This window comes from Microcebus murinus, chromosome 17, assembly GCF_040939455.1.
Source record: "Microcebus murinus isolate Inina chromosome 17, M.murinus_Inina_mat1.0, whole genome shotgun sequence".
Taxonomy (NCBI): domain Eukaryota; kingdom Metazoa; phylum Chordata; class Mammalia; order Primates; family Cheirogaleidae; genus Microcebus; species Microcebus murinus.
In genome coordinates this window covers 42,290,122-42,351,264 of record NC_134120.1, presented here as the reverse complement: position 1 = coordinate 42,351,264, position 61,143 = coordinate 42,290,122, and the positions used below count along the sequence as shown (strand labels likewise).

General features: G+C 38.8%; 1 protein-coding gene across 1 annotated transcript; it reads left to right on the top strand.

The window, feature by feature from the left end:
• The first annotated feature begins 7,875 nt into the window (after positions 1-7,875).
• On the top strand, positions 7,876-49,776 carry PSMA8 (proteasome 20S subunit alpha 8). Its single transcript, XM_012740449.2, has 7 exons — positions 7,876-8,079; positions 14,591-14,717; positions 25,729-25,853; positions 31,108-31,230; positions 40,433-40,552; positions 40,666-40,728; positions 49,556-49,776. The coding sequence occupies exons 1-7, from the start codon at positions 7,978-7,980 to the stop codon at positions 49,646-49,648; spliced, it is 753 nt and encodes a 250-aa protein (XP_012595903.1). The 5' UTR covers positions 7,876-7,977; the 3' UTR covers positions 49,649-49,776.
• The last annotated feature ends 11,367 nt before the right edge of the window (positions 49,777-61,143 follow it).

Genomic DNA, 61,143 nt, shown 5'->3' with positions numbered 1-61,143 from the left:
AAAGCGAAACTCTGTCTCAAAAAAAGAAAAAAAAAAATTTGTTAATATCACCATCAATCTCATCAGTAAAGTCTCTAATTATAAAGTAGCTGTCAAGTTCATGGTGATGAATAAAGGTCTTCAAAAATTCTAACTTTTGCTTGAAAGTCTGAATTTTCTCCTTGGAAATAAATAAAATCTGTTATCTGTTTTGGGGTATATTTTTGTTTGAAGTGACAGGCTCACTTTGTTCTTTTTCAAATGCTTGCATAAATATCTAACTCTAAATAATCACAGTTTATCAGTCATTCTTTCAAATACAAATAGTATTCCATGAGAAAGTGGTATGGCTCAGCTTTCAGATTTACAGAAATGCTTTGTTTCAAACTAATCATCCTACTTTAAATGCAATAAAAGTGCTTTATATTTACTTCCATTTTGTCATTCTGAATAACAAAAAAATAGGTACTCAAATGTCAAAACTTAATATAATTAATAATTTACTGCTTATCCAATGACATGCTAAAATTAAATTGGCTCTTTTTCATGAGTGCTTAGTGATAAAGAATACAATATATACTACAGACTGAACTCCCTAATACAAAAATCCAAAATCTGAAATGCTTGAAAATCTAAAACTTTTTGAGCATTGACACAAGTAGAAAATTTCACACTTGACCTCATGTCACAGTCAAAACACAGGTGCACCATATATAGTCCATTCAGCATCCCCAAGCAAAAATAGGTCCTCTCACCCACCTTCAGTTGTTATATATCTTTTCTGCGCATGCCCAGACTCTCACACAAGCAGGCCCATAAAGAATAAAGTTGCACATGTGCAGGCCACATGCGCCAACAGCAGGTTCCCCACAATGTCACACATGGGGACGAGACCTATGTGCATGACTATATATATTTTTTTTATTTATTTATTTATTTTTGCTTATTCTCTGCTCTGTAAAGATAGTATTGAAAATGTCAAAAAGAGGAGGCATTTATGTTTACCTACAATCCAAAAAGTTTTGAAGAAACTGGACAGCAGTGTATCTGTGAAATGTTTTCAAAAGAGTATGGGCAGGCTGGGTGCAGTGGCTCATACCTGTAATCCTAGCACTTTGGGAGGCTGAGGTGGGAGGATAGCTCAAGGTCAGGAGTTCAAAACCAGCCTGAGCAAGAGCAAGACCCCATTTCTACTAAAAATGGAAAGAAATTAATAGGCCAACTAAAAATATATAGAAAAAATTAGCCAGGCATGGTGGCACTTGCCTGTAGTCCCAGCTACTCAGAAGGGTGAGGCAGGAGGATTGCTTGAGCCCAGGAGTTTGAGGTTGCTGTGAGCTAGGCTGATTCCAGGGCACTCTAGCCCAGGCAACAGAGTCAGACTCTGTCTCAAAAAAAAAAAAAAAAAAAAAAAGAGTATGGCACTACAGTAACCACCATACGTAATCTGAAGAGACAGAAGAATACACTGCTGAAGTTCTATGCTGCTAAAAGTGATGGACAGAAGTTAATAAAAATAGAAAAACACTGCATAAAGCTAAAAATGAAGATCTCAATTGTATATTGAAATGGTGTACCGAACACAAGCCTCTTGGTATGGTGATTATGAAACAAGCAAAGATCTATCAGGATTAAGTGAACATTGAAAGGAACTGTGAATATTCAACAAGCCTGTTGAAGAAATTCAAGAAGAGACATGGCGTTAAATGTTTAATGATTTGTGGTGATAAAATATCTGCTGATCACAAAGCAGCAGAGAAATTCATTGATGAATTTGCCAAGGTCATTATTGATCTAAATCTGACACAAGAACAAGTCTATAATGCTGATGAAGCAACACTGTTTTGGTGTTACTGCCCCAGAAAGACACTGACTACAGCTGATGAGATAGCCCCTACAGGAATTAAGGATGCCAAGGACAGAATAACTGTGCTGGGATGTGCTAATGTAGCACACATAAGTGAAAATTTGCTGTGATAGGCAAAAGTTTGCATCCTTGATGTTTTCAAAGAGTGAATTCTCACCAGTCCATTGTTATGCTAACAAAAAGGCATAGATCACCAGGGACATATTTTCTGATTAGTTTTATAAATATTTTGTACTATCGCTTGTGTTCACTGCAGGGAAGCTGGACTGGATGATGACTGCAAGATTTGGTCATTCCTTGACAACTGTTCTGCTCATCCTCCAGCTGAAATTCTCACCAAAAATAATGTTTATGCCATGTACTTCCCCCCAAATATGATTTCATTAATCCATTAATATCTGACCAGGGTATCTTTACGTCCATGAAGATTAAATATGAAAGGACCTTCTTGAACAGCATGCCAACAATAATGAACAGAGACATGGGTGTGGAAGGTTTTCAAAACAACTTTAGCATGAAAGATGCCATATATGCTGTTCCTGATAGTAGGAACATAGTGACTAAAGGCACAGTTATGCATGCCTAGCACCACCTCTGGCCTGAGACTATGTTCAGTGATAATGATGAAGAAGGTGGTGACTTTGAAGGATTCCATAGATCAAGTGAGAAAAGAAAAGATGTCAGACCTCCTTATATATTAAAAATATATATCTCAGAGTCTGACAGTAAGCTGGAAGAAGTGGATATTGAAGAAATTTTTAGCATCAATAATAGGGCTCCAGTTGTTCATTCATTGACTGATGGTGAAATAGCCAAAATGTTTTTTTATTTCATCATATTATGGGGGTACAAATATTGTTAAAGTTACATATATTGCCCTTGCCACCCCTCCCAACCCTCACCAAAATGGTTTTAAATCAAAGTAATCATGATAATAGCAACAATGAAGATAATGTAGTTAACACTGCAGAAAAAGTACCCATAGATAACATAGTGAAAATGTGTGAGGGGCTTACTGAAGGACTAGAATAGCATATCAGTTTATAAAACCAAAGAGAGACTTCTAAGACAAAATGGTTGTTAATGAGGCAGATGACTCTGGAGGAAACATTTTAAAAGGCTTCTTCATCCCTAGAGGACCCCTTTTCTATTCCCTCAACTGCTTCTTATGTTTATTATCACCTAAAAAAAATAAAATATAGTGGATAGTAATTTTTTAATGAAAACACAGCATCATACATGGAGACTGAAAGTGTACTGTTGCTTGTTTTTGATACAGGCATTCTGGTGATGCTACTGTGCTGTGTAGTTACCCTGAACATGGTATTTTTTCACTGTATTAATGATACGTCATATTTTTGACTGTTAAGTACTTACTGTGAAGGTGATAGTGATTTAAATGATCTGTCTGTGTGCAAGTTTCTCAGTGCCTAGTACGCTATGGCATAATGGTGAAAGAACACTTAAAGTAATGATTTTCTCAACGCTGGTGCTAGCTACTCCTCGAAAAACCCAGTGAGTGGGACTAAGCACGGATTTGTCTGCCAGCACCATTTTCCCTTCCGGGCTGAGTCATCAAAGCAGTCTGAAGAGGAGGGTGAAAAGTGTGGATCCTGTTTCAGTCTACTTTCATATATCATCATGAAAAAGGAAGAAAACATGATATCCCCAAAGGAACAAAATAATTCTTTGGTAACAAACCCCAATCATAAAGAAATATATGAAATGCCAGAAAAAAAATTCAAAATAAAAATGTTAAGAAAATTCAATGAAATACAAGAAAATACAGAAAGACAATTCAACAAAATCAGTTACAAAATTCATGATTTGAATGAAAAATTCAACAGTGATAGATATAATAAAAAAGCACCAAATAGAAATCTGAGAGCTGACGAATTCAATGAATGAAATAAACAATACAATTAAGAGCTTAAAAAAAAGACTAAGCTAAACAGAAGAAATAATTTCTGAAATTGAAAGACAATCCTTCTGAAATACCACAAGTAGACAAAAATATGAGAAAAAAGAATAAAAAAAGGAACAGGCACGGTGGCTCATGCCTGTAATCCTAGCACTTTGGGAGGACTGCTCAAGGTCAGGAGTTCGAGACCAGCCTGAGCAAGAGTGAGACCCCGTCTCTACTAAAAATAGAAAGAAATTAATCTGCCAACTAAAAATATATAGAAAAAATTATCCGGGCATGGTGGCAAATGCCTATAGTCCCAGCAACTCAGGAGGCTGAGGCAGGAGGATTGCTTGAGCCCAGGAGTTTGAGGTTGCTGTGAGGTAGGCTGATGCCAAGGCACTCTAGCCCAGGCAACAGAGTGAGACTTTGTCTCAAAAACAAAAACAAAAAAAAACAAACAGATGAAGAAAGCCTACAGGATTTATAGAACACCATTAACTGAACAAATATCCACACTATGGATGTTCCAGAAGCACAAGAGAAGAAAAAACATGTAACAAACTTATTTAATGAAATAATAGTAGAAAACTTCCCAAATCTTGGTAGAGAGGTGGACATCCAGATCCAGGAAGCTCAAAGAATGCCAAACATATTAAACTAAAACAGGTCTCTCAAAGGCATATTATAGTGAAATTCTCAAAAGTCAAAGGCAAAAAAATAGTTCTAAAAATAGCAAGAGAAAAGCATCAAGTCACATATAAAGAAATCCCCATTAGATCCACTGGATTTCTCAGCAGAAACCTTACAGACCAGGAGGGAATGGCATATATATTCAAAGTACTAGGTGTATGGGGGGGGGGAGGAGTGCTGTCTACCAAGAATATTATACCCAGCAAAGCTATCCCTCAGAAATGAAAAAGAAATAAAATCTTTCACAGACAAGCAAAAACTAAGAGAATTCATCACCAATAGACCAGCCTTACAAAAAATTCTCAAGGGAGTCTTGCATGTGGAAATGAAAAGACAATAACCACCATCATGAAAATATATGAAAGTATAAACAAATGAAAAGAAATCCCATATTTATGGATATAAAGAAATAATATCATTAAAGTAAGCAGACCATTCAAAGCATCTATAGATTCTATCTAATCCCTATCAAAATAGCAATGACATTCTTCATAAAAATAGGAAAGAAATCTTAAAATTTGTATGGAACCACAAAATATCCCAAATAGCAAAAGCAATCCTGAGCAAAAAAAACACAACAAAGCAGGAGGTAGTACACTGCCTAACTTCAAAATATATTACAAAGCTATAATAACCAAAACAGCATGGTACTGGCATAAAAACAGACATACAGACCAAAGGAACAGAATATAGAACCCAGAAATTAATCCACATATCTACAGCCAACTTATTTTGGATAAAGATACTAAGAACACTCATTGGGGAAATGACAGTTTATAAATAGTGCTGGGAAAACTAGATTTCCATATGCAAAAAAAATAAAACTCTACTCATACCTCTCACCTTATATAAAAATCAACTCAAAATGGATCAAAAAACCTAACTATAAGACCCAAAACTATAACACTACAAGAAAACAGGAGAAATGCTTCAGGACAATGGTCTGGAAAAAGACTATATACATAAGACCTCAAAAGCAGAGGCAACAAAAGTGAAAATTAACAAATGGGATTATATCAAACTAAAATGCTTCTGCACAGCAAAGGAAGTAATCAACAGAGTGAAAAGAAAACCACAGAATGGGAGAAAATATTTGCAAAGTATTCATCTGACAGGGGATTTATATCCAGAATATACAAGAAACTCAAACATTCCAACAGTAAAAAGACAAACAATCCAATTGAAGAATGGGCTATCTGAATAGACACATTTCTAAAAAGACATACAAATGGCCAACAAATATATGTTTTAAAAATCTCAACATTACTACTCAGGGAAATGCAAATCAAAAGCACAATGAGGTATCCTCTCACCTCAGTTAGGATGGCTATTATTAAGAAGAAAAAAAGGCCGGGTGCGGTGGCTCACGCCTGTAATCCTAGCACTCTGGGAGGCCAAGGCGGGCAGATTGCTCAAGGTCAGGAGTTCAAAACCAGCCTGAGCAAGAGCGAGACCCCATCTCTACTATAAATAGAAAGAAATTAATATATAGAGAAAAAATTAGCTGGGCATGGTGGCACATGCCTGTAGTCCCAGCTACTCAGGAGGCTGAGGCAGGAGGATTGCTTGAGCCTAAGAATTTGAGGTTGCTGTGAGCTAGGCTGATGCCACGGCACTCACTCCAGCCTGGGCAACAAAGCAAGACGAAAGAAAGGAAAGGAAGGAAAGGAAGGAAAGGAAGGAAAGGAAGGAAAGGAAGGAAAGGAAGGAAAGGAAGGAAAGGAAGGAAAGGAAGGAAAGGAAGGAAAGGAAGGAAAGGAAGGAAGGAAGGAAGGAAGGAAGGAAGGAAGGAAAGAAAGAAAGAAAGAAAGAAAGAAAGAAAGAAAGAAAGAAAGAAAGAAAGAAAGAAAGAAAGAAAGAAAGAAAGAAAGAAAGAAAGAAAGAGAAATAATAGGCCAGGTGTGGTGGCTCACACCTGTAATCCTAGCACTCTGGGAGGATGAGGCGGGAGAATCGTTTGAGCTCAGGAGTTCGAGAGCAGCCTAAGCAAGAGTGAGAACCATCTCTACTAAAAAAAGTAGAAATAAATTAGTAGGACAACTAAAAACACATATAAAAAATTAGCTGGGCATGGTGGCGCATGTCTGTAGTCCCAGCTACTCAGGAGGCTGAGGCAGGAGGATCGCTTGAGCCCAGGAGTTTGAGCCTTGTGAGCAAGGCTGATGCCACAGCCCTTGTCATTCACAGCAACATGGATGGAACTGGAAGACATTATGTTAAGTACAATAAGCCAAGAATAGAAAGTTAAACACAACATTTTCACACTCATGTAGAAGCTTAAAAAAGTTGATGTCATTAGGAGTAAAAAGTAGAACAGATCATACTAGAGATAGATTAGAAACAGTAGGGGGGCTGGGGAGTGAACAGGGAGAGATGTGTTAAAGGATACAAAATTACAGCTAGATAGGAGGAATAAGTTCCAGTGTTCTATACCACTGTAGGAGGACTACAGTTAACAGTAATGTATTATATGGTTTCAAATAGCTAGAAGGAAGATATTGAATATTCCCAACCCAAAAATTGATAAATGTTTGAGATGATGGATATGTTAATTACCCTGATCTGATCACCATACATTGTATGTATCAAAACAGTATTACCAGTATGTTACCCATAAATACAATTATTATTTATAAATTTTTTAAACAGCTAAAAAAATGTTCCCGAGTGGAAAACAGCATATATTAAACAGCACATGGAAAGTAATAACAGTTAAATTTACCTGGCTATTATTACCCACCAGCAACCATTTTAAGTTATTATGCCTATAAACACATTTTAACCTCAGAATATGTTGCTGCAGATTTTTAAATATTCCCATTTTATTGATGAGGACAAAGAGACAGTCATTTCACAGGTTGTAATGTACCAGGTTATACAAAGTTTCTGCTATACCTAAATTGTCACACATCTTTTAAGTTTTGTTCTAGGGGCTTTTACAAAACATCTTCAATTAAAATACTATTATCTTAATTCACATCATTAGCATTAGTTTGATGGACCATTTACTCATCTGCTCTATTTTGCTTACAAGGTAGAAAATGGAAAAAGCAACACTATTTTGATAACTGTAATTTTCCTTCATTAGCTTCAAATAACAAAAGATAACCTGAAAGAGGGAAAAAGAGCAGGCAAATTTAGAATGCGAAACCAAAGGGAAGGAATGGAAATTTAACTTACCACAGTTTCTCTAACAGGTATGCCATAACAAAAATACCTCAATAAAACATGGTCTTTAAAGCCCTATTTTTTGATACCATTTTTTAACCCGAGGTACCTGACATCACCCCTGGGGCAACACTGCCGCGGGAAAACCAGGATGTATTTACCAGGTACCAAGGGCTGGGGAGGAACACCACCAACCCACAGCCACCGCTGGGGTCACGCGGGCGGGAGGCGAGCACTTCCGGGAGGCCGCTGGCAGCGCGTGGCTAGCACTTCCGGGCGGCAGCACGTGGTGGCGCAAGCGGCCCTCTCAGCCGCCTCAGCTGCGGTAGAGTTAGGAGCTCGGTGGGAATCCTCGTAGTCCTGTGGCATGGCGTCTCGGTACGACAGAGCAATCACTGTCTTCTCCCCAGATGGACACCTTTTTCAGGTGGAATATGCCCAGGAAGCGGTGAAAAAAGGATCCACTGCGGTGAGCGAGCAACTGCCAGACTGTCGCCCCTGTTCCTTGTCAGGCTTTAGTGACCCCCGCTTCAGCCTAGGCAGCCAGGAGAGTCCCCCACTTGGGAAAATTGCTTCGTCCCTTTTATTGAGGGAGATGCTGCTTTTGAGATTTGGGCTGGAAGTGGTGGAGTAAAAATTGGTAGATTCATCGGTTTCTATTGTACAACCGCCCTTGTTTAACAACAGATACAGACACAAAACCGGGCGTCGTGGGAAGAAGGTGTTGTAGCCTTGACTCTAGAAGAGATATTAATGGTGTGTCTGACAGTAAGGGAAGGAAAAACTTCTAACCTGTAACAGCCTATTTGAATGCTCCTTGGCCCAGTTCTTCAGGAGTTCAGAGCCTCATGAAAAAGTTAACAGTTTCTTCATGTTGGGAACTATTGTTTAATAACAATTATGATAAAATTGATCATGCCTGCCCCTGAAGTATGGACTAAATAAATGTAAAATAAAATCCTTGTTGACAAATGATTAAAAATGCTAATTCAAGCACACCCATTAAAGATAATTGTCCCAATATTTGACGCCTTTTAGAGACTCAAAAGCCCAAGAATTTCCACTTTTTTGCCACTTTTTTTTTATCTTTAATACTCAGAATTTCTTGAGAGATTATACCCTACTTTAAACTTATGTATCCACATTACAGAAAAACTTTTAAATACTCAGGGTAGCAGTAATACTGCTGCCAAATTTTAACTACATTCAATAATCCTAGTGATTTATAAAAATTTAAAAGGACAAAAGTGCCCTAGTGACCCAAGATCTATTACCCCAGATCTTCCAAGTCTTAGCCTGTGAATTCAAAAGGATCCAAGTTTTTTTTTTTAGCTCTCAAATTTCATGAGCATGTTTGTTGTGTATTTTGGAAATTGAGACAGTAGCTATGAGAATACACCATACATTTTTAAGTCTAGCAGTGTCTATTTTCTTTCACTTTCCATACCAACTTTGTTATGGTAGGAAATAATTCACTTTCATTATAAATCTATCAAATGTAAAGTGGTTAAAAAAAACTAGAAAGATCATTTTTAAAGTATTTTTCTATTTAATTGGGCCCATTTGTTTCATTTCTGTTTTATAGGTAATTTTTTTAGAATTGTAAATTTAAGGAAAGCCTGATGTAGCTTAAACCAAAAGGGTACCATTTTGATAAAAACAAAAAGTTATATAATCCCCAGCATGGCATGTAGCATATGGTTAGAAAATAATGCCCAAGTTTTAGAGCCTAAAATAAAGGGAGTAATGGGAGAAGACTGGGGTGTAATAAGAAACCACATTGGCTCATTTAACATGTTTTAAGAGTGCTATAGAACTGATTGATAGTTCCTTTGTAATGAGTGGTAAAAGGGTAAGGATATAAAAATACCTACAGTGGGCATTTTTAAAGATACATTGGAAGGATGAGACACTTTTGTCTCAGGATTCTGAAATTATAATTTACATGTTTGTATGGAGTTACTCATTGTGTTTCCTTGAGGGTGTTATGATCTTTTATATACAGTAAAGTTTTTAATGGCACTTATTAAAATATGTCACCAAATATTCTGTATATAAATAACAGTTGATATGATGAATTATAAATAAGCCAAAGTTGACCAGTTTTGACCAGTATGTAGCTGTGATATTATTTAGTAATATAAAAAGTTGTATGGGCCATGATAAGAGGCCTTGAGTTCTGTTTCCTTCTTGATTATCTTATAGCAAGAAGTGAGACGAGAGGTCTGTTATCTTTTTGCTTTAGTTCCCTTTTCTATAAATGCAAAATATGTTTGAATAACATTTTGGAGATGTAATACCTTTCTTCTTAGGGAAAAAAGATAAATCCTTTACAGTATTCCCATGGAAAAGATAAGATTTGTTATCATTCCTTATTCTGTCCTTTCCCTGACCCCAAACTGTTATTAGTTCCATATTTCCTACTTTATCAAATCTCAGCTCCACAGTCTAGCCATCAGTCTTCCATGTAGATGGCTTCCTAGTTTCACTAATATAAGCTTCTGCCTATTGACATGGGAGAGGGGAAAACATCTTTCTTTCTGCTGCTTTGCATCTTATTTAGGCTTTAAGAATCTCTGCACATTTTTTCTTCATCACGAAGCCTTCTCTGATCTATACCAGTCATCTTGGATCTTTTTCTTCTGAATTCATAATCTGTTTTTTGGTTTTTTTTGTTTGTTTGTTTTTGTTTTTTTGAGACAGGATCTCACTCTGTTGCCCAGGCTAGAGTGCCATGGCATCAGCCTAGCAACAGGCAACCTCAAACTCCTGTGCTCAAGTAATCCTCCTGCCTCAGCTTCCCAAGTAGCTGGGACTATAGGCATGCACCACCATGCCTGGCTAATTATATATATATATATATATACATATATATATACTTTTAGTTCTCCAGCTAATTTCTTTCTATTTTTTTAGTAGAAACAGTCTCACTCTTGCTCAGGCTGATCTCGAACTCCTGAGCTCAAGCAGTCCTCCCTCCTCGGCCTCCCAGAGCGCTAGGATTACAGGTGTGAGCCACCACACCTGGCCTGAATTCATAATCTGTACCACAGAGTATTGTATAGTATTTACTATTTGGCCTCATATTCTCTTTAATTTCAAGTATATTTTATAATCTCACACCAACATGGAAAATAAAGTAGAATACAGAAAAGAGAATAAAGATAGAATAAAATAGAATACAGAAAAGAGAATAAAGTAAAAATTACTTGTAGTCCTGCCAAAAATAAATAAATGATCTTGTACTGACAGGATAGTAACATCTTTAAGGATCTAGATGGCATAATTCTTTTTTGTATTTCTAACACACAATATACAATGGAGGGGACTAGGGAAGAAGGTACATTTAAGTAATACTTTTACCAGGCATTTTATGTATATTATGTAACATTAAAGACAGTATTTAATCCCCTTTTTATATATATGAAGCTATGATTCCAAAGCTTTCATACCTGCTAAAAATACCTAGCTAGAAAGTGATGGAACCCATATTCATGCTCAAATTTTTCTAGTTCCAAAGCCTCTGCTGTTTGCATTATACCAGGAAATTTGTTCAGTAAATATTTGTGTATTAATTAGCTGTCATTATCTGAATGTAGAATTAGCTGAATGTAGAAACCAGATATGTATCATTTAAGACAACTTCTCTAAGCTTTGGTTTCTTTAGTGGTAAAATAAGCATCAAAATAGCACCTGGTTCCTAAGGTTGATGTGAAAGTGAAATGAGGCAATGGTGTATGTTAGGCATCTTACACAGAATCTGGTTCGCAGAAAGTAGCTGTTATTGCTTACTATTCTGTTGTTTTCTCATTTTCCTTCAATTTCATCTATGGTTCTTCCTGCACATTCATTTGTTATTTCCAGGCATTTTTTTTTTAACACTTACATATACCAAACATGGTGATGGGTCATATGGTTTCATTATGAACAAGGTAGACTCAGTCCCTGTCCACAGAGAGCTTACCTATCTAGCAAGAAAGTTAGATGATTAAGTAAATAGTCCTAACAAGACCTAAATGAGTATTATAATGGGGAAGATATGAAGCATTGTGGGAACTCTAGGTGTCAGGGAAGTCTTCCTGAAAAAGTAATATTTAAGTGGACAGCTGAAAGATGAAAGGTAACAAAGTGAAGAAGAAGAAAGAGTAAAGAGTATTTTAGACAGGAAATAGCTTGTGGGAAGACAAGTAGCAAAAGACAACTATATGGCCAGGCACAGTGGCTCACGGCTGTAATCCTAGCACTCTAGGAGGCTGAGGCGGCAGGATTCTTTGAGCTCAGGAATTCGAGACCAGCCTGAGCAAGAGAGAGACCCCGTCTATACTAAAAATAGAAAGAAATTAGCTGGACAACTAAAAATAATATAGAAAAAATTAGCCGGGCATGGTGACGCATGCCTGTAGTCCCAGCTACTCGGGAGGCTGAGGCAGAAGGATCGCTTGAGCCCAGGAGTTTGAGGTTGCTGTGAGCTATGCTGACGCCATAGCAGTCTAGACCAGGAAACAGACTGAGACTGTGTCTCGAAAAAAAAAAAAAGGCAACTATATTCTGTGAACTGAAAAGCATTCAGCATTGCCGAAGCAATGGAAAAACAGGAAGAGGTTAAGGTAAAATCTGGTGCCAGATCATGTGACATGCCTTTAAACCATGTAAATAAGAATATACTTTGTCCTGAGGGAGTAAGAGGCCTTGAAGAGTTTTGATGTGGCTGTTGTCATTCCTTTGTCCAACCACAGAGGTACTCACGTGACCCAGCTGGGGTCATTCATATTTTCTGTTCTCCTGGCCACAGCAACGAGCATGTGACTCAAATGATATAAGTCTACCCTTAAGACTTTTCTAATGAGACAGTGGTAGCTTTCCTACTCTAAGAGAACTGTTGAGATGTGAGTCCCGAGTTCCTGGTGGCCATGCTTTTTCTGTACAGAAAAAGCCTGTGTGCATTAGCCTCTCTGCAGAAGGACATAGAGTGAATATTACAGCCCCTCCATCCGTTGTGTCATGTATAGCTCTCTGCTGTGTTGGTTTGCTTGGTGAGAAATGGTCCCTACCTGTTCAAGTTTTAAGTAGGAATATGCCACATTCAGATTATCTTTTTTTATTTTCCAAAGATTTCTCAGGCTACATTGTGGTCAGTGAATTGGATGAAGTCAAGAAGAGAAGCAGGGAGAACAGTTAGGAGTCTGTGAAAGTATGATACTATTAATAGATTTTACTAGGAGTTGGGGCATAAATGGAAATAAAGCAGATTCCAGAGAAACGTTAGCAATATGGTTTACATAATTTGATGATTATTTGGATGGTGTTGGCAGAGTAAGAGGTACTGGAGAGGAAGGAGTCAAAGATGCCTCTGCTTCTGGATTTGGCCACTGATACCTTATAAACAATAGAAGTTTCTCATAGTTCTAACGGCTGAAAAATCCAAGTAGTACCCACACTATGAGGAAACCACATGGATTCCTAGCATATTCTTCCATTTTGGTTCATATACTGTGTAGCAGATCCTCAAATAAGGTCATTTTATTTAACGTCATTTTGTTATAATGTTGATGATGGGAAAAAAATCAATTCCCATTCAAGACTCCTGTCTATGTGGAGTTTGCCTGTTCTCCCCATGTCTGTAAGAGTTTTTTTTCAAGCACTGCAGCTTCCTCCCACATACTACAAATATATATGTTAGGATAATTGACATGGCTAAATCGTCCCAGTCTGAGTGAGTGTGCATGTGAACCCACCCTGCAATGGAACGGTGTCCTATCCAGGGTTGGTTTCCACCTTATGCCCTGAGCTTTTGGGATAGGCTTCAGCCACCCACAACCCTGGACTGGGATAAGCAGGTTGGAAAATGAATGAATGAATACAAACAATTGAATAATAAAATAAAGTATAATACAAATGAGGACAATAAACAATGCAGTACGAAAGCACTCAGGGAGCTCATCATATTTGGTGTTTGAACTGCATGAGGTAGGATGTGCTCCTTACAATTTTGCTTTGAAAACCTTCCTTGATTTAACCCACCAGCACTGTGACAGCCATCATTCACTGATTCACCAAAAATTGGATAAATAATTGTCTTACTTGGTTGGGGTTTTTTTGTTTTTTGTTTTTTGAGATAGAGTTTCGCTTTGTTGCCCAGGCTAGAGTGAGTGCTGTGGCATCAGCCTTGCTCACAGCAACCTCAAACTCCTAGGCTCAAGCGATCCTTCTGCTTCAGCCTCCCAAGTAGCTGGGACTACAGGCATGCACCACCATGCCCAGCTAATTTTTTCTATATATATTAGTTGTCCAGCTAATTTCTTTCTATTTATAGTAGAGACAGGGTCTTGCTCTTGCTCAGGCTGGTTTCGAACTTTTGACCTCGAGCAATCCGCCCACCTCGGCCTCCCAGAGTGCTAGGATTACAGGCGTGAGCCACCTCGCCCGGCCATCTTACTTATTTTTTTAATCTTTCTCAGGTGTATGTATAGTTCACATTTATTTCAATGTTTAATATTAGAAGTGTTTGGGGTCTTTATTTAGAAGTTTGGTGATGTTTTTGTGACCAGAAATATTTCCTAGAAACTTAACTTTTATTTATATCGATTAGCCTGTGGTAAAATTGATTTTGTTATATGTTGTTTTACGTATAGCCACAGTTTCCACGAACCTATCAATGACATTAAGTGAGGATTTACTGTTTCTAGATAGCACTCTTTTAGGTATGTTGTATGAGTTCAGGTCACTCATGTAGTTTCAGCATTGGTATTTTCTTTGCAATTTCTATTTGTCTTTTTTGCTTTGAGTTTGGAAAATGAACTTCCAGTATGCCTGTACCTACGTAGCTGTTTTCCTAGATGTCTACTTTTCCCATTTTTATTGAATGTTTAAAAATGAGCCTTTTCCCCCAAGTCATGAATAACTGATTTTAGAATTTTAGAATAACTTGATTTTATACTTAAAACTGACAACTGATTATATTTTCTTAAATGACTTGACAGGTTGGAATTCGAGGTACCAATATAGTTGTGCTTGGGGTAGAAAAAAAATCTGTTGCCAAGCTTCAAGATGAAAGAACTGTAAGGAAGATTTGTGCCCTTGATGACCACGTCTGCATGGCTTTTGCAGGTACTTACGGACCTACAATAGTGATACATAGTACCTTAGTGTAGTAGGGCAACACAATTGGTCTCACTGCTGCAGTTGTGCTATATTTATATAACATACAGTCACACTTCATTTCTTACTAAAAGCAATTTTTTTAAAGGAAAATCTCAAATTTGTAAACCAGGATTTCTGATAATGAGCTTTGATAAAGCATAAATGTTAAAAGATATATATTACATTACCTTACTTAAAACTTTAGGTAGCTGTTTTCTTTTAATAACTTTTGATTTGAAATAATTATGGTTCAGAAGTTACCAAAAACATGAAGTCTGCTTTTACCAAGTTTCCCTTAATGGTAACATCTTCAAAACCAGTAAATTGACATTCATTTAGTCCAAAGAGTTTATTCAAATGTCACCAGTTTTACATGCATTCATGCATGCATATGTGTATGTGTTTCGTTTTATTTCATTTATCTAATGTGCAGATTCATGGAGCCATCACTACAGTCAGGATATACAACTCTCCCATCATGACAAGGCTACCTCATACTATTCCATCTCTCCATCTTTAATCTCTAGAAACCATTGTCTATTCTCTGTGTCTGTAACATTTTGAGAATGTTATATGGATAAAGTCATATGATATATAACCTTTTCAGAATGGTCTTCTTTATTAAGCATAATTCTCTTACAATTTATCCAAATTGTTTCAGGTAACAACAGTCTATTTTTTTAATTGCTGACTAGTAGTCCATCTTATGAATGCGCCACAGTTTGTTAACTCTCACATTGAAGGACATTTGAGTTATTTCCAGTTTTTTTTTTTTTTTTTTTTTGAGACAGAGTCTCACTTTGTTGCCCATGTTAGAGTGAGTGCTGTGGTGTCAGCCTAGCTCACAGCAACCTCAAACTCCTGGGCTCAACCAATCCTCCTGCCTCAGCCTCCCAAGTAGCTGGGACTACAGGCATGTGCCACCATGCCTGGCTAATTTTTTTCTATATATATTAGTTAACCAATTAATTTCTTTCTATTTATAGTAGAGATGGGGTCACTCTTGCTCAGGCTGATTTCGAACTCTTGATCTCGAGCAATCCGCCCACCTGGGCCTCCCAGAGTGCTAGGATTACAGGCATGAGCCACTGCACCCGGCCTCCAGTTTTTGAATATTCTAAATAAAGCTTCTGTGAACTTTTGTGTATAAATTTTTGTGTGAACATAGGATTTCCTTTCTCTGGGGTAAATTTCTAAGAGTGCAATTGCTGTAATCCATATTTAGTTTTATAAAACACTGCCAAATTGTATTCCAGAGTGGCTATGCTATTTTAAATTCCATCTAGAAATGTACAAAGAATTCATTGTCTCTGCATCCTCAGCAGCATTTGGTGTTTTTACTCTTTTTTATTTTAGACATTTTTACAGGTATGTAGTGATATCTAATTGTAGGTATAAATTATATTTTCCTCCTGGCTAGTGATGTTGAACACATTTTCAGGTGCTTATTTGCATCTGTACAGTGAATAAAACATGCCTCATGTCATTTTTGCTTATTTTCTAATTATACTTTTTTTAAACTAGAATTTTATATTGTAGCTTAAAAACCTTAATCAAGCCAATGCAATGATACATGACTATAATCCCAGCTACTTGGGAAGTTGAGGCAAGAGGATCACTTGAGCCCAGGAGTTTGAATCCAATCTGGGCAACATAGTAAGATCCCACTTCTTAAAAAACAAAATTAACAAAGAACCAAAAAACCTCATTCAGGACAAAATAGCCTTTGTCCTACTATCTTAAAAAAGGAATGATCTTGCCATAAAACAGGCCTTAATACATTTTAAAAGATTGAAATCATACAAAGTATATTTTCTCATCAAAATGGACTAGAACTAGAAATCAATAGCAAAAAGAAAAGTTAAAAAACAACAACATGTAGAAGTTAAACAATATACTCCTAAATTACCCATGGATCAGTGAAAAAAAAATCACAAGGGACATTAGCAAATCTCTTGAGAGGAAAAAAAAATAACATATCAAAACTTATGGGGTGTATTGAAAGTAGTTCTAAGAGGAAAATTTATAGCTGTAAACACATTGAAAAAGAAAAATCTCAGTTCAACAACCTAACGTTATACCTTAAAACTATAAAAAGAAGCATAAACTAAATGTAAAGCTAGCAGAAGCAATAAAGTAAAAAAGTGAAGTAAAAAAATTAAAAAGTAAAGCAATAAAATAAGCATAGATAAATAACAGAAAATAGAAAAATGATAGAGAAAATTAACAAAACCAAATTCTTTGAAAAGATCAAAAAAATTGACAAACCTTTAGCTATTTTGACTAAGAAAACAAAGAAAAGACTCAATTAAAATGAGAATGAAAAGGGGGCATTAATACCAATAAAAAGGATTTAAGAGAGTACTATGAATAATTGTACACTAACAAAATGCCTTGAAACACACAAATTACCTTAATTAGATACATAAAATCTGAATAGACATAAGAAAACGTTGAATCAGTTATCAAAAACATCCCAACAAAGAAAAGTCCAGGAGCTAATGGCTTTACTGGTGAATTCTGCAAAATGTTTTAAAGAAGAATTAATATTAGTCCTTCTCAAACTCTTCCAGAGAATTGAGGAGGAGTGAACACTTGCAAACTGATTCTATAAAACCAGCATTACCATGATCCCCAAACCAGGCAAAGATACCACAGGAAAATAAAAACTATATACCAATATCCCTTATGAGAAGTGATGCAGAAATCCTCACCAATACTAGAAAAATGAATTCAGAATATTAAAAGTATCACACATCACAATCAACTGGAATTTATTCCTAGAATGCAAGGATGGTTCAACATATGAAGATCAATCAATGTAATATACAACATTAACAGAATGAAATAAAAAACTGCATGGTTAGGCCGGGCGCTGTGGCTCACGCCTGTAATCCTAGCTCTTGGGAGGCCGAGGCGGGCGGATTGCTCAAGGTCAGGAGTTCAAAACCAGCCTGAGCAAGAGCGAGACCCCGTCTCTACTATAAATAGAAAGAAATCAATTGGCCAACTGAGATATATATATAAAAAATTAGCCGGGCATGGTGGCGCATGCCTGTAGTCCCAGCTACTTGGGAGGCTGAGGCAGAAGGATCACTCGAGCCCAGGAGTTTGAGGTTGCTGTGAGCTAGGCTGACGCCACGGCACTCACTCTAGCCTGGACAACAAAGCGAGACTCTGTCTCAAAAAAAAAAAAAAAAAAAAAAAACTGCATGGTTATATCAATTGATACAGAACAATGCATTTGACAAAATTTAACACTCTTTTCTTGATAATGATACTCAACAACCTAAAAATAGAAGAAAATTACCTCAACATAATCAAAGCGATATATGAAAAACTCACAGCTAACTTTATACTCAGTGGTGAAAGACTGAAAGCTTTTCCTCTAGAATCAGGAACAAGATAAATATATCCACTTTTACCAGTACTATTCAACATAGTAATGAAAATCTTAGAGCAGTTAGGCTACAAAAAGAAATAAATGGCATCTAAATTGGGAAGGAAGAAAAATTGTCTCTGTTAACATATAACATGATCTTAAATATAGAAAACTAAAGATTGCACAAAAAATTATTAGAAATAATAAACAAGTTGGGCAAAGTTGTAGGACACAAAATCAATACCCAGAAACTAGTTGTATTTTTATACACTAACAATGAACAATCAGAAAAGGGAATTAAGAAAAACAATTCCATTTACAATAATATCAATGGCCAGTAAGCACAAATGATGGTGAAAATATGATCAACATCACTGATTGTGGAGGCTAAAACAACTCCATCTTCGATGTTAATTGGCCATGTTGACTTTTGATTAACCCCAGTTTGGGGAATGCCTCCAAGATTTCTACTTCTACCTACTTGCTTTAAATCCTGCCCTTAGGTCCAGACAGCCTTGATGTTGTTATAAACAAGTACTTACCATGAATCCTGCCCTTAGACAAAGTCTTGCCTTCCCAAGTGGTCAATCAGTTGTCCTATACATTGCTCCCCTTTGGTATGTAAGTCCTGGGTCTGGGGTATAGCAGGGTGGATATCCACCATCTCTCTACCAACTAGGACATAGCTACTGTTTGTAAGTCCTTATCAAATGTTTCTTTCTGAGAAAATGGACTTGTCAGTCTCTTTCTTTGGCCTATCAGCTTCCTTGGCCTTTGGGGGTTAGTTTGCATAGACCTCACCATGGAACACTAATAATTAGGGAAATGCAAATCAAAACTACGGTGATGGCTGGGCATGGTGGCTTACACCTGTAATCCTAGCACTCTGGGCAGCTGAGGCAGAGGATTGCTTGAGCTTAGGAGTTCAAGATCAGCCTGAGCAAGAGCAAGACCCCATCTCTACCAAAAGTAGAAAAAATTAGCTGGAGGTGGTTGCACCCTTCTGTAGTCCGAGCTACTCGGAAGGCTGAGACAGGAGGATCACTTGGGCCCAGGAGTTGAAGATTGCAGTGAGCTATAATGACACCAATGTACTCTAGCCCAGGCAGCAAAGTGAAACTGTCTCAAACAAACAAACAAACAAACAAAACACTGCAGTGATACACCGCTTTATATTTATCAGTATGGCTATTATCAAACAAACAAAATCCCCAAAATACCAAATGTTGGCAAAGGTGTGGACAAGTTGGAATCCTCTTGCACTATTGATGAGATTGTAAAATGGTACAGTCACTATGAAAAAAAGTATGACTACTCCACAAAAAAATTAAAGAGAATTAGCATATAATCTAGCAGTCCACTTCACATATATGAAAAGCATTGAAAATAGACTTGAACAGATATTGGTATACCTATGTTCATAGCATTATTCATAATAGCCAAAAGGTAGAAGCAACCCAAATGTGCATTGATGGATGAGTGAAAAAACAAAATGTGGTGTGTACATACAGTAGACCATAATTCATCTTTAATAAGGAAGGAAATTTGGACATATGCTACAACACATATGAACCTTTATCCCAGTCACCATAGGACAAATACTGTATGATGATTCCACTTTATGAACTAGAATAGTCAAATTTATAGAGACAAGGAGTAGAATGGTGCTTGCCAGGGAATGGGGGTCAGGGTAGAATGAGGAGTTATTTAATGAGTACAGAGTTTCAGGTTTGTAAGATGAAAAGTTCAGGAGATGAATGGTGGTGATGGTCACACATGTGAATGTACTTAATGTCACTGAAATGTACACTTAAAAATGGTTACAATGGTAAATTTTATGTATGTTTTACCACAATAAAAGACAATAGGGAAAAAAGGAATAATTTTAATGTAAATGATATGGACTTCTTTAACCTCTGATGCATATACCTTTCTAACTATTTTTAATATAAAAATAACCTTAATATGTATGTATCTTTTTGGCACAGTAAAGCATTCACAAATATTATTTTTCTCATGTTAATTGGTTTTTGTAATTGGCAAATACCTAAATGTCTATTATTAGAGAATCATTATGATAAATCATGGTATAGCCATACAATGGCTTAAAAACATAGGCTCTGGAGTCATATTAAGTGGATTCGAAGACATACTTCATTATCTGCTAAACCTGTAACTGGGAGCAAAGTACTTACCTGCTCCTTACCTCAGTTTACTTATCTGAGTACCTTATTTATTGTTGTAAGAATTAATAGAGTTAATACATGTGAAGAATTGGAATTGTATATCTGACATATGTGAATGTTTCATGAATACTGCTATTCATTACTAATCATACTGCCATTGCTATTGCAACTGCCATATCATTATTATTATTTAGTGGCAATGTAAAAAGGAGGTGGTAGAACCTGTTCTATGATTTATATACATCCCACAAAAGTTCATGTGTTGGAAACTTAATCCCTCTGTCCTCATTAACATGATACTGATGGCTCCTCCCTCACACACGAATTAATGTCATTAACACAGGAGTGAGTTTAGTTATAACTGGAGTCAGATCCTGATAAAAAGGATGAGTTCAGCCCACTTCCCTCACTGGCTCATTTGCTAACTTCCATCTTATACCATAGGATGACTCTCATCAGTTGCCAGTGTCATGCTGTTGTGCTTCCCAGTTTCAGAACTGTGAGCTCAATAAACTTCTGTATATGTTACCCAGTTTGTAGATTCTGTTATAGCAACAGAAAAAGGAATAAGACAGAAAATTGTGGGCAAGAAGTGGAGCTGTTTCTGTAACAAATAACTGAAAATGTGGAAGTGGCTTAGAACTGGGTAATAGGTAGAGGCTGGAACAGTTTTGAAGTGAGTGCTGGAAAAAGCCATAAATGGAGCACTGAGGGCAATTCTGGTAAAGACTCAGAAGAGGAGTGCTGTGGGGAAATTCTAAATCTTCTTAGAGATTACTTAAGTGGTTGTGACCAGAATGTTGATATGGACAATAAAGGCCATTCTGATGAGGTATCTAATGGAACTGAAAAATAAAATTTTGGACACTAGAGCAAAGGCTATCCTTGATATAAAGCAGCAAAAAACTTGGCTGAACTATGTTCATGCTCCAGGGATTTATGAAAGGCAGAATTTAAGAATGACAAATTAGGTTATATGGTAGAAGAAATATCTAAGCAGCAAGGCATTCAGGCTGCTACATGGCTACTTTTAACTACTTAAAGTAAAATAAGAGAGGAAAGAGATAATTTAAAGACAGAATTTATAATTAAAAGGGAAACAGAGTGGAAAGATTTGAAAAATTTGCAGCCTGGCCATGTGATAGAGAATGAAACAACATTTTCAGCAGAAGATTCCAAGGGTGAGACCAAGGAGCCTTTGATGAGATTAGTATGGAGATAAAATCAGAGGCTATTTGTTAAAATAATGGGAGAAAATTCCCAAAAGCATTTTAGAGATTTTCAAGGCAGCCCCTCCCATCATATGCCCAGAACTCTAGAAAGGCAGAATGACTTCAGGGATGGGCCACTGTCTAGGGCCACCTCTGGTCTCTGCTCCTTGCAGTCCCATGCAGGGTTCCATGGCCACCCTAGCTTAAGTGGCCCTAGGGTGGCTCCACTTGCTGCTCTAGAAGATACAAGTCATAAACCTTGGTTGCATACCTGTGGTGCTAATTCTGCAGGTGGGCAGAATGCAAAAACTATGGAGGGGAGGGGCATAACTTCCTTCATCTAGATTTCAAAGGACGTCAAGAACAGCCTGGAAGTATACATAGAGTTTGTCAGGAGGTGGTGCTACCACAGAGAGACCCTAGCAGGGCAATGCTGAGCAGAAATGTGAGGTGGGAGTCAGAACTTCCATGGAGAGCTCCTACTAGGGCAAAACCTAGTGGGCCACCCCCAAGACTCCCAAACTGTATAGCTACCAGTATACAATGTCAGTCTAGGAGAACTGCTGCATAGGCTGAGCCCAGCAAAGCCATAGAGGTGGACTTCCTGAGGCTTTGCAGGACCAAACTCCCCAGTGTGTCCAAGAGGCAGCACATGGAATAAAAGATGATTCTGAAGCTTTTATGTTTAATGTTGTTTACCCTGTTGGATTTTGAACTTACTTGGGACCAATTACTCTTTTTCCTTACCTCTTCCCCCATTTTAGAATGGAAATGTCTATCCTATACCTGTCCCACCATTATATTTTAGAGGTGGGCAACCTGTTTTGATGTCACAGGCTCCCAGGTGGAGAGAATTTGCCATGGGATAAGTCATGCCTAGAGTTTCACCTACGTCTGATTTAGATGAGACTCTTGACTTTGGACTTTTGAGTTTATGCTGAATTGAGTTAAGGAGTTAAGATTTTGGGACTATTTGGATGGAATGAATGTATTTTGTATTTCGAGAAGTATATAAGTTTTGGGGGGTCAGGAGCAGAGTGCTGTGGTTTTAATGTCCCTACAAAACTCATGTTGAAATTTAACTGCCATTATAACAGTGTTGAGAGGCAGAACTTTTTAATGGGCTGATTAGTTGACACAGTTTCAATGTTTGTCCCCTCCAAATCTCATGTTGAAATTTGATCTCCAGTGTTCAAGGTGGGGCCTAGTAGGAGATGTTTGGGTCATGGGGACAGATCCCTCATGAATAGATTGATGCCCTCCCCATGGTAATGAGTTAGTTCTTGCTCTGTTAGTTCAAACAAGAACTGGCTGTTTAAAGAGTATGGCTCCCATATTCTCTCTCTTGCTCCTTCTGTCACCATATGACATGCCTGCTCCCCTTCACTTTCCACCTTGATTGGAAGTTGCCTGAAACCCTAAGCAGATGCTGGTGCCATGCGTCTTGTACAGTCTGTAGAACTGTGACCCAAATAAACCTTTTTTATTTCTAAATTACCCAGTCTCAGGTATTCCTCTGTAGCAACACAAAACGGAATAAGATACCAGATCATGAGGGCTCTGCCCTGGTAAGCAGATTCCTGCCATTATCATGAGAGTGTATTGGTTACCTTGCGTGGTTAGCCTGCTTTTTCTCTCTGTCTCTGCATCTTGCCATATCATGTTTTTCTGCCATATTATGATATACCAAGAAGGCCCTCACTATATGCCAGTACCATGCTCTTGGACTTCCCAGCCTCCCAAACAGTGAGAAACAGATTTCTTTTCTTTCTGAAGTACCCAATCTGTGGTTTTCTGTTACAGGAACAGAAGATTGGCTAGGACAATCTGTATGTATAGACATAGGAGATTAGCTATAATATAGATTAAAAATAGTAGGTCATAGAGGAATATGGATAATATGGTTTTAAATTTTGAAATGTGATAGCTTCTGTTCTCTGTTGGCGTATTTTACAGTGAGCACATATCAGAAAAACATGGAGTTCTATTTGAAAAAATTACACTTTTGTTGATGTTGTTATTCTTACAGTTGTGCCTGTACTGTTTGGAAAACAAACCTTAAGAAATATCAGAATATCAACATCAAATTGGTACTGACTGATTAACACTATGGTGCTCAAAGGGTGGTGGTGTTCACGAGGGATTTGGAGGTTTGGGAGATAGTCCCACATCTGAGGGATGTTGTGAACATTGTGGAGGGGAAGGGCATACCTCTAAGCCTTGCTAGTGAGAGGCAAAGATAAAAAATGTAACCAAAATGTTAAAAAAAAACAAAAACCATTTATCGGATGTTGGGCAGGTGGGAGGGGGAAGGAGGGATTGGGTATTTACATACAAAGTGAATGTGATGCACACTGTCTGGGGGATGGACACGCTTGAAGCTCTGACTCCAGGGGGGAGGGGAGGCAAGAGTAACGTATGTAACCTTAACGTTTATACCCCCATAGTATGTTGAAATAAAATAAATATCAGAATATTTGAAGAAAAATTATTTCATGTAGCATGTAGAATTACTATTAAGTAGATCCCACTTAATAGTAAAAATTTTACATTGTATTAATATATCTTAAAGGTAAATTTGTGGTAGAGATTGAACATCCCAAATTTAAAAATCCAAAATCTGAATTGTTGTAAAATCTAGAACTTTTTGAGTACCAACATGACACTCCAAAGAAATGCTCATTGGAGCATTTTGGATTTTCAGATTTGGGATAATCAGCTGATAAGCAAAATGCAAATATTATAAGACCTGAAAAAAATCCAAAACACTTCTTGTCTCAAGCATTTTGGATGGAGGATAACCGACTTGATTTTTCAAACCCTTAATTTTAGCCAAAAAACTGAGAAGTGACATTTCACAATTGTGTGGAATGCAGTTTAAATTCAGTGGATACGTTTAATAATGAAGTAATGGTTCTGTTTTCATAAAAAGTCCAGCTTACTGTGAGTGTTTAAACCATTATTCTTTAAAAACTAAGTAAGAATGCATCAAATTAAGCTTTTTTTTTTTTTTGAGACAGGGTTTCACTTTGTTGCCCAGGCGAGAGTGACCGCCATGGCATCAGCCTAGCTCACAGCAACCTCAAACTCCTGGGCTCAAGCAATCCTCCTCCCTCAGCCTCCCGAGTAGCTGGGACTACAGGCATGCACTACCATGCCTGGCTGATTTTTTCTATGTATTTTTAGTTGTCCAATTAATTTCTTTCTATTTATAGTAAACACGGGGTCTCACTCTTGCTCAGGCTGGTTTTGAACTCCTGACCTCGAGCAATCCACCCGCCTCAGCCTCCCAGAGTGCTAGGATTATAGGCGTGAGCCACCATGCCTGGCCTTTTTTTTTTTTTTTTTTTTGAGTCAGAGTCTCACTCTTGCCTGGGCTATAGCGCCATGGTGTCAGTCTACCTCACGGCAACCTCAAACTCCTGGGCTCAAGGGATCCTACTGCCTCAGCCTCCCGGGTAGTGGGACTATAGGCATGCACTACAATTTCTGGCTAATTTTTTCTATATATTTTTAGTTAGCCAGTTAATTTCTTTCTATTTTAGTAGAGACAGGGTCTCAATCTTGCTCAGTCTAGTTTCAAACTTCTGACCTTGAGAGATCCTCCCAGAGTGCTAGGATTACAGGCGTGAGCCAAATTTGCGCCCCTGGCCCAAATTAAGTCTTAAATGAAATAAATCAGAAGGTAGGGCAAGTAACACTTAATTTTATAAATCCTGTATGATGAGCATGTATTGAGAGGAAAAAAAGGTTTTATGAGAGAAAAAGGTTTCATTTGAGGCCAGGCGGAGGTGGCTCACGCCTGTAATCCTAGCACTCTGGAAGACAGGCCGGCAGATCATTTGAGCTTAGGCGTTCGAGACCAGCCTGAGCAAGAGTGAGATCCCATTTCTACCAAAAATAGAAAGAAATTAGGCAAACAACTGAAAATATATAGAAAAAACTAGCTGGGCATGGTGGCGCATGCCTGTGGTCCCAGCTACTTGGAAGGCTGAGGCAGATGGATTGCTTGAGCCCAGGAGTTCGAGGTTGCCGTGAGCTAGGCTGGATGCCATGGCACTCTAGCCCAGGCAACAGAGTGAGAGTTTGTCTCAAAAAAAAAGAGGAAAGAAAAAGATTTCATGGAGGCTAAAACTCATGTGACAAAGAAAAACATACTGAAAAAATGTATTTTTGTAAAATTTTGATTATTTTTATAGGACTGACTGCTGATGCTAGAGTAGTAATAAACAGAGCCCGTGTGGAGTGTCAGAGCCATAAGCTTACAGTGGAGGACCCAGTTACTGTGGAATATATAACTCGCTTCATAGCAACTTTAAAGCAGGTAAGCTCATGGTCTAATACACTTCTTTGAGTTTTCTCACTTTTCATCATTATAAGTCCTATCATAGAAATACTACAATTACTCCAACCATTTGGTCTATTAAATCTATTAAATTCCTTTTTATTTCTCACACTTCTTTTATACTCACACTCTTATTCCAGTAGAATACATTGATTTAACTACTAGAAATCTCAATCAGTATTAATTCTGGGAATTATATTCAAATTTAAAAGAACAGTACGTCTAATTTTTTTTTTAATCTTTTGAGACAGGGTTTTGCTCTGTTGCTTGGGCTGGAGTACAGTGGTGTGGTTACAGCTCACCATGATCTCCAACTCCTAGGCTCAAATGATCTCCCAGGGTCAGCCTCCCAATTAGCTAGGACTACAGACACATACCATCATGTTCAGCTAATTTTTTTTTTTTTAATTTGTTTCTTATAGAGATGAGGCTGGTCTTGAATTCCTCATGCCTAGGCCTCCCAAAGTGCTGGGATTGCAGACATGAGCTATCACTCCAGGCTGATAAATCTAATCTTTTAAAGGGGTTTTCTGGAGATATAATAATAAGAACCATTCTTTAAATGTTTTCCAAAGACACCAATTATTCTTTTACCCAAATATCTATTATGATTTGAATATGTCCCCCAAAAAGCATGTGCTGGAAACTTAATCCCTAATGCCACAGTGGTGGGAGGTGGTGCCTAATTAGAGGTACTTAGGTTATGAGGGATCCACCCTCTTGAATGGATTAATTCTGATTATAAAAGGACTTGAGGCTGCAAGTTCAATCTCTGCTCTCTCTCACAATCTCTTGTCTTTACACCTGCTCTCTTGCCTGTTGGTACTAGGATGAAACAGCACCAAAACCATGGCTTGGTGTGGGCTTCTTGATCTTGGACTTCCTAACCTCCCTAACTATAAGAAATAAACCTCTGTTCTTTATAAATTATCCAGTCTCAGGTATTCTGGTATAACAACACAAAATAGACTAAGGCAAAATTTAAACATAACTGATCAGATTTAGATATGATTTCTTCTTAATCCCTGCATAGATACATGGCTTAACATTAAGTGTAATCAAGTATATATTTATTATTTTTTCACTTATGTACTTTATATATGGCAATGTTGTCTTTATAGTTATTATTCTTACTAATTCTATAATACTGTTTCTAGTTGCTATCTGATAATTTAGTTACATTGTTTCCATTTTCTTTTATTCTCCTTTTCTCTTTCTCTCTCTTCTTTTGCTCTTTCTGTCTCTCTGGAAATCTAATAATATTATTCTATCTTTGTTATGGCTTTTGTTTTTATTCTTTGAATTATTTTGTTAAATTAATTTTTAGTATGGGCTTACTACATTAAAGATTACAATTGGTTTTAAGACTCTTTATATGAAGCTAAATTGCTTCTTAGAAAGATTGAGCCAATTTTTATTGTACAACTAGCAATGCATAAATGTATCCCTGAAGAATCATCAACGTAGGGTTTTTCATTTTTCTTTTATTTTACAAATAAGTATCATGTAGTACTGTAATAGTTGTTTTAATTTGTGTTTTATAATTAGCAGTGAGGTTGAATTTTTTTCCACGTTTGTCTGTTATTTTCAGTTCTCATGTTATAAACTATGTTTTCTTTTGACAGGCACTCAAATGGTTAAGAGTGTGCCTGCAGGAGCCACATTTTGGGGATTTGAATCCTGACTTTGCTCCTTCTTAGTGCCTTGGGCAAACTATTTCACCTACTTTAGCTTCAGTTTTCTTATTTGTAAAATCAGCATTAAAATAATACCTACTTTGTTGATTTGCATTATGGAGTAAATAATATATTGTAAGCAGTTAGAACACTTATTGGCACAGATTTTACCATTTGTTTAAACTCATATATTCTATATGTTAAAGTTTTAACTGATTGGGTTATAACAAAATTATCCTTTTTAAAAAAATTTGTTAGTTCATGTTGCAAGAAAGTCCAATATTTTTATATTATTCTATTTTTCTGTTTTATTTGCTTCGATTTTCCCATTTGTTAAAAAGTCATCCACCAAAAAATAAACTGCAGAACATTGTATATATAAGGTTCCCACTTGTGGTTTTTAGATTTCCTTCTAGAAATATCAAAGCTATTCATGAAACATTGTCATAAGTCTATGACATTGGGATTGCCACTGCAGTAGCGGACCTGGGGCTATGGGGTCCACAGTAGATATCTCATGTGCACCTTTTATGCTTTTAAATTATTTTAACCCTGTCCATGTATTTTTTTTTGTTTTTTTTTTTATTTTTTTTTGTTTTTTTTTTTTATTTTGGCATATTATGGGGGTACAGATTTTAAGGTTTCAATAAATGCCCATTTCCCCCCCTCCCTGTCCATGTATTTTTATTTAAAAAAAGAACATGGTTAATTAAGCAAGTTAAATAAAATGATCTCTCCTCTAAGGTATATTTACAAAGCATTTACTTCATACCTATGTGTGAATGAGGAACCTTAGAAAGAACAAAGACATTAAAACATAAACCATATTCTTTAAGAGTTTATATTCATAGCCTATTTGCATTCAGATTTTGAAGTGACTTATAAAAAAACATATAATATAATAGAGTTATATCAGCAAGATGACCAGGAGTTGCCTGGTACTGGTTCTACCCACAAAAAGGAACTGAAAAAATGATGAACAGCTATATTTTGACAAGAGTCATGGAGGAAATATACTGGAGAGCACCAGGAGAGTGGTGAAATTTCTATGGAGTATGGAAGCCCAGAATAACACACTAGAAAGGAGAGTGAGGCATTCTGCCTCTGCCACACTGACTCTCCTCTAGGATCATCAGCTTGGAGATTCTCAGAAGCCCCCAGTGCCGCCACAAATGCCACCAGTCCTCACTGCAAGGAGCATTTCCCAGTCCTCACAAGCCACAAGTCCAGTTTGGAGACTAGGTGGCTAATTTTTTCTATTTTGGGTAGAAATGGAGTCTTGTTCTTGCTCAGGCTGGTCTCGAACTCCTGACCTCAGGAAATCCTCCTGCCTCAGCCTCCCAGATTGCTAGGATTACAGACATTAGCCCCTTGCCTGGTTAAAAGAATTGTCTTACTTGAGTTTTTAAATAGAGATAACAGTACATAATTAACATAATATACTTGGTAATAATAGTATCAAGTAAGAATACTTATTAATAGTAGTAACAATTATAGTGTCCCTCAAGGTAAGCCAAGGACATGTTTCCAAAGCATAGCCCATTGAAATCAGCTTTACTGAGAACAAAAATGGTATGGCATAAATACACAGTTGTCTGCTGTATTAGGAAGACTATGATCTAATTATGTTACCAAAATATATACAAAGCAACAAGAAAATAATTTTGAGACCATGTATAAACAAACTTGTGATACTATTTTATAGACTGTACAGCTTAAGTTTTAAAAAAAATTCATCATGAATTGAGATTAGTCCAGAAAGGGTCAGGAAAAAGATCTTTAATATATAGAATAAGAATCAGAAAAGTAGATCATTTTGGCAGCAATGCTTCATTTATTATTAGAATTTTTTATTTGATAAGTATTAGGTTGGTTCAAAAGTAATTGCAGTTTTGGACTGTGAATTTTAAATCCTTATAGCCGGGCTTAAACACATTTTTATTAATCAAAAAAGGAACCATTACCATCAACACATTTTTTTCAGCGAGAAATAAGTTTATTCCTGTAGCATAAAAATCCATGCTTTGGGATTCGACAAACTCTTGGAAAGCCTTTTCTGCATCCTGATGGTTGTGGAAGCATTTTCCCTGCAAAAAGTTGTCAAGATGCTTGCAGAAGTGTTGGTCAGTTGGCAAAAAGATCAGGTGAATATGGCGGATGAGGCAAAACTTCGTAGCCCAATTCGTTCCACTTTTGAAGTGTTGGTTGTGTGACCTGTGGACAGACGTTGTCATGGAGAATTGGGCCCTTTCTGTTGACCAATTCTAGCTACAGGCTTTGCAGTTTTCGGTGCATCTCATTGATTTGCTAAGCATACTTCTCAGGTGGAATGATGTCTCCGAGATTCAGAAAGCTGTAGTGAATCAGACTGGCAGCAGACCACCAAACAGTGACCAGGACCTTTTTTGGTGAAAGTTTGGCTTTGGGAAGTGCTTTGGAGCTTCTCCTCAGTCCAGCCACTGAGCTAGTCATCACCGGTTGTCATATAAAACACACTTTTTGTCACACATCACAATTTGATCAAGAAATGGTTTGTTGTTGTTGCGTACAATAAGAGGAGATGATGCTTCAAAACCATGATTTTTATTTTTTTTTATTTTCAGACAGCTCATGAGGCACCCACTTTATTGAGCTTTTTCACCTTTCCAATTTGCTTCAAATGCCAAATTACTGTAGGATGGTCAATGTTGAGTTCTTCGGCAACTTCTCATGTAGTTATAAGAGCATCAGCTTAGATGATTGCTCTCAATTGGTTGTTGTTAAGTTCCAATGCCTGGCCACTGCACTCCTCATCTTCAAGGCTCTCTTCTCCTTTTCAAAACTTCTTTAACCAGCACTGCACTGTACATTCATTAGCAGTTTCTGGGCCAAATGCGTTGTTGGTGTTACAAGTTGTCTCTGCTACTTTACGACCCATTTTGAACTTGAATAAGAAAATCACTCAGATTTTCTTTTTGTCTAACATCATTTGCATAGTCTAAAATAAATGTAAAATAAACAGCAAGTAATAAGTCATTAGCAAGAATATGTAGGCCGGGCGCGGTGGCTCACGCCTGTAATCCTAGCTCTCTGGGAGGCCGAGGCAGGCGGATTGCTCAAGGTCAGGAGTTCAAAACCAGCCTGAGCAAGAGCGAGACCCCGTCTCTACTATAAATAGAAAGAAATTAATTGGCCAACTGATATATATATATAAAAAAATTAGCCGGGCATGGTGGCGCATGCCTGTAGTCCCAGCTACTCGGGAGGCTGAGGCAGAAGGATTGCTTGAGCCCAGGAGTTTGAGGTTGCTGTGAGCTAGGCTGATGCCACGGCACTCACTCTAGCCTGGACAACAAGTGAGACTCTGTCTCAAAAAACAAAAAAACAAAAAAACAAAACAAAACAAAAAAAGAATATGTAAAGTGAGAAATGAGCATTAAAATAATGTATAGCATAACCATATTTATTTAAGAATGTATTCCTATATCAAACGACAAATGTCAGCAATGCTAAAACCACAGTTACTTTTGCACCAACCTAATAATGGTGTTATCCTAAAAATACATTTTATTTTTCAGAAATATACCCAGAGCAATGGACGAAGACCCTTTGGTATTTCTGCCTTAATCGTAGGTTTTGATGATGATGGTATCCCAAGATTATATCAGACAGATCCTTCTGGTACTTACCATGCTTGGAAGGTGAGTCATAAATTTGTTAATATGTATATTTTTAGAAGTTAAGTAAATATATTCACAGTAAATTCTTTATTGTTTTCAGGAACATGATAAAATTTTGTTGCATTAAAATACTAATCACCACCATTCTGATAAAATATTGATCATGGAACAAACTTTCTAACTGTAACCATTTATTCAGAAACTGATGGTTTTGGATGAATACAGAAACACCTTGGTTTATTAAGCATAGGGTCTTTTTTCTACTTTTGAAAAGATGTAATAAACCTAAGTGTTTATAAATGCCTAAGAGAAATCCAGTTCCTATTCATTGTTCACTCTTCCAAATTAATATTGTATCAGATAGATGCTTGCTTTGAATAGTAATAATCTTTCTGGTTTTAATAAAGAATTAGATGAATATTTAAATTCCTACTAAAATATTTAATGCATTATCTATTGTAGGCAAGTCAGAGCACCCCAAATTGTGAATCTGTACTTGCATGATAGTACATAGTGATAATCTCCACATAATTCCTGGAATATATCATAATTTGTTTTCTGGATAAGTTGTTAATTCTTATTTTGGCATTCAATGACAGTACTAATACTAACTTTGTTTAATGGTGCACTCAAATCCAATATAAAAGTCTAGGGCAGGCCGGGCGTCGTGGCTCACGCCTGTAATCCTAGCTCTCTGGGAGGCCGAGGCAGGCGGATTGCTCGAGGTCAGGAGTACGAAACCAGACTAAACAACAGCGAGACCCCGTCTCTACTATAAATAGAAAGAAATTAATTGGACAACTAATATATATAGGAAAAATTAGCCAGGCATGGTGTCGTATGCCTGTAGTCCCAGCTACTCGGGAGGCTGAGGCAGTAGGATTGCTTGAGCCCAGGAGTTTGAGGTTGCTGTGAGCTAGGCTGATGCCATGGCACTCACTCTAGCCTAAGCAACAAAGTGAGACTCTGTCTCAAAAAAAAAAAAAGTCTAGGGCAGGGGTCTTCAAACTTTTTAAACGGGGGACCAGTTCACTGTCCCTCAGACTGTTGGAGAGTATGCACTGTGGGCCCGGGACGAGTCCGCTGCTAAGGAGGACAGGCAGCTGCAGCAAAAATACCTAGCAGGCCGGATAAATGTCCTAGGTGGGTGGCATGTGGCCCGTGGGCCGTAGTTTGAGGACACCTGGTCTAGGAGCTAAAGAAATCTATTTTCCAGAAGTGAATTTTTACATATACTCGTGTATAAGAATAAGACTACACTACAAAATATAAGTGATTTTGACTTTATTAAAAGTTAAAATACCTAGACTTCTAATAGTTTCATACCAAGTTTATTTTACTATTACTATTACTGCCAGGCACAGTGGCTCATGCCTGTAATCTCAGCACTTTGGGAGGCTGTGGTGGGAGGATCGCTTGAAGCCAAGAGTTTGAGACCTGCCTGGGCAACATAGCAAGACCCTCCACAAACATTTTTTTTTCAATTAGCTGGTACGGTAGTACATGCCTGTAGTACTAGCAACTTGCCAGGCTGAGGGAGGAGGATCACTGGAGCCTGGGAGTTGGAGGTTGCAGTGAGCTGTGATCATGCTGCTGCTTTCCAGCCTGGACAATAAAGGATGAAACCTTGTCTCAAAAAAATAAATAAACACAGTTTATTTAACTGTTATTAAGAGCCATATAAATTAGTGGGGAAATATTGTGATGGTCTTTATAGCTTGTGTTAAGTAAAAAAATTGATTTAAGTGGCTGACCATACTCATAAGATACTGTTTTATATACCAGTTAACTAGGCCAGTGAAACAGTAGATTGTATTCTTGCGACAAATATCAATATCAGAATACTTCTGTCAGCTGCGCATCTTCTTTAATCTATATTGCTAATCTAATTGGTAATCAGAAGGTATCAATTTACTTGCAGTATATATAAGACATTTTTTTCTGTCATTTAGAAAGCTTTTACATATACTAGATTTCTTGTGTCTCTCAATTCTCTGCCCTAAACAAACCAAGTTATTACACTCGGTCTTTAAATATTTTGAAGCTTGTCATCTTCTCTTTGTATTTATCATTACATCATTACCCTTCATTTCCATAGTATAACACAGCATTTTTCAAGTTTACATAGTTTTTCATTTTAATATAATTGCTTTCAGGAGACATATGGAGAAGTATTTTTGTTTTATCTCAGTTTAGAATATTATGGAATTTTTAAATTGTGGGGAATTTCATTGATTATCTTGCTCTGAAACTATACTCTTACTGTGATGTCTTCAGGTCACATAGTGGAGCAGGAACGTGTGAACACTATGTGCCACACAACATGTGCACCCCACTACCATATTGTCATTCTACTCATTTTAGGTACTGCTAAGTTTATACTCCTACTTACTAACAATACTGAAATTAGAACTCAATGTATTAGTCCAATGTTCTTTCCACTACATCATGCTAACTCCTTTAGACCAAATGATTTTCTAAGCATGTCATATAAATATTGATAGCCATTCTTGGAAGGTAGAATAAAATAAATCTTCTGACTTGATTTCTGCTACTAAAGACTATAACACTTTAGCTATGAGATCATGTTTTGCTTTTTTGTTTGCTTTTGTGTTTTTTGTTGTTGTTGTAGTTTTGTTTAGTTTTTTTGAGACAGAGAGAGTCTCACTCTTTTGCCCAGGCTAGAGTGCCGTGGCATCAGCCTAGCTCGCAGCAACCTCAAACTCCTGGACTCAAGCAATCCTCCTGCCTCAGCTTCCCGAGTAGCTGGGACTATAGGAATGTGCCACCATGCCCAGCTAATTTTTTATATATGTTTTTAGCTGTCCAGCTAATTTCTTTCTGTTTTTTTAGTAGAGACGGGGTCTCCCTGTTGCTCAGGCTGGTCTCAAACTCCTGAGCTCAAAGGATCCTCCCGCCTTGGCTTCCCAGAGTGCTAGGATTACAGGCATGAGCCACCACACCCAGCCTGCTTCTGTGTTGTTTTTTTTTTATATTTGTTTGTTTGTTACTCCGACATATTGTACCAGGTAGCCTGATAGAATGTTGCAGTGGGCTATTGGGAACATAGCTATGGTCCTGGCATGACAACACTTTGCAGTGCTACATTGTAGTCTTACAAGGCACAGGTAGAGTAAAATGTGGAATGGACAGTAGAAAAAAGAAGTTATAGACAGGCCAGGCATGGTGGATCACTTCCACAGGAAGATATTAACAATCCTATGTATAAATACACCTAACACCAGAGCTCCCAGATTCATAAAATAAGTACTACTAGACCTATGAGATAAAATAAATAGCAACTTAATAATAGTGGGGGGCTTAAACACTCCACTGACAGAACTAGACATATCATTGATCAAAAACTAATAAAGAAACACTGGACTTAAATGGGACCCTAGAAAAAAGGGACCTCATAGATATTTATGAAACATTCTACCCAAAAACTGCAGAATATACACTTAACAGCACATAGAACATTTTTCAAGATATACCATGTTAGACCACAAAACAAGTATTAGCAAATTTTTAAAAATTGAAATCATACCATACATTTTCTTATTTTTTTATTATCTTTTTTTCACTTTTATTCTAAATTTTATTTAGCTTTGATTTTTATTTATATTATATTTTTATTTTTGGGTTAAGGAATACATGTATTTTCTTAGACTACAGTGGAATAAAACTAGAAATCAATTCCAAGAGGAACTAACAAAACTATACATACATGTGGTAATCAAACAATCTGCTGCCAAATGATCTTTGGGTCAGTGAAGAAATCATTATGGAAATCAAAAATCTTTTGCATTGAATGACAGTGGTGACACAAGCTACCAAAATCTCTGAGATACAGAAAAAACAATTCTAAGAGGGAAGTTCATAGCACTAAATGCCAACATGAAAAGGACAGAAAGATGGTAAATTAACAACCTAATGTTACACCCAGGGAACTAGAAAAATAAGAACAAACCAAAACAAATCTAGCAGAAGAAAAGAAATAACAAAGATCAAAATAAAACTAAATGAAATTGAAACTAAAAAAAAAAGAAAATACAAAGGATCAGTGAAACAAAAAGTTAATTCTGGCCGGGCGTGGTGGCTCACGCCTGTAATCCTAGCACTCTGGGAGGCCGAGGCGGGAGGATAGCTCGAGGTCAGGAGTTCGAAACCAGCCTGAGCAAGAGCGAGACCCCGTCTCTACTATAAATAGAAAGAAATTAATTGGCCAACTAATATATAGAGAAAAAATTAGCCGGGCATGATGGTGCATGCCTGTAGTCCCAGCTACTCGGGAGGCTGAGGCAGCAGGATTGCTTGAGCCCAGGAGTTGGAGGTTGCTGTGAGTGAGGCTGATGCCACGGCATTCACTCTAGCCTGGGCAACAAAGTGAGACTCTGTCTTAAAAAAAAAAGTTAATTCTTTGAAAATATAAACAAAATCGACAGACCACTAGCTAGATTAACCAAGAAAATTGGGAGAGGATTCAAATAAGATAAATCGGAGTTGAAAAAGAAGACATTATAACCAATACTACAGAAATACAAAAGATCATCTGAAACTACTACAAATACCTCTGTATACACAAACTAGAAAATCTAGAGGAAATGGGTAAATTTTTGGAAAGAAATTCCAAGCTTGCATCAGGAAAAAGTAGAAATTCCAAACAGCCCAAATAATGAGTAGCAAGATTAATGCAGTTATGAAAAATCTCCCAAGAACAAAAAAAAAGCCCAACAGACAAAACAAAAAAAACCGCCCAGGACCCTATGGATTCACAGCTGAATTCTATCAGACCTCCAAAGAAGAACTGGTACCTATCCTACTGAAATTGTTTCATAACATTTAGGAGGGAATCTTCCCTAACTCATTCTGTGAAGCCAGTATCACCCTGATACCAAAGCCAGGAAAAGACATATCAAAAAAAGAAAACTACAGACCAATATCCCTTATGAACATATATGCAGAAATCCTCAACTAAATACTATCAAACAGAAGTCAACAGCACATCAAAAAAATAATTCACCACAATCAAATGGGTTTCATCCCAGGGATACAAGGATGGTTTAATATACATGAATCAATAAATGTGATTTACCACTTAAACAAAACTTGAAAACAAAAACCATATGATTGGCCAGGCGTGGTGGCTCACGCCTGTAATCCTAGCACTCTGGGAGGCCGAGGCAGACGGATGCTCAAGGTCAGGAGTTCGAAACCAGCCTGAGCAAGAGCGAGACCCCGTCTGTACTATTAATAGAAAGAAATTAATTGGCCAACTAATATATATAGAAAAAATTAGCCAGGCATGGTGGTGCATGCCTGTAGTCCCAGCTACTCGGGAGGTTGAGGCAGGAGGATTGCTTGAGCCCAGGAGTTTGAGGTTGCTGTGAGCTAGGCTGACTGCCACGGCACTCACTCTAGCCTGGGCAACAAAGTGAGAACCTGTCTCAAAAAAAAACAGACAAAAAAAAACATATGATCATCTCAAAAGATGCATAAAAAATCTAGCACCACTTCATGATAAAAAAGCCTAGGCATAGAAGGAATATGCCTCAAAATTATAAAAGCCATATATGACAAACTCACTGCCAACATCATCCTGAATAGGGTAAAGTTTAAAGCATTCTCCCTAAGAACTTGAACAGGACAGGATGCCCACTTTCACCAATTCTATTCAACAGAGTACTGAAAGTCCTAGTTAGAGCAGGCAAGCAAGAGAAAGAGAAAAGGGCATCCAAATTTTAAAAGAGGAAATCAAACTGTTCCTGTTTGCTGATGATATGTCTTATACCTAGAAAACCCTGAAGAATCCTCCAAAAGAATCCTAGAATTTATAAATTCAGTAAAGTCTCAAGTTACAAAGTTAATGTACACAAATCAGTACCGTTTGTATACTCTAATAACAGCCAAGCTGAGAATCAAATCAAGAAATCAATACCTTGACATCAGTAGCTTCACAGAAAAAGAAAAAGAAAAAATATATTTTAAAATTGTAAAAAAAAAGAAAAAAAAAAGAAATCAATACCATTTACAATAGCTGCAAAGAAAATAAAATACCTAGGAATATATTTAACCAAGAAGGTGAAAGATCTCTACAAGGAGAACTATAAAACACTGATGAGGCCGGGCGAGGTGGCTCACGCCTGTAATCCTAGCACTCTGGGAGGCCGAGGTGGGCAGATTGCTCGAGGTTGGGAGTTCGAAACCATCCTGGGCGAGACCCTGTCTCTACTAAAAATAGAAAGAAATTAATTGACCAACTAAAAATATATATGCAAAAAATTAGCCGGGCATGGTGGTGCATGCCTGTAGTCCCAGCTACTTGGGAGGCTGAGGTAGGAGGATCGCTTGAGCCCAGGAGTTTGAGGTTGCTGTGAGCTAGGCTGACGCCACAGCACTCACTCTAGCCTGGGCAACAAAAGTGAGACTCTGTCTCAAAAAAAAAAAAAAAAAAAAAAAACACTGATAAAAGAAATCATTGATGATACAAACAAATGGTAAAGAATCCCATGCTCATGGATTAGAAGAAATAACATTGTTGAAATGTTCATAATGCCCAAAGTGGTTTACAGGTTCAGTGCAATTTCTATCAAAATACCAACATAAGGCCAGCACAGTGGCTCATGCCTATAATCCTAGCACTCTGGGAGGCTGAGGTGGGAGGATCACTCAAGGTCAGGAGTTTGAAACCAGCCTGAGCAAGAGTGAAACCCCACCTCTACTAAAAATAGAAAGAAATTAATTGGCCAACTAAAAATATATATAGAAAAAATTAGCCATCCATGGTGGCGGCGCATGCATGTAGTCCCAGCTACTCGGAGGCTGAGACAGAAGGATCATTTGGGCCCAGGAGTTTGAGGTTGCTGTGAGCTAGGCTGACGCCATAGCACTGCAGCCCAGGCAACAGAGTGAGACTCTGCCTCAGGAAAAAAAAAAAAAAAGGCTTAATGTGATGCATTCTTACTTAGTTGTTTTTTTTTTTTTTTTTTTTTTTTGAGACAGAGTCTCGCTTTATTGCCCAGGCTAGAGTGAGTGCTGTGGCATCGCCTACCTCACAACAACCTCAAACTCCTGGGCTCAAGCAAGCCTGCTGCCTCAGCCTCCTGAGTAGCTGGGACTGCGCGGCTAAGTTTTTCTTTTTTTTTTTTTTATTTCGGCATATTATGGGGGTACAGATTTTAAGGTAAGTTTTTCTATATATATTAGTTGGCCAATTAATTTATTTCTATTTATAGTAGAGATGGGGTCTTGCTGTTGCTCAGGCTGGTTTTGAACTCCTGACCTCGAGCAATCCGACCACCTCAGCCTCCCAGAGTGCTAGGATTACAGGCGTGAGCCACTGCACCCAGACTCTTACTTAGTTTTTAAAGAAAAAAAATACCAATATCATTTTTCACAGAATCAGAAAAAACAATCCTAAATTTCATATGGAATCAAAATAGAGCCCAAATAGCCAAAGCAATTGCAAGCACACACACACAAAAAAAACAAATTTGGAGGCATCATGTTACCAAACTTCAAATTATACTACAAGGCTATAGTAATCAAAATAGCATGGAACTGGTATAAAAGTAGACATATAGACCAATGAACAGAATAGAGGACTCAGAAATAAAATCTTATAGCTATGTTCAACTTATCTTCAACAAAGGAGATAATAACATACACTGGGGAAAGGAAGCCCTATTCAATAATGGGGGAGCCCTATTCAATAAATGGCTCTGGGGAAATTGGATGGCAACATGAAGAAGAATGATATAGGATCCATATCTCTCACCCTTTACAAAAATTAATTCAAGGTGAAATAAAGACTTAAATGTAAGCATGAAACCATAAAAATCCTATAAGAAAATACAGGAAAAACTCTTCTAGACATAGGCCTAGGCAAAGAATTTATGACTAAGACCACAAAAGCAAACACAACAAAACGAGAAATAAATAAATGGAACTTAATTAAGCTAAAAAGTACTACACAGCAAAAGAAATAACCAACATAGAAAATAGGCTACATCACTACCCCAGAGCGAATAATAAAAAAAAAAAATAAAAAATAAAAAAAAAAAAAAAAAAAAAGAAAATAGGCTACAGAATGGGAGAAAATATTTGCAAATTATATATCTTATAAAAGACTAATATCCAAGATCTACAAGGAACTCAAACAAATCAGCAAGAAAAAAACAACCCCATTAAAAAGTGAGCAAAAAACATGAATAGACATTTTTCAGAAGAAGATATATAAATGGCCAACAAACATGAAAAAATATTTATCATGACTAATTATCAGGGAAATGCAAATTAAAACCACAATGAGATATCACCTTACCCCAGTCAGAATGGCCATTATTAAAAATTAAAAAAACAATAGATACTGACACAAATGTGGTGAAAAGAAAATGCTTATATGCTATTAGTGGAAATGTAAACTAGTACAACCTTTGTGGAAAACAGTAAGGAGACTCCGCAGAGAACTAAAAGTAGATCTACCATTCGATCTAGCAGTCCCACTATGAGTATCTACCCAAAGATAAAGAAGTCATTATATCAAAAAGACGCATGCACGTGTATGTTTATTACAGCACAGTTCACAATTGGAAAGATAAGCAATCAACCTAAGTGCCCGTTAGCTGATGAGTGAATAAAGAAAATATGGTATAAGTATACCACAGAATACTACTCAGCCATAAGAGGATGAAATAATGTCTTTCACAGAACTTGGATGGAACTGGAAGCCATAATCCTAAGTGAAGTATCTCAGGAATGGAAAAACAAATACTACATATACTCACTTATAAATGGGAGCTAAGATATTGGTATACATGGTCATACAGAGTGGTATAATAGATTGTGGAGAGTCAGAAAGGGGAGGAAGAGAGAGGGTAAAGAATCAAAAATTACCCATTGGGTACTATGTATGCCGTTTAGTAACAGTTAAACTAAAAGCCCTGAATTCGGCACTATGAGTTCATCTGTGCATCAAAAAAACCACTTTTACCACCTAAATATATTGAAATAAAAAAATGTTTTAAGTCATGCCACCATTATAGATTATTCATACAGTAACTAAATGAGCTGCTGAAATTTGCTGAGTTTTCAAATCTACAATTTTCATTTTGTAATTCTGTTAGGGAATACTGGAGTAAACTCCAAACCCCTAAATTTCACTTAGTAAGCATAAATTCATTCATATTGCAATGATATTAATAATTATCTTTAATTTTTGAAGGCAAATGCAATAGGCCGAAGCGCTAAAACTGTTCGAGAATTTCTGGAAAAGAATTACACAGAAGATGTGATAGCAAATGACAATGAAGCTATCAAATTAGCGATAAGAGCTTTGCTCGAAGTAAGTGATCTAATAAAGCATATTCAGAAAAGCATGATTTTTTTTCTCCATTTTTGTTTATTAAACACAAAATTTGCTGAAGTAATTCTAATATTGTACTTGTTCTACATTAGGTTGTCCAGTCTGGTGGAAAAAACATTGAACTTGCTATAATTAGAAGAAATCAACCTTTGAAGGTAAGTCATTAGCCAAAGAGGAAAAAAATATCTGTAGTATAAAGTGTGTTGACAAAAGTTAAAATGTTGTTAATACCTGTGAATATTCATTATAAGCATGAAACATCCATTAGCATCAAGTGACATCATGATTATTTCTATTTCATTTCGGTAAGCTAATATCCATTTATATGTGCTTATGGTTAGCAGTTAATAAATCCTATCCCTTTGTAAAGACCTACAGGTGCTGTGATTTCTGTAGAGGCCTACCCATTTCGTACATGTTTCTATAAGTAGGAGTCCCTACTAAGTCAGATGGTGCTCAGTATAGCATATTCCCTGTGGAATTTCATTCCTGGAATTATATAGAACGCAGTTACACTTCCTGTCTTTGTAGATCTTCTAAAATCAAGATATGCTTTCAGCTAGTGTCATTCAGCTGCCATTTTTAAATAATGCTGGCCCTCTAGGCGTCTGACATAATTTAATCCTTCTTTATGTCAGAGGACTTCTCCATTTCTGTTTGTCTACTGGTTTTTATCTATTTTCTTTACTTTTCTTTTGAAAGTACCTTGAGCTCCTCTAAGGTTTAAACTTTAATACCTAGCATGATAGCCTTTCCATATTTCTTAATGCCAAGTCTAATTATTTGCGTGCCTTCTGTCAGCCATTACGGGTTAAAACTGCCGGACCCAAAAATAAATTATTCAAAATATTGTGTTAGAGGACTTATCGCTCAATTCAAAGAGCATTAGAAATGTGCTTCACTATTGTTCATAAGGTACAACTGTAAAGTATAGTTTGCCAACTAGCTTTCTTTAGCTGAGATTGTGAAAAATAACTCAAAGTATGAGAAACAATATTAAAAATATATTTAAAAGATTGTTTTACCTTTTCTTTGGTTTTAAGGAAAATATTTCAAGGAGAAGTAATGCCAAAATTAATGCTTTGTGGAGCAGTGGGGTGTTTTTGTTTTTGGTCATCGGTGTTTTGACACTTTCTTGGCTTTTATTATTTAACCAACAGATACGATATGAGAATAAGATAGCAGCAAAGTTTGAATAATAAGTAAAAGAAATGGGGACAGGGCAATGGAGCATGCCCCTGCACAGCCCCACATAAATAACAGGGTGCTAAGCCTGTGGAGTGTAGAGCCGAGTACTAGGCCAGCTGCCAAGGTCCCAGGGACAGAGGCAGCAATACCACAGAGACACAGAAACCACTGAGCCCAGAGTGCTTCTTTAGACCCATCACGTACATATGTTGTACATACATGTATAGACATACATACACACAAACAGAGTCATGCGTATATTTTTACTTACGAGTGGTAGAATGATGTACTGGCAGCAGTGTTACACTATCATTCCACGTAGTCTTTCAGGATAGTTTGGGTAATGAATAGGGCACATGCTTTGGAAATAGTAGACCTGTGTTTAAGGGGTTTTTTTTTGTTTTTTTTGGAGACAGAGTCTCACTTTGTTGCCCAGGCTAGAGTGAGCGCCATGGCATCAGCCTAGCTCACAGCAACCTCAAACTCCTGGGCTCAATCAATCCTGTTGCCTCAGCCTCCCAAGTAGCTGGGACTACAGGCATGCGCCACCATGCCCGGCTAATTTTTTCTATATATTTTTAGTTGGCCAATTAATTTCTTTCTATTTATAGTAGAGACGGGGGTCTCGCTCTTGCTCAAGCTGGTTGCGAACTCCTGACCTCGAGCAATCTTCCTGCCTCGGCCTCCCAGAGTGCTAGGATTACAGGCGTGAGCCACTGCACCCGGCCTGTGTTTAAATTTAGATTTGCATAAACCCAGGTTTAAGTTCCCACAGATATATTTGTTTAATAGCATGACCTTGAGTAAGTTGTTCTTATCTCTAATTTTCAGTTTTCTTGTGTATAAAATGAAGCTAACAATAAAAACTACATCAAAGGGCTATGGTAATAAGTAAATGAAATAACCATGAGATATTACAATGTAATAAAGTACACAGTAAATGTAATGTGCTTGAATCATCCCGAAACCATCCCCCTCCACCAGTCCGTGGAAAAATTGTCTTCCATGAAACCAGTCCCTGGTACCAAAAAGGTTGGGGTCCACTAAGTCTAAGACCATATGTGTTTCTATAAAGGAATACCTGAGGCTGAGTAATTTATAAAGAAAAGAGGTTTATTTGGCTCACAGTTCTCTAGGCTGTCCAAGAAGCATGGCACCAGTATCTGCTTCTAGGGAGGAATTCAGGCTACTTCCACTCATGGACGAAGGCAAAGGGGAGCCGGTGTGTGCAGAGATCACATGGTGAGAGAGCAGACACAAAAGAAAGAAGAGGAGGTGCCAGGCTCTTTTCAATAACCAGTTCTTGTGGGAGCTAAGAGTGAGAACTCACTCACTGTCTTGAGAATGGCACCAAGCCATTCATGAGGGATCTGCCCCTTCAATCCAAATATCTCCACCAGGGCCCACCTCCAACGTTGGGGATCAGATTTCAAGATGGGGCTTGGTTGAGTGTGGAGGCAAAAGTGACCCCATCTTGAATACTGATCTACCATGTTGACTTCTAATTAACTCTAGTCCCATGAAGGCCTTCTGATTTCTACTTTATTTACTGTCTTTAATGTGAGCACGTATACTCACTATAAATCTTGCCTTTAGATCAAAGCAGCCTTTATGTTATCACACAAATTATAGGCTATGACATATACAGTATTCTTGACTGTTCTGAAGGGTTGCCCTTAATTGTCTTGCTGGAGCACATACACCCTTTCCCCAAACCCTGGGTATGGGGATAACACTGCTAAGATCTACGTATCTTATGGCCATCCAAAACCACGCTTCTGTCTGTAAGTTCCCCCGGTAAGACACCCTTTACTGGCAACGTGGATTTTACTTCTATGCCTCATTCTTTGGTTTCTCTGCTCCTTTGGCATTTGGGGGTGTTTTGCATATATAGCCCTTTCGTGTAACAGTGGGGCCAAACAAGCCATATCCAAGCCATAGCAAGGGGAGATAAACATTCAGTCCTTCGCATAGTTTCAGTTTAAAAGAAAAACCTAAAGTAACAATTATTACAGTTTTCCCCAGTAAAAAAGCAAGTCTTGCCCCACCCCCTGATAATGGTATAGGAATCCCATTATAAGTTAACCCTTGGCTGGGCACGGTGGCTCACACCTGTAATCCTAGCACTCTGGGAGGCCGAAGTGGGTGGATTGCTCGAGGTCAGAAGTTCGAAACCAGCCTGAGCAACAGCAAGACCCTGTCTCTACTATAAATAGAAAGAAATTAATTGGCCAACTAATATATATATAGAAAAAATTAGCCGGTGGCCCATGCCTGTAGTCCCAGCTACACGGGAGGCTGAGGCAGGAGGATTGCTTGAGCCTAGGAGTTTGAGGTTGCTGTGAGCTAGGCTGACGCCAGGGCACTCACTCTAGCCTGGGCAACAAAGCGGGATTCTGTCTCAAAAAAAAAAAAAGTAAATAATAAACCCTCGAACAACACAGGTTTTAACTGCTCAGGTCTACTTATACATGGATTTTTTTCAATAAATATATTGGAAAAATTTGTGGAGATTCGTGACCATTTAAAAACACTTGCATACCAACCACATAGCCTGTAAATATTGAAAAAATTAAGAAAAAATAAATATATCATGAACACAAAAAAATTGATACTATTTTGTCATTTACTACCAGAAAATATACACAAATCTATTATACAAAGTTGAAAATTTGTGAAAGCTTACACATACAAGCACTACAGACCATACATAATACCATTTGCAGTTGAGAGAAATATAAACAAGTGTAAAGATGCAGTATTAAATCATAACTACATAAAATTAACTATAATAATACAATACAGAACATTAAATAATTTTATAGCCACCTTGTGTTGCCATTGCAGTGAGCTCAGTTGTAACAATTATCTACTTAAACCACCATGTGATGTTGATCATCTCTGTGTGAACAGTTCATCCCTCCAGTAAATTGTGTATCACAGTAAAAAGCGATCTCTTAGAGTTCTCATGCCTTTTTCATCATGTTTAATGCAATACACTAAACCTTGAATAACACCATGGGACCCATACGAAGTTCCGCTAGTGATGCTGAAAGTGCTCCCAAGAAGCAGAGAAAAGTCATGACATTATAAGAAAAAGTTGAATTGCTTGATATGTACTGTAGATTGAGGTCTGCAGCTGCAGTTGCCCATCATTTCAGAGAGACAATTCATCTTGTAAACAGATGCCATAAAACTTATAGTATTGATAAATGCAGTACAGTACTATAAATGTATTTTGTCTTCCTTATGATTTTTTAATAACATTTTATTACTTTATTGTAAGAATACAGTATATAATACATACAGCATACAAAATATGTGTTAATCAGTTATTTTTGTTATCAGGAAGGCCTCTGGTCAGAAGTAAGTTATTAGTAGTTAGGTTTTTGGGGAGTCAAAAGTTATCCTCAGGCCAGGCGCCATGGCTCACGCCTGTAATCCTAGCACTCTGGGAGGCTGAGGCTGGCGGATTGCTCAAGGTCAGCAGTTCAAAACCAGCCTGAGCAAGAGCGAGACCCCGTCTCTACTGTACATAGAAAGAAATTAATTGGCCAACTAATATATATAGAAAAAATTAGCCGGGCATGGTGGTGCATGCCTGTAGTCCCAGCTACTTGGGAGGCTGGGACAGTAGGATTGCTTGGGCCCAGGAGATTGAGGTTGCTGTGAGCTAGGCTGATGCCATGGCACTCACTCTAGCCTGGGCAACAAAGCGAGACTCTGTCCCCCCCTCCAAAAAAAAAAAAAGTTATCCTCAGATTTTTTACTACATAGGGGTCAGTGTCCCTAACCTCCATGTTGTACAAGGGTCAGTTTCCCCTGTTATATATGTAGAACTTTCAATTGACTTTTCAGTGCCTCACACTTAAGTACAACTATGAAAGTTTTACCAAGGATCTCCAGACATTATGAAAAGTAAATTGAAACAGAGAGAAAAGGGACTTAACAATTACACTGGGCATGGTGGTTCAGGCCTATAATCTCAGCACTTTGGGAGGCTGAGGTGGAAGGATCACTTCAGGCCAACAAGAGTTGAAGACCAGCCTGAGCAACATAGTGAGACCCTGTCTCTACAAAAAATAAAAAACTAGCCGTGTCACGTGTTGTGACACGTGCCTATAGTCCCAGCTACTTGGGAGGCTGAGGCAAGAGGATCGCTTGAGCCGAGGAGGTTAAGGATGCAGTGAGCTATAATGATGCCACTGCAGTCTAACTGGGCAACAGCAAAACCCTGTCAAAAAAAAAAAGGACTTAACAGTTGTAGAGACATTACAGCATTACAGGACCCAGAGGAAATCTAAAACAACAGTAAAACTTGTGATTAATAACCTCAGAGAGATGAGAGAATATAAAAAATGAGACATCCAGAGAATCCAAAATGTTCTTGGAAATCCAGAATATAATGTCCAGAATTAAAAATTTAGAATTAAGGGGAAGGGGGGGAGGTAACACATGTAACCTAAACATTTGTACCCCCCATAATATGCTGAAATAAAAAAAAAAAGTTTACCCGAGGCGGGCGGATTGCTCAAGGTCAGGAGTTCAAAACCAGCCTGAGCAAGAGCGAGACCCCGTCTCTACTATAAATAGAAAGAAATTAATTGGCCAACTGATATATATATAAAAAATTAGCCGGGCATGGTGGCGCATGCCTGTAGTCCCAGCTACCCAGGAGGCTGAGGCAGAAGGATCACTCGAGCCCAGGAGTTTGAGGTTGCTGTGAGCTAGGCTGACGCCACGGCACTCACTCTAGCCTGGGCAACAAAGTGAGACTCTGTCTCAAAAAAAAAAAAAAAAAAAAAAGTTTACAATTAAAAAGAAAGTAAGGAAATCACCCAGAAAAAAAAAAAGACCATGACGTCTAGAGATGAACAATCAAAAAAGATCAGTTAGAAGATCAGCATATAAGATCTAGCCTGTAATGAAGAAAGAAAAACAGATATGAGATAAAAATTATCAAGGAAATAATAGAGGAAAATTTCCTAGAACTTTAGAACATGGGTCACCAAGTACTCAGCATGGTGCATAGGTATTTCATTAAGAAGTTTAAGGCTGGGCGGGGTGGCTCATACCTGTAATCCTAGCACTCTGGGAGGCTGAGGCGGGTGGATCACTCAAAGGTCAGGAGTTCGAAACCAGACTGAGCAAGAGCAAGACTCCATCTCTACTAAAAATACTGTAGAAAGAAATTAATTGGCCAACTAAAAATATATAGAAAAAATTAGCCAGGCATGGTAACGCATGCCTGTAGTCCCAGCTACTCGGGAGGCTAAGGCAGAAGGATTGCTTGAGCCCAGGAGTTTGAGGTTGCTGTGAGCTAGGCTGACACCACGGCACTCTAGCCTGGGCAACAGAGTGAGACCCTGTCTCAAAAAAAAAAGAATAAAAAAGAAAGAAGACGTTTCAGAACAGCAGAGATGGAGTTGGGTGGGGATCAGGAAGACACCTACTACTAGGAAGTCAGTGGATAATATCTGAAATGAAATCGAGAAAGAAATAGCAGTAAAAGCCTAATATTTAGACATCTGAAGGTGATACCAAAGGCAACAGTTAGAATAGTTGAATGTAGTTGCCCATGAATAGTAAATTAAAGGTTGGAGTTGATGTGGGATGGGTAGAGCAAGGGACCACTATATTTCATTGTAAGCCTTCAGTTTTTTTTTTTGAGACAGAGTCTCGCTTTGTTGTCCAGGCTAGAGTGAGTGCTGTGGCGTCAGCCTAGCTCACAGCAACCTCAAACTCCTGGGCTCAAGCGATCCTCCTGCCTCAGCCTCCTGAGTAGCTGGGACTACAGGCATGCACCACCATGCCCGGCTAATTTTTTTTTTATAGATATATATATCAGTTGGCCAATTAATTTCTTTCTATTTATAGTAGAGACGGGGTCTCGCTCTTGCTCAGGCTGGTTTTGAACTCCTGACCTTGAGCAATCCGCCCGCCTCGGCCTCCCAAGAGCTAGGATTACAGGCGTGAGCCACAGCGCCCGGCCTGTTTTTTTTTTTTTTTTTTTGAGACAAAGTCTCACTTTGTTGCCCAGGCTAGAATGAGTGCCATGACATCAGCCTAGCTCACAGCAACCTCAAACTCCTGGGCTCAAGCAATCCTACTACCTCAGCCTCCCGAATAGCTGGAACTACAGGCATGGCTGCCATGCCCAGCTAATTTTTTCTGTATGTATCAGTTGGCCAATTAATTTCTTTCTATTTATAGTAGAGACGGGGTCTTACTCTTGCTCAGGCTGGTTTCGAACTCCTGACCTCGAGCTATCCTCCCGCCTCGGCCTCCCAGAGTGCTAGGATTACAGGCGTGAGCCACTGGGCCCGGCCGACCCATTTGATTTCTTATAACTGTGTGCATGTAGCACAGGAGTTAGTTTGATGTAGTTGGCTATCTCCTTAATTTCAACATGTTCACTACACCGGACCTAATTTTAAGAAGGCTCTTTGACTTTTCCCCAGGTAATGTCACATCACTTTATTCAAGTTTTTATTATAATGTAACAATATATTTATATTTCTGTTTTTTCTGCTAAGCTCTGGACTTCCTAATGGCAGGCAAGAACTATATTATTCCATTTTATTTTCAGAGCCCATGGAAATCCCAATAATTGCTTGTGGGGTAAATTCACTTCATAAAATGTTCATTTATCTTTTATATAGATTATTGACAAATGCAGGTTTTCTGACATACATCTTATTAGTGAAATGGAAAGAATTCATTAGTTTCATAGATATCTCTTTTCCATATTAAGATCATTAAACGGCCGGGCGCGGTGGCTCAAGCCTGTAATCCTAGCTCTTGGGAGGCCGAGGCGGGCGGATTGCTCGAGGTCAGGAGTTCGAAACCAGCCTGAGCAAGAGTGAGACCCCGTCTCTACTATAAATAGAAAGAAATTAATTGGCCAATTAATATATATATATAAAATTAGCCGGGCATGGTGGCGCATGCCTGTATTCCCAGCTACTCGGGAGGCTGAGGCAGAAGGATTGCTTGAGCCCAGGAGTTTGAGGTTGCTGTGAGCTAGGCTGATGCCACGGCACTCACTCTAGCCTGGGCAACAAGCGAGACTCTGTCTCAAAAAAAAAAAAAAAAAAAGATCATTAAACTTAGGTTTCCCTATACAATGTCTTAACTTCAATGAAATAGTCTTACAGTCGCAATCATGTAATCTTGAACATACATGTAAGCAATACAACAGAAAAGCAAAATAGTTAGCTAATTCTTAGAAAATGAAAACTCTTTTTGCTTCCTCCTTAGTGAGGGAAACATAAACAAAGCAGTGTAAATCATCTTTCCACCTCTTTTGACTTTTCTGTGGGCTAATAAAATAGTTAAATCCTGTCAGAGAATCACACAGTATGATGGTATCGGGGGAGTTCAATAATGGGTTATTTGCTCATGAATAGAAATAAGCTTTACATTAAAAAAAATTTTTTTAGAGTCATATGCATATCTAGGATATAGGATATATTCATATAATACAGTATTACCTTTTGCCATGCTTTCCTTTTTAGCACAATGATAGTAAACATTTCAGAGGTCTGGTTTTGTCCATAATTGTTACAAGTGTGTTGCTTTTGAACTTTTTAAAATAGTTCATTGTATATTTGAAGTTACAAAATATAAAGTTATAGATAGAATATATAAACATATAAAATAGTAACACTCCCACTGCTTCACTTGACCAGCCTTAAAAAAATAAAATAAAATATTAGATTTCTTCATATTGTAAATATTTAGATATTATTGGTATAATTAAAATTTGTTCTTTAAAATTTTTTCTCTTTTCAGATGTTTAGTGCTAAAGAAATTGAATTACAAGTAACTGAAATAGAAAAGGAAAAGGAAGAAGCAGAGAGGAAAAAATCAAAGAAGTCTATGTAATTCTTAGGATGACTACAGGGAATTTTAATGTTTTTTGTACTCCTTGGAATTGTTTAATGAAGTTTTAGAGGAAATAAGTTATTTTGCAGCATTACATTTATTAGCTGTGTGCTATTTTGAGAATGCCAGATTTGTGGTTGTCTTTATTCTGTTTCATAGTTCAATCATAGGTTAGTGTGAAGATTTTCTTTGAAAGGAGATTTCAGTAATTGTTGAAAGAAGTCATAATTCCATGTAAGCCTGAGACTATATAACTTGTCAAATGTGTTACTTTTCTGCATATATGCAAATGTAATTAAGAAAAAACTTTTAATTAAAAAAAATTAATAATTTGGTGAAATTTGAGTATTGACTGTCAGTTAAAGAGATAGCTGTTCCAAAATAACCCAAGTATAATATTGAGCTGCATTTCTCGATGAGTGACAAAAACATGTTTGTACTGGTGAATTCTCAAAATTTTGTAAGCCTTCATGTTTAAATATTTTGTCATTTTTATTTTACCTTTTTCATTTTATAAATTGCAATATTTTGTTTTGTTTACAGAACAAATATTAAAGGCTAATCCAAACAGACTATTAAAGGTGGTAAGAGCTTATAATAAGGGCATATTAACAGGATGATATATGAAAATAAGGAAGTAAATTAATACATGTAATTTTTAGTTTAGATTTTTATTTTATCTCAAATATGTTCAGAATATTAGGTTTGTCACATGTTCCATGAAATATCTGAGTGCTTGACATTGTGCTAGGCTTACTGAGAGGAACAAGAAAAATAGAAAAAGTGATCCCTGCCCACAGGGAGGATTTAATCCAAATGGCCCATGAAAGGGATGTGCTTCATGCCTGTAATGAGTTTATATTTTTGAAAACAGAGGACATTAGTAGACATAAAAACAAAAGCCCATATACTTTATCATTTTGGAGCTTTTTTTTTTAATGTTGTTTTTGAAAACGAGGATAGAGGTTGAGTTTTTGCAGAGAAATGAAAAGCGTAGGGGAGATGGTAAAGAGCAGGATCAGTATGAGTTAGCAGCTATCATAAGAAGCTCTCAGCCACTGAAGGTTGTAGTGCTTTGACAAGAGGGTAAAGGAAAGAGCAGAGTCAGAATTTTAAGAGGTATGAAGTTTTTTCTTTTTCTTTTTTTTTTTTTTTTTGAGACAGTCTCACTTTGTTGCCCAGGCTAGAGTGAGTGCCGTGGCTTCAGCCTAGCTCACAGCAACCTCAAACTCCTGAGCTCAAGGGATCCTGCTGTCTCAGCCTCCCGAGTAGCTGGGACTACAGGCATGCACCACCATGCCTGGCCAATTTTCTTGTATATATATTTTTAGTTGACCAATTAATTTCTTTATAGTAGAGACGGGGTCTCGCTCTTGCTTAGGCTGGTTTCAAACTCCTGACCTTGAGCAATCTGCCTGCCTCGGCCTCCCAGAGTGCTAGGATTACAGGCGTGAGCCACCGCACCTGGCCAGGTATAAAGTCTTTACAGGGCAGCCTCACTGGTGTTCATCTTGTATCAAATTCCTGGCCTTCTGCTGCTGTACTTCAGTTCCTCATATGTAAAAATTATGGGCATTTTCTAGGGCTGAATGTACAGCCTGTATTCCTGAGTCTGACTTATCCCTAATTGCCTTCCTGGTTTCACTGGAGCCATGGAATTTTGTGGCTCCCCATACCTCTTCTTTCTAAAGCTTAGAATCAAAGCCAGATACTTGTTCCCTGATTCCCTGCTGGCCCTGCTTAGCTTTGCAGAAGCAAAAGAAGGGAGTGGGACCTCTCTGTCTCCCAGTTCCCACCTCTGATCCAAAGGACAGGACATTCTACACCTCTGGATGGATTTGGCTAAAAATAGATATAATGTTAATGGTTCTCTTCTAAATCACAGCCCAGCTCTGTGGATCTCCATATTTCCTATCTGGGGAGAAAAGGGACACATCATCTAAAGGATGTGGTTTTGGCCAGGTGCAATGGCTCATGCCTGTAATCCCAGCTACTCAGGAGGCTGAGGGAGGAGGATCCCTTAAGCCCAGGAGTTTGAGGTTGCAGTGAGCTGTGACTGCACCACTGTACTCTGCACTCTGCACTCCAACCTAGGCAGCAGTGTGAGACCCTGTCTCTAAAAAAAAAAGGGAGATGGTTGTAATTCCACCCCTTGTTTTTACTTGACAAGTACTGATATAATACCATAATCACTACATGCCAGACACTGTTTTGAGTTCTTTGCAAATATTAACTCATTTAATTCTCTTAACAGTTCTCATGAAACAAGTTATGTGATTTATGCCCACGGTATTAAAGCTTATAGTGCTTTGCCACCACAACTGTCCATCAAAATGGAAACATTTCTCATTTTCTCACCAATGTCTTTCACAGGGATATGTCATGAGAGGCAAGAGGGTTTTTATCTCACTGGCTTTATTCCTCTTGTGATTCAGTTATTCTCATATATCAGAGTCTGATTGGTTTTTGCTCGACTGATTTATTTTACTTTGGAAATTTAAGTATTATTTTGGCCAGGCTTCACTGATCTTTGCAAAGCAATTTTTTTATTTAATGTGAAGTTTTAACCAAAAAATACTCAAACATTATTGCTATTTAAAATGTCACTTTTACTTATTTTACTGAGAGAAAATTCCCCAATATCCAAGTACTTTATGCTTTTCCTCCCAGAAATCCCCAATATGAGGTGATCACAAACATTTAGCTTTAGGAATTAACTAAACAACTTCTGGCCGGGCACGATGGCTCACACCTGTAATCCTAGCACTCTGGGAGGCCGAGGCGGGCGGATTGCTCGAGATCAGGAGTTCGAAACCAGCCTGAGCAAGAGTGAGACCCGTCTGTACTATAAATAGAAAGAAATTAATTGGCCAACTAATATATATAGAGAGAGAGAAAAAATTAGCCAGGCATGGTGGCGTATGCCTGTAGTCCCAGCTACTCGGGAGGCTGAGGCGGCAGGATCACTTGAGCCCAGGAGTTTGAGGTTGCTGTGAGCTAGGCTGATGCCACGGCACTCACTCTAGCCTGGGCAACAAAGTGAGACTCTCTCTTAAAATAAATAAATAAACAAACAAACAACTTCTTTCCAGCATTAGATTATGGCTAGATAGGTAAACAGAAAACTCTCACTATAGGTATAGAAATGCTGGGTAAAATCTAATAAATATCCTTTTTTTTTTTTTTGGAGAGACAGAGTCTCACTTTGTTGCTAAAGCTAGCAATTCTACTGCCAGATATATAAGCCTGCAGAAAGTTGTATATATACATAAAATAATCACATGCAAAAGCGTTGTTTGTGACAAAAAGAAAGAGAATAACCTAATGTTCATCAAAGGAGAACAAATGAAGTGTGATTTATTCATATAGTAGCATACAGGCTACTATATGAATAAGTATATCATATATGAATAAGTATATTGGCAGTCAGCGGGCTCCCGAGCTGCTGGAGAGCTACCCTCACAAGCCCGAAAGCTGCTGCCGCCAGTGAACTGGGAGCTTCATGAGGACGAAACACCAGGCAGCCGGCGCCCCCAGGGTCACTTCCCATTACCACAGACCTGAGCCAAGACAGGAGGTGCCACATTAATTCTCCACCCAGCAAGCACCTTTGTCCTCCCACGGCGGCCTCAGTCCCTCAGTTTTCACCTCGCTTGTTCCCACACGAACATTCCCAACTCCAGCCCAGACTGTGGGAGACACAGGGGTTCAGTGGGTCTAAGGGGTCTGCATGACCCCAGAGTCTTGACATTCTGGATGGGCTCCTTTTGGAGAGAGAGACAGAAATGACCAGAGTGCTAGCTGTCTTCTTCTATTCAGACTCTTTTACTCCCCTTGCCCTGTCCCGCCCGTGGCTGCTGAGAGACCATTGAGCCAGGGCTCGCAGGAACTGCTTCTCCTCTCTGTTGCTGCATCCACCACACAGGGCCTTCCACAGAGAGTGGGGCTCAAACCTTTCCAGACTCCTTTTCTCCACTTCCCCTCCCCCACTTGCAGCGAGAGAGATAATAGAGCCACCATGCCAAGGCTTCCACAGAGAGTGGAGCTCAGACCTTTCCTCTGGGGATCCTACAGCGGACTGAGGGAGGCTCAGGCTGTGAGCTCCCTGCCCACTGGCCCGCCCTGGTGCACTCCCTGATGCGGGGACACCCCAAGGTGGAGGAACATCAAACCTGCTTGGGCACCCTGTGGGCAACTCAGGACCAGCACGCTTCTCCCCGGCACCCGGGAGGGAGTGATCTTTGGAGACCCAGGGACGAGCCCACAGGCCAGATCCTGTACCCCCAGGTCTCATCGAATTGCTCAGGGCCAAAGAGGGGAGATGTGAGATTGGGTGAGGCCACTACAGCCCCTCCCTGGCGGCTTTGCCTAGAAGCTGGGAGCAGACCTTTGACCCCTACTAAAACAGATACCTTGACAGCACAAAAGAGGGCAAAAGGAGGTAGATTTATAGCTGAGAGATAAAATCTTCATAACTAGCACGTTACCAATATTTTATAATATTTCATAAATGTTTTTCAAATATGAAAATATTTTCACTTTGGGAAATAACTATAATTTCCAAAACAAGTGAAAGAGTAACATCAGAGCTGGACCCTGACCTGAAAACGGCTCTCCTTTGCTGGCTGGTGAAATGTTAAGCGTGGTCAATAGAGGGCGCTGAAGTGATTCTGCAGAGCTTAGCAGTAGGTACTTGGCTTCTGGATTCCGGTACTCCGTTATTATTATTCAGTGCAGTGAACTCCACTTACCCCTCAGGCCATGCTTTCCCCTTCCCCACGTTCAATGGCTTTATCTATGGCAATGAGCCATTCCCTCTAGCAAGTTTCTTCACATTGTCAGCCAGTGCAAGTTCCATGCTCTCTCCCAGAGGTCTGAATCTCAGCCCTGGGAAATGACCCTCTCTTTGACCTTGGTTCTTTTATTGTTCACTCTACCTCTAGAGGGCGTATGTGCCTTTTTGCACCTGCTACTTCTGGATGCCTTAGAATCCTACTCTTCAGTCGTTAACCACCTTCTACTAGCTAACAGTTCTTTTTATTAAAATTTCCCTCCTAGGCCGGGCGCGGTGGCTCACGCCTGTAATCCTAGCACTCTGGGAGGCCGAGGCGGGCGGATTGCTCGAGGTCAGGAGTTCGAAACCAGCCTGAGCAAGAGCGAGACCCCGTCTCTACTATAAAAATAGAAAGAAATTAATTGGCCAACTAATATATATATATATATAAATTAGCCGGGCATGGTGGCACATGCCTGTAGTCCCTGCTACTCGGGAGGCTGAGGCAGGAGGATTACTTGAGCCCAGGAGTTTGAGGTTGCTGTGAGCTAGGCTGACGCCACGGCACTCACTATAGCCTAGGCAACAAGCGAGACTCTGTCTCAAAAAAAATAAAAAAATAAAAAAAAAAAAAATAAAATTTCCCTCCTTCAGCCAAGTGCAGCGGCTTACACCTATAATCCCAGCACTTTGGGAGGCCAAGGTAGGAGGATCACTTGAGGCCAGGAGCTCAAGACCAGCCTGGGCAACATAGCAAGACCCGTCTCTACTAAAAATAAAAATTGAAAAATTATGCCAGGCGTGGTGGCTCATGCCTGTAATCCTAGCACTCTGGGAGGCCGAGACAAGAGGATACCTCCAGGTCAGGAGTTCGAGACCAGCCTGAGCAAGACCTAGACTCTGTCTTTACTAAAAATAGAAAGAAATTAATTGGCCAACTAAAAATATATAGAAAAAATTAGCCGGACATGGTGGTACATGCCTGTAGTCCCAGCTACACGGGAGGCTGAGGCAGGAGGATTGCTTGAGCCCAGGAGTTTGAGGTTGCTGTGAGCTAGGCTGACGCCATGGCACTCTAGCCCGGGCAACAGAGCAAGACTCTGTCTCAAAAAATTAAAAAAAAAAAAAAAAGGCCAGGCGCAGTGGCTCACACCTGTAATCCTAGCACTCTGGGAGGCCCAGGCGGGCAGATTGCTCCAGGTCAGGAGTTCGAAACCAGCCTGAGCAAGAGCGAGACTCTGTGTCTACTATAAATAGAAAGAAATTAATTGGCCAACTAATACATATAGAAAAAATAAGCCGGGCATGATGGCGCATGCCTGTAGTCCCAGCTTCTCAGGAGGCTGAGGCAGGAGGATTGCTTGAGCCCAGGAGTTTGAGGTTGCTGTGAGCTAGGCTGATGCCACAGCACTCACTCTAGCCTGGGCAACAAAATGAGACTCTGTCTCAAAAAAAATATAAAATAAAATTAGCCGAGCATGGTGGTGCATGCCTGTAGTCCTAGCTACTTGAGAGGCTAAAGCAGGAGGATTGCTTGAGCCTGAGAGTTTGAGGTTACAGTGAGCTATGATCAGGTCACTGTGCTCCAGCCTGGGAGACAGAGCAAGACCCTGTCTCTAAAAAACTAACTAAAATAAAATAAAATAAAATTTTCCTCTTCAAATAACTAATGTGATATCTGTCTCCTGACTGGACCCTAACTAATAGAGCATGTAGTAAAGCTTGTATTGTTATTTTTAAATGAACTAATAAATAATTTATACTTTTCTCAGTTTTAATTTCTAATATGGCAAATAGTGATACATGAAATCCATATAAAGAAGATTTGGGGGAGTCCTCAATAACTTTTTTTTAATGTATCACCAATATTTTTTTTTATTTCAGCATATTATGGGGGTACAGATTTTAAGGTTTCAATAAATGCCCATTCCCCCCTCCCCCCACAAGTCTGAGTCTCCAGCATGACCATCCCCCAGATGGTGCACATCTCACTCATTATGTATGTATATACCCTCCCCCCTCCCCCCTCCCACCTGCCCAATACCCTATTACTGTAGTACCTTTGTGTCCACTTAGGTGCTGCTCAGTTAATACCAATTTGCTGGTGAGTATATGTGGTGCTTGTTTTTCCATTCTTGGGAAACTTCACTTAATAGTATGGGTTCCAGCTCTAACCAGGAAAATATAAGATGTGCTATATAACCGTTGTTTCTTAGAGCTGAATAGTACTCCATGGTATACATATACCACATTTTACTCAATAACTTTTAAAAGTGTAAAAGTTGGCTGGGCGTGGTGGCTCACGCCTGTAATCCTAGCACTCTGGGAGGCCGAGGCGGACAGATTGCTCTAGGTCAGGAGTTCAAAACCAGCCTGAGCAAGACCTCATCTCTACCAAAAATAGAAAGAAATTAATTAACCAACTAAAAACATATATATATTAAAAAAATTAGCCGGGCATGGTGGCACATGCCTGTAGTCCCAGCTACTCGGGAGGCTGAGGCAGGAGGATCACTTGAGCCCAGGAGATTGAGGTTGCTGTGAGCTAGGCTGACGCCACGGCACTCACTCTACCCTGGGCAACAAAATGAGACTCTGTCTCAAAAAAAAAAAGGTGTAAAAGTTTCATAGGATGAAAAGCTTTGGGAACAGCTGCTTTACTGCAAGTCTTCTCAGTGTCTTTGATATTCTAAAGCACATTGCAAATCTGAATTTAAACCCAGATCTGGTATATATAAAGCTGCAGGAGACAGTGAGGTTGGTAACTTTTACATCTTGAGAACGTAAAACTTTTTTTTTCTCACTCAAAAGTTTCTTTAAAAAAAGGAAAAGAGGACCAGAAGTGGTGGTTCATGCCTGAAATCCCAGCACTTTGGGAGGCCAAGGAGGAAGGATCTTTGAGCCAAGAGCTTGAGAGCAGCCTGAGCAACATAGTGAGACCCCGACTCAAGAAAAGAAAGAGGCCGGGCATGGTGCCTCATGCCTGTAATCCTAGCACTCTGGGAGGCCAAGGCGGGGCAGATTGCTGGAGGTCAGGAGTTTGAAACCAGCCTGAGCAAGAGCGAGACCCCGTCTCTACTATAAATAGAAAAAAAATAATTGGCCAACTAATATATATAGAAAAAATTAGCTGGGCATGGTGGTGCATGCCTGTAGTCCCAGCTACTTGGGAGGCTGATGCAGGAGGATTGCATGAGCCCAGGAGTTTGAGGTTGCCGTGAGCCAGGCTGACGCCCCAGCACTCACTGTAGCCTGGGCAACAAAGTGAGACTCTGTCTCAAAAAAAAAGAAAGAAAGAGAGAGAGAGAGAGAGAGGGAAGAAGGGAGGGAGGGAGAGGAAAGAAAGGAAAAGGAATAGGAAGCAAATAAAAGAAAAATAGTGGGGATGGGAGAGAAAGAAGAAAGGAAGGAAGGAAGGAATTGATCATCTTTTATCAGCTAACAGTGTAATTAAACAAATGTAATACATTTGCTGGAATCACTTGACAATAAAGATAAGGTATAATTAAAAACTTGTTCATAGAAGACACAGAAGCATCTCTGGGGAGGAATACTTGAGAAAAAATAAAAGAGAGGTGATGGTGGGTGAGAAGTTTTAGCGTAGTTACCATAATACGTCACAGTACTGACTCAGAAACTGCAAGTTAAACAGTAAAATAACATTTGAACCCAGGAGTTGAAGATTGCAGTGAGCTATGATCATGCTACTGAACTCCAGCTTGGGCAACAAAGTGAGACCCTGTCTGTAAAAACAAACAAATAAAAAAAAAAAAAGAAAGAAAAAAAAGCAGTTTTGTTTACTGTAGTCATTATGAAAATGTGATCTGTCTGCCCCTGGGTATCTGAGTCCATTTAATGAGGTACGTGGGAGTCTTTATTACATAATACTAAGATGTTTGCTTTTTTCATTGTGTGGACATTTACACTGATGGTGTAGAAGCAGGGGTGGGTAGTCCTGCTGAAGCTTTAGGACAAATCAGGGTAGTGGCACTGCAATGGTCCACTCACACTGTGTGAGAGTGGATCTTCCTTACTCAGTCCACTGACTCAAATGCCAGTCTCTTCTGGAAACACACACATATACACACCCAGAAACAATGCTTTACCAATCATCTGGCCATCCTTAAGACCTAAAATTCTCTCTCTCTCTCTTTTTTTTAAGAGACAAGGTCTTGCTCTGTTGCCCAGGCTGGAGTGCAGTGGCGCAATCACAGCTCCCTGCAGCTTCGAACTCCTGAACTCAAGAGATCCTCCCACCTTGCCTGGCTAATTTTTTTTGTTTTGTTTTTTGCAGAGATGGGGTCTTGCTATGTTGCCCAGGAAACTGCAAATTAAATGGTAAAATAAAAAGTCCCTATATCAAGGAACTTAAAGTCTCTTGGAAGACAGGGGAGTAAGGAATATACCAGGAAAAGAACATAAATACAAATGGAGGGTATTTTGTTGGAAAGAGGGTCAAAGAAACCGTCTCTGGGAAAAACTCTTCCTCTACCTCTTTGCTTGGCAAGAGGAGCATGGTATCACAAAGCGATAAGCATGGGAAGAGGGGTAGCCAGAGTGACTTCTATTCTACATTAGGGTTTTACTCTTAAGGCATTAGGGGTATGAGGTGGGGGGCTGAGTGGGACCATAGAAAGATTTTACTTATTGGATGGGTGCGGTGGCTCACGCCTATAATCCTAGTATTCTGGGAGGCCCAGGCGGGCAGATTGCTTGAGGTCAGGAGTTCGAAACCAGCCTGAGCAAGAACGAGTCCCCGCCTCTACTACAAATAGAAAAAAATTAATTGGCCAACTAATATATATAGAAAAAATTAGCCGTGCATGGTGGCGCATGCCTGTAGTCCCAGCTACTCGGGAGGCTGAGGCAGGAGGATCGCTTGAGCCCAGGAGTTTGAGGTTGCTGTGAGCTAGGCTGACACTACGGCACTCACTGTTTTTTTTTTTGAGACAGAGTCTCACTTTGTTGCCCAGGCTAGAGTGACTATGTCAGCCTACAGGCATGTACCACCATGCCTGGCTAATTTTTTCTATATATATATGTTAGTTGGCCAATTAATTTCTTTCTATGTAGAGTAGAGACAGGGTCTTGCTCTTGCTCAGGCTGGTTTCGAACTCTTGACCTCGAGCAATCCGCCCACCTGGGCTTCCCAGAGTGCTAGGATTACAGACGTGAGCCACCGCGTCCGGCCAAGATCAATTCTTAATTTTACATCTTGGGTAACTGGAAGGAGGTTGATCTAAATCACTGAATAGAATTGTAGGAAGAAAAGCAGGTTTGAAGATGAGATACAGGCTGCCCTCCAAATCCATGGGTTTCAGGCCTGGTGAGGTGGCTCACACCTGTAATCCTGCACTCTGGGAAGCTGAGGCAGGACCATCACTAGAGATCAGGAGTTTGATACCAGCCTGAACTCATCTGTGGCCACCTTCCCTTCTGTTGCCATAGATGAATGGCCTGTGGCTCTCAGCAAAGCCCAGCCTCCACCCCCCCCACCTGTGCACTAGACCCCATACCTTTTTGCCTTCAAGGAGGTGGCTCCAACAAATCTCCCCTCTTTATCCCTTCATCAGCAATTTCCCTCCTTACTGAATCACTGCCATCAGCATTTAAGTACTGGTGCTATTGTAAAGAAAATCTCTTTCCTGACCTCATCCCTTCCCGTTACTGCCACATTTTTCTACTCCACTTTGCATTACAACTTCACAGTCTTCAAAACCCTTTTCTTTCTTGAATATACTCTAATGAAGCCCCACATTTCACTGACTTCTCCTGTCAAAGTTACCAATGACCTCCACATTGTGTTGCTATCTCTAAGGCACACTCAACAATCCTTATTTTACATGACCTAGCTGCTGCATTTGATACAGTTGATCACTCCATCTGAAAACCTGTCACTTTTGGGCTTCCACGATGCCACACTCTCCTTATTTTCCTCTTGCCAGTGAAGATTTTTTCACTATCTTTGAGTGCTGGGTCCTTGTCATCAACCTGACATGACAGTACCCAGGATGCTGGTCTCTTCCATTCTCCACTTATACTCCTTTCCTCCATGAGCTTTTTTTTTTTTGAGACAGAGTTTCACTTTGTTGCCCAGGCTAGAGTGAGTGCCATGGCGTCAGCCTAGCTCACAGCAACCTCCAACTCCTGGGCTTAAGTGATCCTTCTGCCTCAGCCTCCCAAGTAGCTGTGTCACAGGCATGTGCCACCATGCCTGGCTAATTTCTTTCTATTTTTAGTAGAAACAGGGTCTTGCTCTTACTCTGGCTGGTCTTGAATTCCTGAATTTGAGTGATCCTTCCAACTCGGCCTCCCAGAGTGCTAGGATTACAGGCATGAGCCACCGGACCCGGTCCTCTATGAGCTTTTTGAGTCCAGTCAGTGACCTTAAAAATACCACCTATAGAGCAGGGTGCAGTGGTTCATGGCTATAATCCCAATACCTCTGGAAGGTGACACGGGAGGATCACTTGAGCCCAGGAGTTCAAGCTGCAGTAAGCTATGATCATACCACTGCACTCTAGCCTGGGTGACACAGTGAGACTCTGTCTCAAAAACAAAACAACAAATACAAATACCAATAAAAGCTACCTGTGTGCTGGCAAATATATGTGTGTGTCTGTGTGTGTGTATATATATACACACACATATATAAACAGCCTGCAACTCTTGACTGAACTCCAGGCTTATATATGTATATCTAGCTGCCTATTCCACACTT

What these genes read in the sequence shown, in the direction of transcription:
- PSMA8 (XM_012740449.2), top strand. Translation starts at nt 7,978, where the DNA reads ATGGCGTCTCGGTACGACAGAGCAATCACTGTCTTCTCCCCAGATGGA. An exon ending in CGTCTGCATGGCTTTTGCAG is followed by an intron (nt 14,718 to 25,728) that starts GTACTTACGGAC and finishes TTATTTTTATAG; the next exon opens with GACTGACTGCTGATGCTAGA. An exon ending in GAAGAAATCAACCTTTGAAG is followed by an intron (nt 40,729 to 49,555) that starts GTAAGTCATTAG and finishes TTCTCTTTTCAG; the next exon opens with ATGTTTAGTGCTAAAGAAAT.